Source organism: Telopea speciosissima, chromosome 3 (genome assembly GCF_018873765.1).
Source record: "Telopea speciosissima isolate NSW1024214 ecotype Mountain lineage chromosome 3, Tspe_v1, whole genome shotgun sequence".
Taxonomy (NCBI): Eukaryota; Viridiplantae; Streptophyta; class Magnoliopsida; order Proteales; family Proteaceae; genus Telopea; species Telopea speciosissima.
The window spans coordinates 65,662,998-65,728,666 of record NC_057918.1 but is presented as its reverse complement, the minus strand read 5'-3'; the positions used below and the strand labels follow the sequence as shown (position 1 = coordinate 65,728,666).

The 65,669-nt window shown below is 39.6% G+C and overlaps 1 protein-coding gene across 6 annotated transcripts; it reads right to left on the bottom strand.

The window, feature by feature from the left end:
• Window positions 1–6,335: 6,335 nt before the first annotated feature.
• Window positions 6,336–60,482, bottom strand: LOC122655543 (tuberculostearic acid methyltransferase UfaA1-like). Of its 6 annotated transcripts, none has more exons than XM_043849734.1 (25): window positions 60,335–60,482; window positions 59,903–60,127; window positions 52,590–52,807; window positions 32,992–33,097; window positions 32,769–32,870; window positions 32,559–32,618; window positions 32,319–32,397; window positions 31,293–31,440; window positions 26,031–26,154; window positions 25,610–25,790; window positions 25,072–25,100; window positions 24,604–24,752; window positions 17,280–17,382; window positions 16,976–17,071; window positions 16,820–16,875; window positions 16,605–16,758; window positions 15,073–15,135; window positions 14,876–14,935; window positions 14,621–14,782; window positions 13,694–13,767; window positions 13,459–13,552; window positions 13,111–13,247; window positions 12,933–13,013; window positions 7,490–7,595; window positions 6,336–6,635 (listed from the first exon to the last, which is right to left on the bottom strand). In XM_043849734.1, the coding sequence occupies exons 2-25, from the start codon at window positions 60,074–60,076 to the stop codon at window positions 6,564–6,566; spliced, it is 2,628 nt and encodes an 875-aa protein (XP_043705669.1). In that variant the 5' UTR covers window positions 60,077–60,127; window positions 60,335–60,482; the 3' UTR covers window positions 6,336–6,563. The 6 variants fall into 6 exon arrangements, with proteins under 6 accessions (XP_043705669.1, XP_043705670.1, XP_043705671.1 ...); XM_043849735.1 differs by having other exon boundaries at window positions 59,903–60,124; XM_043849736.1 differs by having other exon boundaries at window positions 16,605–16,728; window positions 60,335–60,480.
• Window positions 60,483–65,669: the final 5,187 nt, after the last annotated feature.

Below are 65,669 nucleotides of genomic sequence, written 5' to 3'. Positions count from 1 at the left end.
TTCATGTGTATGAAAGGAAAGAAGTTGTTCATATCCCATTAAATGCAGAATTGTCTCTTACTGTTTCTTTTCAAGATCAAAGGACTCCTGCTTGACAGAGATTGATTCGGTTAGTATGGGCCAAGAATAAGGGATGGTCACAAAATTGAGGGTCAAGGTATTGGGGGTCGTCGATTTCGGTGGTGCTGCCTAGTCTGGGAGATAGGGTGGGTTCCATAGGGGGATGGGGAGGAAGAAAAGGGGGGAGCAAGATTGCAAGGGAGGGCGGCGAAGTAGGAGGTGCGGTGGGGTGTTGTGGGGGACCAGAGAGGTGAGGTGGGAGGTTTAAAGCGGCGGTGCAGGGTGCAGGGAAGGGGCGAGTGAGGGTGGTAATGGGAGGGAGGGCTGACGGGAGAGGGCATGGAAATTGGCGATGGTGGGGACTCGACTAGAGGGGAGACTGGGAGAGGGATCGAACATGGGTGAGGGCGATGAGGGAAGGCATGGAAGTAGGTGGTGGGGCCAACTTTCTGTGCAGGGAAGGATGAGGTGGTGAGATTAATTGCCATAAAGTTCAAGGGAGCTTGAGTTCAGAGGTACCATGGGAGGGTGGGGTTAGGGGTTGAGGCGGTGGTGGTGATTGCGGGACACGATTGGAAATGGAATTGGAGGTGAAAGTAGGGTCAGGGACAAGAGTGGGGTTAGGAGGGTAAATTTGAAAATTTATTCATTGTGGAGTAATACTAACCCAACAAGGTATTCCAAACACCACTTTTCAAACCTAGGGTACCTTAAACGTCTATTTTGTAAACTTAGGGTAACTTAGGTGTAATTTACTTAAATAATTAAAGGGAGATGGTTCTCTAAGCAAGTGGCATAGAGGAACACATCAATGAAGTGGAGCAAAATTGAATCGAATATTGGAGGGCAGCAATCAAAGTCATCCATGTGAAGAGGAAAGAGACGGACATAGAGGTGTTAGTGTATTCTTCTTGTTGATAGAACCTTTCCCACAAATAAAAGAAGAAAGGGAAGCATCTTGCCAAGACATAGGATGGGGTGAAATGGTCACCTTGCCCTATGAAAGGTAGAAATCTTGCCCTTGTTGATTATTCTCCTATTCTCATTGGTGCCAGTGTTGGCGTAGGGGCTATGCTCTTGGATAAAAAAATCTTCCCGTAATGAAATTACCCATGACACTACCTTGGAAAAAGTATTTTTTTTTAGGGGTGGGGGGTGGGGGTGGGTGTTCACTTGCATCAACTGTTTGCAATGTAGTAGCTTTGTCCAAAATATGCAGATTCGTTGATCCTAAGGCCTCTTACTCATGTGTCAAGTTTTATCCGGATTTTTTTACTATTTGAGTTAAATTAAGGTGGACACCTTAAAGATGTTTTCGGCAACTCCAACCATTTAATAGACTTCTATGTGTCCAAGTGGAGATCTACCGCTGCTCGTGCGGCCAGCGTGCAGCCTCACCTAGGCAGGGGAAAAATGTTATACCCGCACCCAAAATTCTACTAATTTATTATTATTCTTGCATCGTATAGATGAAGCAACAGCTTACGTCGGTGAGTTGTTTGCGATGGTCGTCAAACCGACCCACAAGATCATCGATCAATACACGGGATTGGTAGTCGATGATAGATTCCTCAATCGGGAAATGAGAAAAGTTCGTTGACGATGACTTTATTGACTATCTTCCTAGTAAGAGTCCTGGGAACGTAGAGTTCCGAAAGGAGAACCCGGTGTCTTGCCACCTAGACACTCAGTGCCTTTGCAAGGTATACGTTGAGATGAAGAAGCTCTTCGAGGTCCAGGAAGACACACCTTGATGGACAAGGGGATCACACTAGGGGTAAGTTTCTAACCCTAATTGCAATGTGTACATACCCTCCTTGAAGTCCTTTAAGTGTGGGCCAAGGCCCGAATGTAATTGCTAAGTGTAAGGCCCTTTTCAACAAGAACAGTTGAATGGGCGGTTGCAGTTGCTGATGCAACTGGCCTTGCAATCGCCTGTGCTGAGAGGCTCCTAGTGAGGTGGACCTCGTGGGACCCACTTGGCCCACGAATTAGGCGATGAGTTGGTGTTCCCAGGCACGGTGATCCCCACCCCCAACTCTCCTTACCATGTGGGGTCAGGGATGTGGGCCCACAAGGCCCAACTTGGGCTTTAATTGAGTTTTTGGTTTTAAAGACCTAAACAAACAGATCTTAACTAACCCTTGAGTTATAAATAGAAGTAGCTGGCCATTCATTGGCCATTTACTATTCCCACCAACCAAAACCATGGAGAGGGAGAGAAAGAAGGAAGGAGAGAGAAGAGAGAGTTGGTGGAGCTTGGGCCTACTTGGAGGACATCTAATGGCTCTTCCTCTTGGCTTAGGTAAGTGCTTGAACCCCTCCTTCCCCCTCTTTATTTTTGGGTTTTGGGGCATCCTTGGATGGGGAATGACCTAGGGTTCCACTTGGGACCCAAGGTACTTGTGGACCTTAAAGGTAGGTCATTGTGGTGCCATGACAACCTCCCTTGAACCCCATCAACCTTCTCCTAACCCATTTGCTGAACCTAGGGTTTTCTACTTCAAAACCCTAGTTTTGAATCACTTTGAATCAACCCTATGAATCTCTTGATTCATTGGTTTAGATAGGTTACAAGGACCCTAAGAGACCCTAGGACACTTCCCCCAAGCCCTTGGGGCATTGAAATCCAAGTAGAATGGGTTGGGGAAGTCAAAGTCTCAAAAAAAGGGGTCTGATGTTGGGCGGTCGCATGCCTAGTTGCAAAATCTGGTGCAACCATCCGTGCAACCGCTAGACCGCTGAAGTAAATGTATTAGGTGATCGCACGCCTAGTAGCAAGAATGATGCAACAGCAAGAGCCTATGACCTCAAAAGGGTAAGGGTCAGGTACTCAGTGGTCACACGAACGATTGCAACTGCTCGTGCAACCATTGGCTTCTGTAGGCTGGAGGTCGTAGGGTTGGTTGCAAATATATATATGCAACTGCCTCTGCAACCGCTGCTCACCCGAGGCAATTGTACTGAGCGGTCTCAGTGCTGATGCAACCGCCCCTGTTCTAAATGCCATAGCTTTAGGCAGACTTAGGGGATCCCCTTGGGACCTCTTATATTCTTTATAACACTCTCTTTTACACCTCTTAGGCAAATTGTTGTACACGGTGAGGCGTGTGGATCTACGAATGAGCGACGAACCCTAACCCCAATTCTCGAATTATTAAGTGAGTGTGTTTGGGTTTGAATTCTTTTGGGAGTGTTTTGCACTATAATATGCTATGCATGTCATCTACCATGCACAAACTCGTTCTTGCATTATTATCACTATGATTGTGACCATGTGAATATTGTAAATGATTATGCGATGTGTTTTGTGCTGGTATTCTGTGGAATGGGATACGGTGGTTGGGGTATGACGACACCAGGATCTTGTGATTATTGAATATTGTTGTCATGTTACAGTTAGCCTGTCATGTGTTGTGTTGTGTTGGTACCCTGGTATTAGATGCTATGGGACGTTGATGTACCAGGAATACATCTCGACATGATAGGATCATATAGTATTAAACGGTTAGGATGTTGTTCCCTTTGCTACGACCCTTACCAACAGGGGTTTAGGTGTTGGGTAATCAAGACTCCTTGCTTGCCTATGAAGTGGAGAGAGGCCAAGTCGGGGATGATTATTGGTTATGCGGGGTTTGTCACTGGGTGGTCTGTGTGCGTGTGGCATTACCAGTGTGGGCTCTAAGGCAACAATTGAGGTTGCATCGCAGCGATGATCGTAAGTGACCCGAAATGATTCCCGAGTTGTTGTAGTAGCATTGACCTAATGACTTAGACTGTTTGCTAGGTGGCTAACATTGATAATTAATTTCATGCATCATGAACTATCTGTTATTGCTTGTATGTTCCCCAGAATAATTATCACCTCCAAGCGGGCACCTCCAATTCATCCAATTCCTCTAATAGGGGGGAGTAGACCCCACTTTGGGCAATGTTTTCAGGCAGGGGGTAGGGTGGTCATTTCTGCCTCCATATGAGGAATTGGAGAGGGCAACAAATTGGAGGGGATAACAATTCATGTTCCCCATCCCCTCACTAGGCTCAGTAGAGCTTACCCCCTTTGTGTACACCTTTTTAGATGTGTATTCAGATGATGGACATGTGGCAAGCTCTGAAACTCATGTTCCCAAGTATGATTACATTGGTGCTGAGGACCCGGAGTTGGTGACCGAGGATCACGACGACGATTGTCCATGTGATGATTGTGCCTACGGGGCACATTGACTAAGGATTTACTTCCTTTTTGTTCTTTTTTGTTTTATACCTCCATTGTATAAACAATTGTTGTTATACGTATTTTTGAGTAGTTATTAAATGGTCAGTCAAGATAAACTGTAATAACTTTATTAACTATCACTTAGACGATTGAACATTTTGTAACTACTATTAAATGTTTCCGCAACTATTCTTTTGTAATGTTCTACCAAAAAAAAAACCTATTCTTTTGTAATGAAATGTTATTTCCTCTTTCCGCACTCCGATATTGTATTATGATTTACAAGTGAGTTGACTGTGATTCGGGCCACTGCATCGAGATCTTGATGGTTTTGTAGGATGACAGGTGTCGTCCTAGTCATATCCCGAGTATTATACTTGTATAATATGCCTTGTTGGAATGGGGGTGTGACACGAAATGACCGCCCTACCCACTGCCCGAGCACCCTGCCCGGATGGGGTCTACGCCCTGCCTGTGTGAGGTTGCACACCGGCCGCATGGGCATGCGACAATAAAGGATCCAAATTGGAGTGAAATTTTATTAGGCAATAACAGTTGACAAGCTCAAGGTACTATTATTATTCGATCGAGTTTTCCTTATGGCATGGTCCATTTATTGGGCTTTGGGAGGCTTCAGATGCACATAGGAGGGTATTTTGGGGAATATATTAAAACCCTATACGGGTTTGTGAACCCTAAGATGGTGCAATGAACCTTCATCGTGTGGTGAAGGAAAACTCTCCATTATTTATTTAGAAAGAGGTTTTCCAAGCTGCTCATTGAGAAAGGAACCTTTTGATAGGTCTTAAATGTGCCACGTGGTGCAATTCAAGCGGGATTCAAATTTATGGAGATGTAGACCCTAAGATAGATCCCAAGGTCCCCCCCCCCCTTTTCACATCTAAGTTTCTACCGAAAGAACTTGTCAAGTGGCAAAATAATCTTGGACTTACATTATGGAAAGTGCATGGTACTGCTCTTACCCTGTCTGCATGCATTGATATTCATATGCCAATACACGACAAAATAATTGATTAAATTAGACTCCGAAATTTAACATGTGATCAATCTGCATTATTCCCTTGATGTCCAACAGCCAGAATTGCTATATCGCCCTTCCAATTGACAAAAATGAAATATCACCCAAGATTCCAGCCTTATCAATTTCTGGGTGAAAAGGGTAAAAAAAAAAAAGTGGGGGCGGGGGGGGGGGGGGATGCGGATTGGTTACATGTGAGCAGAAGATCCTAGGGTTCCCTTGCCCACAAGATCCTAGGGTTCACTTGCCCACAAAATTACAGCCCCCATTTGACTTAACATGTGGCAAAACCAAGGTCCACCTGGAGAACCCTCTTCAGACTTTTCTTTTTAAGCTTTCAACATATTCTTGTTAGATTTTAAAAGGAAAGTAATAAGCAAATAGGAGAAAAGCTGATAGAAAGCATTTCAACGATACATTAGAAGATATTACTGGTTGTACCTATCAGTCTATCACATGTATGACATTGTTAAGCAAGACATTGAGCTCAAGTGCTTAGTAGTGTGGATTGGAATCATAAGACCATGTCATGTGGTAGAAAGACAAGCAGTCAACTTGAGGACCATTGCTTCATATATCCAAATGAATTTTTATAAAATAAGCGGGTAAATTACACGTCACTCCCCTGGTTTTCAAATGAAACTCAAATCACCCCCTGTATTAAACCCCAATATGACAAATTAGTCCCTACTGTTAGTTTCATACTGTTAAATAATGATGTCAGCTAGTTAAATAAATTTAAATCCCTTGTAAAAGAGGGGAGAGATGAAAAGTGAAAATGAAAAAAAAATGAAAATGAAAAGTCAAATTTGAAAAGTTAAAATTTGAGACTAAATTTGTCATTTCACTTTTTGGTTTGATTAAGTTAACACCGATACTATAGAGGGGGACGGATGAGTTTTTTTTCAAAAACCAGGGGGTGATTTGAGTTCGTTTGAAAACCAGGGGGTGACGTGTACTTTACCCAAAATAAACTAATGCTTGTTGTGGAAGGAATTGTGCATATTGGAATTCGGTTTGTAGAAGTTAATCACAATTCAATCCTTCTATTCAAAATTCTGCCAATAAATGCTCAGTGTAACAAAGATTATGATGGTTCAACACTTGCTTTCCTTTCTGGGACAGCAGAAAATACCCAGTTTCCCTTGCAATGATAGAATAACCCAACCCTTGGAACTAGAGGGACAAAAAATATATGAAAAAAAGAAAAAGAAAAAGATGGAGATAATGGGGATCACCTAAAGATTTTCAGTATGCTGAGGGTACACTTCTGTATGGATCGCTGAATGCCGTATGGTTCCCTGGACGTGAAAATACCATCTGCAGTTTGAGAGGAAGATAAATTTTTAGTTCTGGCATTCTCCAGTGGTTGACAAATTTGGTGGCTAGGTAAAGATGTGTTTTCATCTCATGTCTATGTTTTAATGTCCCATGTCTGGCAAACCTAGCAAGCTGCAACTTCTTTAGCTGTTATTTCAACTTAGACTAGGGTGGACGAATGAATAAAAGCCACTAATGTTTCAGTAATTCTGATATACAACACACTCGTAGAGTATGATTATGTGAAAATACCTCAGCAGAGAACGCAAATTTTATCTGAACCAGTTAGTATATGAAATGGCAACCTGCTATGTTAGGTCAAGTCTAATAAGGTTCATACCCCAGACCTTGTCTGAAATCCATCTTCTGCTACTATTCCCCACTAATTCTCCAAAAAAATATATGTAAATTGTTGAATTCTTGAAAGACATGACCACTGACGAAGAAAACTGAAGAGATAATTTTGTAACCGGAACTATCCCAGTAGTCACATGGGCACCTCATCATCCTCCAGGAAATGAGGTTTTCTTTCCACACCATTTTGGTATGTCGATATATTCAAAAATTTCATAGGAGGCTTGACCACTTAGCATACAGATTACCTTAATGTGAGTTAGCTCACACAATGAGTAGAGTGAGAAATTAGTTTACAGCACTTCTCTCCATTTATTAATAGCTGAGGACCAGCTCAATAAATTCTTAAATTTAATTGGTTTATAGTTTTTATCCAGGGCAAAGAATAAGGTTACATTTAGCAAACTTACTCTCCATTTCTCTTTCAAAATATCCAGGCAAGGGGTAATTACTGAATTTGAAGTACCAAAAAGCAGTTGTGTGCAAGTTGAGTTTAATACCTGATAATTGCCCAGTGTACGCGATTTAAAACCAGCAGCACAATAGTCAAAATAATATTCCCATGTTCGGATGAATTTCTCATCAAATCCCAAAGAACGAATTTTACTGGAAATATCAAAGAGTTAAAAGAACCACAACATCAGAACCAAACATGATATTAACAAAAAAAGACCATAGCATTTGGTTAACGTAAAAACCTGAAATTACTGGAATTATATTTTGAAAATATTAATTGAATCCAAGAGTTGATGTTCCTCGATCTCATCGTTACTAGGGTTCTGTACGACTTTACATAAATTTATGAGAGACCACAAGATACGCACCACAGTCTTGATCAACAGAGGTCAGAGAAACAGAAGATAGTCTCACATTTTATTCTAGTGAGACTCTCTCTCTCTCTCTCTCTCTCTATGTAACAATGTTTCAAGTATGGAGACAAAGACATTCATAAAAACTAGAAAGAATATTTTGCCCCCAAAACATCCATGTGAATTATTCCCATCTCTAGTGACTCACTGTAATTGTGATCTTTGCAACGAAACAATTTTGGTAAAATATTTCATGGGTTTGTGAATGGAAAATAACATTGGAACGAAAGAAACAGAAGCGTAATTCACTTTCCAGAGAGTGTTAATGATTTCATTCAAAATGACTTGTCCATTAAATAAACCTAGAAATGATCCAAAATATATAATTTTCTCAATTTTTGATTGGAAATAATATAATTTTTTTTTTAATTAGAAGAAAGTTTCCCATCTGAACCAGAATTTTCAGAAATCATATTTTCCAAGAAGAGAATGATACAGCCATAATAGCACCAGGTAAGGAATATTTCGAAGGTATGCAGTTTCATTAGTGATCTGAGATGACATCGAAAAGCTTTATTTTGACCAAGAGTGCTACAGCAATTTTACTCTCTTGTAACCTCCTCATGTACTAAAATATGTACATAGTACTTGTAGAACATGATACATAAGAGTGTAACTGTCTGCACATATCATACATATTGGATTTATGAATCATGAGATAAAGTTTACAACAGAAATTGAGGTCAGCTGGTGCGTCAGGTCGGCAGCCGACACTTTAGTATATTTGGCCGATCACCCTTTGCATGGATCCGTTTGTTTTATGATCCTTTTTCTCTTGATCTCATGTCTTTCCGTCCTCTTTCTTGTAGAGCGTCCCCCGTATGCGACGCACCGCGTCGACGCCAAGATGCGGTGATAAGTAGGCAAGGGCAAATGAGAGGAATTTTGCCAACCCAGAATTGTAGGATTAGACTAGCTTCTTGGAACATTGGATCCTTAATGGATAAAAGCCTAGAGTTGATAGATGTTATGAGGAGACGAAGGATTAATAAAGTTTGTATCCAGGAGACAAGATGGAAGGGTAATAAAGCTAAAGTGTTGGACGACTTCAAACTTTGGTATGCGGGAGACCAGAGTACTAGAAATGGAGTGGGGATAATAGTGGATAATGATCTAAAGAAAGATGTAGTGGAGGTCAAAAGATTGGGTAGTAGGATTATTTCCATCAAACTAATGTTGGAGAAAGAGATTGTTAATATCGTTTGCGCTTACGCACCCCAGATAGGATTGGATGAAAGTACTAGGCGCCAATTTTGGGAACACATAAATGATTTAATGCAGGGTTTTGGACAAGATGAAAAGATAATTATTGGAGGTGACCTGAACGGCCATGTTGGAAAGGATTGCAGGAGCTATGAAGCTGTCCATGGAGGCTTCAAGGTTGGGGAGAGGAATGCGGAGACCTCAATCCTAGACTTTGCAGTAGCTTATGATCTATCCAATGTGAACACTTTCTTTGAAAAAAGAGAGGAACACCTAGTTACCTACAAAAGTGGGACCCATATCAGTCAAATAGATTTCTACCTAACTAGAAGAGATGATAGAATGTTGTGTAAGGATTGTAAGGTTATTCCTGAGGAGAGTCTAACCACCCAACATAGACTGTTGGTCCTCGATATGTGCCTCAGTACACTGAAGCGTAGGAAGATGGAACCTATGTACCATAAGATAAGATGGTGGAGACTAAAAGGGGAGTTCCGAGGCACATTTACTGAAAATATGGTCAAACAAGGGAAGTGGGACTTTGAAGGAGACACAAATGTGATGTGAAACGAGATGATGATTTGTATTAAGAGAGTTGCTAAAGAAGTTCTAGGGGAAGCAAAGGGTAGGCGTCAGGCCCCTAAGGAGACTTGGTGGTAGGATGAGGAGCTCCAAGCAGCTATCAAGACCAAGAAAGAGAGATTTAAGACTTGGCAACGGACTAAAGAAATAGAAGATAAAATGATGTATAACAAGGCCAGAAATGAAGCTAAGAAGATGGTGGAAATGGCTAGAGCGAGGAAATATGAAGAGCTCTATATTAATATAAATACAAAGGAAGGGGAAAAAGCTATTTATAAAATAGCTAAAATGAGAGAAAGGAAGAGTAGAGATTTCGACCAGGTGAGATGTATCAAAGGGGAGGATGGAAGAGTGTTGGTAAGGGATGAGGACATTGTGAGGAGATGGGATGAGTATATCTGTGAACTTCTGAATGGAGACAGTTCGAATATGACCAGACCGATTAATTGCATTAGTCATCAAGATACCACGCATTATAGATATGTACAAAAGGTTGGTGTAGCGGAAGTTAAAGAAGCACTACGAAAGATGAAAGTAGGCAAAACACTAGGCTCGAATGAGATTCCAATAGAAGTGTGGAAGGCCCTAGGAGTATCTGGGGTATATTGGTTAACCAAGTTATTTAATAAGATTATGATCACAAGGAAAATGTCTAATGATTGGAGGAGAAGCATTGTAGTCCCGGTCTACAAAAATAAGAGTGATGTAAAAAACTGCAATAACTATAGAAGCATAAAACTAATGAGTCATACTATGAAACTTTGGGAGAAGGTTATTGAAGCCCGTTTGAGAAGAGAGACTCAAATCTCGAAGAATCAATTTGGTTTTATGCTAGGTAGATCCAAGACAGAAGCTATCTACCTACTGAATATATATATATATGTGTGTGTGTGTGTGAGGATGTGGTAACTAGTGTGAGATCTGTGGGAGGCCAGGGCAAGGAATTCCCAATTATGGTTGGGTTACATCAAGGATCAGCCCTAAGCACTTATTTGTTTGCACTTATCATGGATGAGTTAACCAAGCACATCCCAGACGAGGTTCCGTGGTGTATGCTCTTCGTCGATGATATCGTTTTAGTGGATGAGACAAAAGCAGGAATCAATGCTAAACTAGAGATGTGGAGATCGACCTTGGAAACACGAGGCTTTAAGATTAGTATATCAAAGACGGAGTATATGATGTGCAACTTCAATCACACTATGATGGATGATGGCATGGTGAAAATTGAGGAGAGAAAGATACCGCCAAGTGACTATTTCAGATATCTGGGGTCTATCATCCACAAAGAAAGGGACATAGATGATGATGTTTCACAAAGAATTAAAGTGGGATGGATGAAGTGGAGAAGTGTGACCGGAGTACTGTGTGACTGACACATTCCTTTAAAGCTTAAAGGAAAGTTTTACAGGACTATTGTCCGACCTACTATGATGTATGGGGCGGAATGTTGGGCAGTTAAGAAGTGTCACATAGCGAAGCTATGTGTTGCGGAGATGAGGATGTTAAAATGGATGAGCGGCAAAACTAGGAAGGATAAAGTGAGGAACGAACGTATTAGAGCTGATGTAGGAGTTGCCTTGTTTAGTGACAAGCTTCGAGAATATCGTCTGAGGTGGTTTGGCCATGTGGAACGGAGGCCTGGGGACGCCTCAGTAAGCAGGAGTGATCAGATTCCGATTGAATGAGCTAAAGAGCTAGGGGTAGGCCTAAAATGACCATAAGTGAGGTTGTAAAGAATGAGATGCATAGTCTGGGTTTTGTGCCAAGCAAGGTTCAAGAACTCATCTCAACTCTCGAGCACAGGTTTCGACCTGGCCAAAAAGCGAGTTGGGGTAATTTTTGTTTTGAACTCGACGGTTGGTTTCGGTGGGATTTAGACCTAGTTTGGTCATGAAAGTTGGTATACAGCTTATTTTGGGACATTTAAACATAATGTCACTATCAGATTTTGAAAAATCAAATTCCAAATAGGAGTTTCAGTTAGTGGTAAACTAGGACAGACACTTCTGCCAGTTTCCAGGATAGGTACTTATTTATGCCTAATATCATTTAAGTAAATGTAAACATTTACTTAAATAATATTAGGTATAAATAAGAAAATACCATACCCCCTATTTGAATCCAATAAATATAGTTAAAATCATATTCCAAAAGGATGAAAAGTCAACCCCCCAGTTCAAGAACAAAAACTAGATTTTCGGCAGTAGGTGCAATTTTCAACTTTCTAATGCTGAGGTTTTTCTCAAATCTAAAAATAATCTAAATATGGTAAAACATTGCTAAAAACCAAAAGTGTGGTAAAATATTCATTTGTTTTGATGCCTAAAAATATTTTTTCGTTTAGAGCGATTTTGACAGCATTCACGCACACCAAATTAAGTTTGATCAGTACATAATTCATTTATATAATTCAGATTCAGCAATCTTGGATTTGTTGGAAAGCTTTGTTTTGAAATAAATAATACAAAAACATTTACTTAAATGGTATTAGGCATAAATAAGTGTCTGTACACCAAGGTTTGTATAAAAATTATTAGGCATAAATAAGTGTCTGTATACCAAGGTTTGCATAAATAGTATTAGGCATAAATAAGTGCCTCAGATACCAAGGTTTGCATAAATAGGTGTCTCAGTATACCAAGATTTCCCACCGAGATCTCGGTCGATATCCGCACTCATATAATGGTGTTTGGGTCGAAAGGCATAAATAAGTGTTTGTATACCAAGGTTTGCATAAATAGGTGTCTGTATACCAACATTTCCCACTAAGATGACCAAAACTACCGAGATCTCGCCTCTTGGTCGAGATCTGGCACTCATATAATGGTGTTTGGGTCAAAATCTCGATCGGGTCAAGATCTCAACCCTAGATTTCGACCTTGTTGGGGTAAAATGGGATTTCGACCATCATCTCATCTTGAGCTTTTGAGAGCGAGATATGCGAATTCTTGTACCATGGTGCCAAGTATGATCTCAGATAGAGCTTATTGGAGGGCAAAGATCCACGTTGTTGACACCATGTAGCTGGGTTTCTTCTTGATTTTATGGGCTATCCTATTTCCTCTTACTTTCACTTTTCATTTTCCATTTCTCACTTTTTTATATCATTTACTCTCTCTTTTTTCTTTTTCTTTTTTGGTGAGGACCTCAGCTTTTTCCTACGTTGTTTTGAAAGGATCCAAGTAGCCGACCCCATTTAGTTGGGATAAGGCTGAGTTGTTGTTGTTGTAGAAATTGAGGTCAGTTGTTGAAGTAAATATAAGCACTGCATGGTTATTGTTCGTACCTCTGCTTTTCCATGAAATTCTTCCTCCAACATTTCAGTGTTTGATAGTAATGTATTCCGATATTTTCCAGGTGCTCCACACTGCATTAAATACTTCAACATATTGATAAAATTGTCACAAAGAAAAGGATGAGAAGCTAAGCTAGTCTGATAATTTGATGGTAACATTAATTTTCACCATAGTCTAGATGATGACGCCATTGCCGATGTTACTCTACTCAAAGATGGAAGGCATCCACCAGGGAAAATGTATTCTTTTATAAAATCAGAGCTTTGTCTGTACTCATCATACCGTTCATCAGGTATTGATATAAACTGCATAAAGATCAACCATGGTCAGTGACAGCGCTCAGGCCAATGAGCGAACACCTTTGGTTCCATCTCAAAAAAATTGAAGAGAATATGAAAGAAATTGAATGGAGAAGTTCTACTGAAAAAGAGTTACATATATCTAGCTAAAACTACAAGCTAGTCAAGTGGTACATCACTAAGACCCAGGGTGTAATTAACAAACTGTGTGGTTAACCTGTAGAACAAGAAGACCATCTTCGGCCAACACCGAATCACAACAGCCAAAGAAGTCCTCCATGAATTCATGGCCAACCCCTTCTATCATCTCACTGTCAAAATTAAAGTCAGGAATTAACAAGTGCATGATAAACACTCATAGATATTGGAGTTGTTTGCCTACCTCCCCCCCCCCCCCCAAAAAAAAAAAAAAAATAGCAATTAATGGATATTGGAGTTGACCAGGAACTCACCATGATATAATTCTGTTATATTTGCAAGAGCCAGGCAATTGTCGGTAGTCACATAGAAGGAATTTTATGCGGTCCTGAAAGTAAAGTTGATTAGAGTTACATGAATCTTGACATTTAGGAGACATTTCTCTCTAACAAAATCATGTCCATAGGAGTTGCATATAGAAATTGCAAAGCGTAGGGAAAGCAGGTCAGGTTGAGAATCCCAAATGGGTTCCCATAAAGAATATGGAGGCCTGTTCTTGACCAATAATGAGAAGCACACTGATGTCAAATCATTTTAGCTCTCAAATTCAGATAATATTCATTTGACTGTATTTTTACTTCTCTGTACTGATTCAAAAGATGAAAAAGAGATTGTCATCTAAGGTAATACACAACAACTGAGATTTTTGTGAAGCATAACTAAGCATGTACAAACCATACTGGCATATGACAGTAGGAGAAACTAATGCAATTAGGAATGAACTAAAAATAAGTATAATTGACAATGCATAAATTATACCTCTAATGAAATAATGAATCCCTAAAATACATAAAATCTCTCAGCATTCCAAGTTGCAGCATAAATATGAACAACCTAGACAAGAACTCTATTCAGCTTCCTTAATACTATTTACTAAATATGTTCACAAATTTTTTTAATGGTATTATAAAGGATAAAAAAGATATCAATTGACATTATTTCCATATAAGTTTAAGATCTTAGACACCAATAATTTTATTCCTGGAGTATTTCTTGGAGTATGTTTCTTCAAACATTCATGAAAATCTGAAGTGATAAACTGATAATATTGGCATACCATGCAAAGGGGAAAAAAAATATAAAGGAGCTACAGGAAAATAGCTTTGAGAATATGTTAAAAAATCTATATTTCACATTTATTGTTCATAACACAATAAGAGAGACTTGAAGACATTTATGACCTGAAGCCCTGCTTCCTTTACTTTTCTTTCGGCAAATTTCAGTTGCTCTTTGGAAAGGGTAATGCCAGTATACTTGCATCCTGTTCGTTTGACGACTTCAATAGCTAAGCTTCCCCAGCCACATCCAATTTCAAGAATTTCATGCTTTCCATCAATTCTGGCCTGGATATGTTTATAAAGAGTCAACAAAATCAAAAAGTATGTGGCTGAAGTTTTCCAAAGACGAGTCAATAAGGTTGTTCTAGAGAAACTTACTTTTTCAATCAGAAGAGAGATTTTCCTCATCTGTGCAGTCTTCAAGTCTTCATTCTCCTCCTATCCGACGATTTTGCACATGAAAGTATCATAATTAGGAGGATCTTTGACATAAGATAAATTTAAAAAAAAAAAGGAATCAAATTGATTCCATATATTATCTAAAGATAAATTTGTTGCAAGGAAGTGAGGGGAACCTTAAATATTGCAGAAGAATACGTCATTGTTTCATCCAAGAACAGAGCAAAGAGGTCATTACTCTAGAACACCAAAAAAACGAGGAAAAAAGAACAAGTCTTAGGATTACATTCAAGGTAATAAAATTAAAGGCAATCATTTCATAATAAAGAAGACAGAAACCACATATTTATAGGAAACAAAGCCATATTATCAAGTTATACATAAGAGAGAACCAACAGCAGCAGCATGAACAAAAAGTTGATAACATCAAATACAGCACGATATAAGGATTTTGGGGCCTAATATCCGAAGTAGATCTTGTATAATACGTTACAAGGTGCATTTAACACATCCAAACCAAAATGCAACCAATGTTATTTCAAAATAGAAAAAGAAAAAGTAAACAGCCCCCTTTAATGATATGCAAATACAGCACCAACCCTCAAGGTCTTCCTATTACAGATTTCGTATGATATCTGAGCTACACAGGTCAAATGGGCATGAATCCTTATCACCATTTAGTTTAATGATTGAAAATTCAAAAGATAAAAAAACTAAATGATCCCCATTCGTTGATTATCATGAACACTGGTTTTGTAATATGTAAAGCAAGGTTATTTCATAAGAACCAAAACCGGTTAAGCAGGTCATCAAACATTTGTGAAACTAACTCAGATACCAGTGTCCTTTCTAAATGCAATGAACTTCCAAATTTAGATGACATTATCTATCTATAAAACCTTAAAATTGTAAAATAATGTTTCTCACCCTATGCTATGGGAATGGATATATGAATAATTTATGTACATAAATCGCCGCCTAGGATGTTCCTGTGGATTAGTCAAAGAAACCAAGCAAAAGTCCCTTTCATAGTTTTGAGTAATCAAATATCCTGCTCTTATGAATATTCATTGTTTCCATACAACAGTATATCAAAAGAATCAAAATCAAGACACACATAAAATAACTTGAGTTACTTGCCAAATGATGGCACTGGTGATTGTTCGCTTTCAATCAATTCTCTCAGAGTTGGTAATTTCATTGGATTGGAGGCTAAAGTAGCCTTCAATGTCCATAAATACTATGACACGCACACACACAACTCGATCTAAGGTAAAAGTATGCTCAAGAATAGCATTCACGCCAGGCTCTTACTTGTAAACTCATCTTCTCTCTTAGTTTGCTAATTATGTTTGGTCACAGATATAACTATATAAGCACATTCTTACCAGCTAATAGACATTGTAGAACTGCAATAAATTTGAGGCACACACATATGTGTATCACAAATCTTTAATAATACAAATTTTCTAAGGATTTTCCTAGATCAACCACAACTCTAATAATAGATCAATGGTTGACTACTTGACTCAACTGGAAATCTCACAAGTTACACACACTTTGCAGTGGGAAATAAGTGACCACTTTGTAATAAATTAGACAAAACTTCAAATGACAGTGCATTAAAAAGACACTGTCACGGAAAATTCCTAACTGGAAAAAAAAAATAGTTAGAGATATTTATAAAGTTGACACCAATGGAGCACACCAAATCATAATGACGGGAGATGTTCCTCCGAGCTTGTGTGAGAGTGTTTTGCCTTGAAACATGACGGTAGAAATACTTTGCAGATGCAATTGCAGCAGTGAAAAGTAATGGTGTCCACCAACCCCTGGGGCCAGAAATTTTTAAGAAGTAATGACTTTTAGTAGATAAATACTATAAACAAAACTTTGTAGCATATCTAGTGATTAGAAGAATACCTTTTATTATTGTGCTTTGTGATAGAATTATTCGAATCCCTGTTAGCAATGAAAATCTGCAAACAAGAATTTAGAAAAAGGAAATTTTGGAATAAAAATCTACAAAACCTGTAAGAATAATTGGACCACTGAAGTCAAACATAAACTATTTCTTACCGTGAACAAATTTAAAAGACCATCTTCCTTATCAATAAAAGAGAAATCGCCATTTATATATGCATCTGCAAGGCCTAAATCAGCTTGTGTAGCAACCTGTGAAAAAATCCTGACGCTGTTCAATAGTGGCATACTTTTTGTATAACTTTTTTTTTTTTTGATAAAATCAATTTCTTCGCCATTTGTATAATGGGAAAATTACATTTCAATCAGTAATTCGCTTTTATCCTTCTACGTTCCTTCTCCCTAACAAAAAGCGTCTACTGTCCAGTCAAAGAAAACGTCAACTAACAAGGGTACATACCTTCCAGTAAAACTGGGGATCATGAACTTTTAGGACAGCTTTAAGAGGACAGATTTTGCTAGTTCCTTCAAAAGAAAGAACAGTGCCTCCTTCTTCTAATAAACTGCACAAATCCAAAACACATTTTTTTTTAAGTAACATAATTTTATTAGACACTTGCTGAAGAAAACTGTACAGTATACAGGCTATATTTATGTACTCCGTAGATTAGTCTATATATCCAAAAGTACATTAGGTCTGTAGAAATAAGTGAATGGCTTACTATGATAGCCCTCCACGATATGTATTTATAATAGTAAAGCTGGAACCTATTACAAATAGGACTCCTATTACAAATGACTCTAACTCTATAACTCTAACTCCAACTAATTAAATAGAGTTAGAATGGAACTAGGAATGGGAAATAACTAAAATAGAAGTAACACCCCATGGGTCGATCTTATATTATGGATCGACCCATGTCACACGATATACCCATATTCCAACACTCCCCCTCAAGTTGGTGCGTAGATATCAGTCATGCCCAACTTGCACACTAGAGGTTGAAAAACTTTTCCACTTAAACCTTTGGTGAACACATCAGCCAGCTGTTCTCCAGATTGAAAATAAGGAACACAAACCGTCCCATTATCCAGATTCTCCTTGATAAAATGACAATCAATTTCAATATGTTTCGTCCTATCATGCTGCACTGGATTATGGGCAATGCTTATTTCTGATTTACTGTCGCAGTAGAGTCGCATAGGCAGAGTAATAGGAATGCTCAAATCTTGTAACAAGGTTTTGAGCCACAATAGTTCACAAATACCAAGAGCCATAGCTCTAAATTCAGCCTCTGCACTGGAATGGGCCACCACTGTTTGCTTCTTGCTGCGCCATGTAACACAATTTCCACCCACAAATGTACAGTAACCTGAGGTGGATTTTCGATCATGGGAACCAGCCCAATCTGAGTCAATGTAGGCCTCAATCTGTAAATGCTCATGATGAGAGAATAACACTCCTTTTCCAGGAGTTGACTTCAAGTATCTCAAAATCCTGAATACCACTTCCAGATGATTAGACCGAGGATCATGCATGAATTGACTGATAAGACTCACAGCATAGGTAATGTCAGGCCTAGTGTGAGATAAATAAATTAGTCGCCCAACCAGCCTCTGATATCTCCCTTTGTCCACTGGTTCACCATCAGTGTCTCGGAAACGAACATTTGCCTCAATGGGAGTATCCACAGGAGAACAGCCTAACATGCCAGTTTCAGAAAGAAGATCTAGAGTATACTTGCGTTGAGATAAGAACAGCCCTTGAGAAGAATGGGCCACTTCAATCCCCAGAAAATAGCGAAGTATGCCTAGATCCTTAGTCTCAAATTCCTTGGCCAAATAATTCTTCAACTTGGAAATTTCAGCAGAGTTATTTCCAGTTACAATGATATCATCAACATATACTATGAGGAGAGTAATAATCATAGTTGTCACGTCGTCATGGCGATCCAAGTCGGTGGAGGGGTGTCATGTCGCCCGCCATGGCGATCATATCGACCATGTTTTATTTTTTATTTTCTCTATTTTTAATGTCATTTAGTATGCTATAATATATACCCTATAACATAAAAAATTAACATGAAAGTGTACTACTAATCTACTATTGTTTAATTCATGAAAGTGTAATATCCATTAGTGTATATGAAATCATGGATTATCAAATAATTGATAGCAATAGTCTTGCTGATAATAAAGTTGAAAAATCATGAGAGTTGAGATATGATTCATATGAAAGTGACTACAAAAATAACAAAACAAAAAAACAATTACAAGAACGTAATTTATATTGAGTGAATAAAGCTAATAAACAACTCATCTAAATAAAAAAAAAAAATTTGCTGATGTAAATATGTGATTGTGTATTAGTGTTTTCTGTTTGATGTTTTTTTAATTTGTTTTTATGTTAAGGAAAAAGCATTAAAATAAAAATGGTTAAAAAAAATTATTGTTAAAAAATTAAGTTTTATAATTTGAAACAACCATGTCGCCCGATATGGCCATATGTCGTGGTATGGCATCCATGGCGGTGCCATGGCGACGACATGGAGGCCATATCGGTCGATATTCTTACATCATCCATATCGGTGGTCGGGGGCCATGGCGTCGCCATGACAACTATGGTAATAATGCTGCCCGATGTCTTGATAAATAAGGTATGATCTGCGTTGCTCTGTTTATAACCAAATGTCGACATTGCGGTCTGAAAGCGACCAAACCATGCACGTGGTGATTGTTTCAGACCATACAAAGCACGCTTAAGTTTACAAACCTTACCTTGAGTTGCAGCAAATGAAAAACCAGGAGGAATATCCATATGTACCTCTTCCTCTAATTCACCATGGAGGAAAGCATTTTTAACATCAAGTTGTTGTAGACTCCATCCTAAGTTCACAGCACAAGAGAGTATTACCCTGATAGTATTCATTTTGGCAACAGGTGCAAAAGTCTCCAAATAGTCTATCCCATATGTCTGAGTAAATCCGCGAGCAACCAGCCTTGCTTTAAAACGATCAACAGTTCCATCAGGTTTTTGTTTAATTACAAAGACCCATTTGCAGCCAACAGTCTTCTTTTGTGGTGGAAGTGTGACAAGGTCCCATGTACCACTCTTCTTTAGAGCTTGCATTTCTTCGAACATGGCCTCCTTCCACTTAGTATCTGCAAATGCCTCCTGCCAAGTCTGTGGTATGGAAACAGAAGATAAAGAGGAAACAATAGCATGAAATGATGGGGATAAAGACTCATACGAAACAGCCTGTGAAATTGGATGTTGCGTACAAGACCTTTTTCCCTTTCTAAGAGCAATGGGTAGATCAAGTGATGGATCAGAAGGAATAGGAGAAAGAGTAGCATCTAAGGGATTAGAATTATTACCAGAGGAGGTGTCATTCGGTCCTGGTTCAGAGGATAACTCTTGGTATGGTAATGCTGCAGTGGTGGGCTGTTGTTGCCCTTCTTTGTTCTTTCGATAATACTGTTGTCTAAAGTCTTTTGCTGGCTATACCTGTTGCTCCCACTGAACATCATCATCTAAAGGTACATGATAGTCATCAATAGGTTCATGTAGAGGAGGAATAGGAATCGGCACTTCTTCTAAAGTAGGAATGGACTCCCCCTGAAGAGGTGCCGAAGATGGAAAGAAAGCCACCGCCTCATGAAAAACCACATCCATGGAAACAAAAACACGACGAGATGTAGGATGGTAACATTTATACCCTTTCTGGGTAGGAGAATAGCCAATGAAAATACAGCGGAGCCCGCGGGGATCAAGTTTACCATGGGCATAGTGGTTGCGAACAAAACAAACACATCCGAAAATTTTTGGAGGAATAATATAGGTGGAAGACCCCTTTAAAAGATCAAGAGGGGAGTTATAGTCAAGTACCCGAGAGGGCATCCTATTGATAAGATAGGCAGATGTCAAAACAGCCTCTCCCCAAAAATGAGAAGGAACATGCATTTCAAACATAATAGAGCGAGCTACATCAAGAAGATGTCTATTTTTGCGTTCAGCCACTCCATTTTGGGGTGGAGTATCAACGCAACTGGTTTGATGAATAATACCCTGAGTAGCTAGAAATAATTAAAAGGCTCCATCTAAATATTCACGACCATTGTCACTCCTGAGAGTTTGAATGGTAGCTTGAAACTGAGTTTGAACCATGGTATAAAAGACTTTAAAACATGAAAAAACTTCACTCTTGTGTCGCATCAAATACACCCAAGTGGTGCGTGTGTGACAATCAATAAAGGTGACAAACCACTTAAAACCAGAAATAGAAGAGGTACGTGAGGGACCCCAGACATCAGAATGAATCATAGAAAAAGGCTTAGAACATCTTTTATTTGAACTAGAATAAATAGAACAAGTTTGTTTTGCAAAAACACAAGCCTCATATAATAAAGAGTGAGGGTTACAATGCTGAAATAAAGCAGGAAAAATTTTAGGTAAGGTCCCTAAAGATGGATGTCCCAGTCGACGATGCCATCGGTGCAATTCAGATAAATGATGTTCAGTGGAAGTAGCAGTAAGAGCCTGTCCAGATTTATTGACAGTATTATAGATAAGATCATCGTCAAGCAAGTAAAGACCACCACGCATTTTACCAGTTCCAATCGTTCTCCCTGTCCCCAAGTCCTGAAAGACACAATGTGAAGGATAAAAAATAGCTTTGCAATTAAGATCAGATGTCAAACTACTGATAGAAAGCAAATTAGAAGTTAACTTAGGAACATGTAAAACAGAGGACAAAGATAAAGAAGGAGAACAATGGATGGCTCCCTTCCCGGAGACAGAGGAAAGAGAACCATCGGCTATTTTAATTTTATCTTTGCCGGAACAAGGAGAATAACGGAAAAATAAATTGGACTGACCAGTCATGTGGTCAGTGGCTCCGGAATCGATTATCCAAGGATGAGATAATGCCAAAGCACAATGACCAGCAAAAGAAATACCTGGTTTGGAGAGAACAAGGTTCGATTCAGAAGAAGAAACCGCAGTCGAGGTAGAGGCAGGTGCAGATAAAGTGGTGAAGTTAGTCATCATACAACGAAAGACCGCAAGTTCCTTTGCAGAAAGTGTGGTAGTAAGGGCTGTTTCAGTAGCTTCAGAAAGATGGGCCTGTGTGCCACCACAACCACGACCACGGCCTCTACCGCGACCCACGACCACCACCATCGAAGAGTCGATGGCCGACCATGCAACTTCCAAAGAAAAATCCACGAGATGTCGTTCCTTTCCACAATGAGTACATTTAAGAGGTTCCTTCTCGACGAGGAACGTGTACTAGAAGAGTTACCCTTAGAAGACAAGAAGCGAGATCTCTCTGGCTGTGTAGGTGGTAACATGGTGGAACGACGAGTATCTTCCAATTGTATCATAGAGTAGGCTTGCTCCAAAGTGGGAAAAGGTGAACGACTCAGAACTTGAGACCGAAGCTGATCATATTCCACATTAAGGCCAGTAAAAAAAGTGTATACTCTGAATTTATCCTCCCTAAGTTGAAATTTGGCAATATCAGAAGGACAATCAAGCTGAAAGTTATCATAATAGTCAAGCTCTTGCCACAGGCTACGGAGTTCACAGTAGTATTCAGATAAAGTAAGTTCACCCTGTTTGGTTGCATGGATCTTTCGTTGAATATCATAAACTTGTGCAGCATTCCCTACCTGGGAATAGGTACCTTTAGCAGCTTTCCAAATTTTTGCGGCTGAATCAAGTAGTGTATACCCACGGGCAATGGATGGAGTCATTGCAATAAGAAGAAAAGCCATAACAAGAGAGTTGCTGGAACTCCACTTGTCTTGTAATGGACCAGCTTCACTGGGTTTGACAGTGGTACCATATATATATCCCTTATAGCCCCTTGAATCAATGGAAAGAAACATTTGTGTAGACCAAAGTAAGTAATTAGTGCCATCGAGCTTTATCGGGCTGACAGGAAAAGAGGGATAGTCATGATGGTTTCCCTGTGTAGAGAATTGGCCAGTGGTGGTGGTAGATGCATTTGAGTCAGGCATACTGTGAGATCTTCAATAACCGAGAGATTCAGAAAGTTGCAGAAAATTCTGCAGTAGGTAAAAAATAGTAGGCCTTCAAAAATAAAAATCTGCAGGTTGTGTAAATAAACAACTGCAGATTTGTTTCGAACAAGGATAAACTGCAGAGTTACAGAAATAAATCTGCAGGTCTTCAAGTATAAAACAACTGCACTTCTGCGAAAAAAAAATTCTGCAGGTCTTCACAAAAAAACTGCTGCAGGTCTTCAATAAGAAATCTCTTCAACAAAAAAAACTGCAGGTCTTCAAACAAAAAAGGAGTCTGCAGATCTTCGAACAAGAAGAAGTTGCAGTTCTCGAGAGGAATTCTGCAGTGCTTCGAAAAACAGATCTGCAGGTCTTCTAAATTTCAAACAGGGATCTCGCTGTGCATGGAGATCATAAAAAAAAGGATAAAAGAAAGGAGGTAGGCTCTAGGGCAGGCACTAGATCATAGTTTGATCACCTCCAAGTCCCGCCCCTGTGAAACAAAGGACACTAGAGAAGAGAAGAGAGAAGAAGGGTCTCGGTTGGTTTAGGGTTTTAGGACTATGGATTAGTTGATCTAGGAGAGATCAATTGTGGAGGGAGACGATGGAGGAGGTCAGAATTATTTCTCAGATATCGAATTTAGGCACTGATAACATGTAGAAATAAGTGAATGGCTTACTATGATAACCCTCCACGATATGTATTTATAATAGTAAAGCTGGAACCTATTACAAATATGACTCTAACTCCAACTAATTAAATAGAGTTAGAATGGAACTAGGAATGGGAAATAACTAAAATAGAAGTAACACCCCATGGGTCGATCTTATATTATGGATCGACCCATGTCACACGATATACCCATATTCCAACAAGGTCTTATTTCATGCAAATGATCCAAGATCATAATATTACGCCAATGAAAAAATTAAATTGTTGAGATAGTTGAAGCAGAAATAATAGGAATGAGAAAATAAGCATGCAAAGGATCCTAGACATAGTGTCAATAAGAAAATAGAAGATTTGATTGGGATGGATAATGTGCCAAACAAACAATAATGACACAAGAAGAAAGGATTGACCTGTAAGTTTAATGCTCCAAATGGATGAGGAAGGGCAAAAGGACATTGATATATGTAACACAGAAATGATGAGTAAGTTTATGAATGGAGTGCCAGTTTTACTTCCTTTATATGAACATTTCTTTTAATAACTTTTACCAACCAATGTACCTAATTATCTGGAGACAATCTACACTAAGACCTCAAGATGGGATTCATGGTTTCAAGTATTCTAATGAGACTCTTGCACAGAAGAGAAGTACACAATCAAGTTATTGCCAGCTGAATCCAAGTTATTACCTTTTTTTTTTCGAATAAATTTTTTTATTAATAACTTGCACCAACCCATTTTTTTTGCAAATATAATATCCTCAACTGCATCTTTCATTATTTCATGCTATTACCACAAATGATGAGGTATTGGTGCTTTATTATTTATTTTGCCATATGAGACCTCTAAACTCCAAAAAGTAGAAAGTTTTCTCCTAGTCTCAATAGTTCATGGAGTTCAATTGTAAGAGAGTTGAACAGTTTCATAAAGAATTCCAGTAAAAGATAAGGCTCAACTAAAGTGTATTTACTATGCAAAAGAAAGAGGGGGGGGGGGGGGGGGAAGGAAGCTATCCAATTATTGAAAGCAAGAATCTATGAAATGAGTGGATTTATTCCATTTTTAGGATGTGAACTCACGTTAAACGTCCCGCAGATATAAAACGCACAAGGAACCTAGTTACAAAATGGCGAGCTCCTGTTTCTGCCAGAGAAGGTACCATATGTTTTGGGTTTTTCAGAAGAGTAAATTTTTTTCCAAGCATATTATTTGCAACAACCAAGCCAGCCTGCAAGAGATCCACCATGCTCATGAGTTGTGCATGACTGAACTGACAAGTTTTAATCAAATGAAAGACCTCCTATAACAATTGAACAAATCAAGAAAATGAAACCCATTGTCTATTGCTCAAAAAATGAGTTAAACCAAAGAAACAAAATCAAGAAAAAGAATTTCCACATTTTTTTCCAACTGCAAATCGTGAGTAATAATTTGTAAATATTAAGTCATAAAACAGTTCATTAACTAAAATATATAGGTCAAATTGAGGTTATGTCCAACAATTAAACCATCGCAGTGAAACAATACAACAAGTTACTGATCATTACCTTCAGTCCATCCTCATGGAATCCATAGCCTGCATAAGAAGTAACCATAGTAAAATAGCCATCTCTAAGTTTCTAGGACAGAAGAAAATTTGCATAGCCAGAACAAATGCTATATTCTTTATACTAAGGCTTGAGTTTTCTTGTTTTGACACACTCAAAAAGAATGGATTTGAAGCAACAGATGGAATATTTTACATGAAAATAAATTATTACTTTGTTCAGGGGAATTGCCTATCCTTTGTTACTTTCAGGCTTCACTTTTTAACTCAGATTACTAATCATGCTAGCATTTAAAACCATGAGGTTCTTGATCTAAAATGCTGGAAATATTTTCAGTAACCTTACATGTTCTTGCTATGTTGATTCAACTTTGGCCAGTAAAACTTCCTGTCTCAGGTTACATGATACTTCTGTTAAAGTTCCAATTTTACTGCTAGCAGCCTTAAAAAAGGCAAAGTGCAGAATGTTCATTCCTTCTACCAATATCATAACCTTAATCATAGTAGTATATAATGACATAAAAGAAACCAATGCCCACCCTGGTATGCGCCACAGAACCATATTCCTCTCTTCCCTTGGATTCCATCAAGCTCGAACAAAGCTTTTGATGCAGCAACTGATGGGACAGGATGGCTTGTTGTCCATTTGAGCATGGTATGTTCTGGTGTATGGGGTGGATTGAGAGTCACAAGGAACGGTAAATCGGTTTCGCCAATGTTCTGTCAGTTCATGGATTTAATGAAATAATTAGAAAAATTTAACCGCAGGGAAGAGTTTCAAGATATCTTGATGTAATTAAAACTGAAACCTGTAATCCTTACTCTATACTACACCTGTGTCTACCAGTTAGCGAGAAAATTATATAAAGACTATGTTATTGATATAATTACCCAAATACCAAATTCTATATACTTTAGGAAACAACTTCGGAGCATCCATTAGAAGAGTATGTTGCACACCTGGAGCACATTGAGCCAATATGTCAAACATACTTTGTTGTGTATGGTTCCTAGAAAATTCCATGCACTCCATGCTGCTGGGTTTTGCGGCATTAAAGTTTTGTCACGGTGAAGGAAAATATCACTGCCAATATAGAATATTCAACAATTTTAAATTTAGACTTAAAGAATTAAAGAAAAAATGCATTTATAAATTGAAACACCAAAACAACACAACAAATAAGCACATTCATTAAATAAATCCTATGTGTTCTGTCCACTTCAAATAAATTTTTTTTGAGAAGGCACAGTTTGCGATCATCCTAAAAGAAGTGAGGGTCTAAACAATTGCAATAACAAACTTTGACAAGAAATGAAAAGATAAAGCTCGCGGTTATGAATTGCAGGACATTTCCCCCTTACAGATTTCTCACTTATCCAGATGTCATGTCAGATACTCTAGCAGACATGGCTGTGTTCATATCTTTGCATAAAAAGCTGCTCGATACATTTTCTTTTGCCTGGCACAATATTACACTAGATTTTTGGTACAAAATTACATTTGTTTTTAATATTGCAAATTCATAAATGTATACTTTGTTTAATAAGTGGTTTGCATTAATAAAAAGATCTTTCTATCAAAGGAAGGCTCAAACTAAGGGGAATTAGGATTGTTATAATATGAAGAACTAATTAATCAGACCAGAGAAAGGAGAGGAAGAATGAGGAGACAACACACAAATCCCAAGAGAGATGGGGACCTGTGGTAGAACTGAATGATCTATCGCAGGTCAGCCACTGTTATATTTATAATCAAAATAAAAAAGGACTTTGGACAGAACTGCCCCTACAACAAACCGACATAACAAAGGACTGAAATAAAACAAAGTAAAAAGACCTATCTGCCCCTATAAACATATATTTCAACACTCCCCCCTCAAGCTGGAGCATATATATCACCCATGCTCAGCTTGTTACATCAAGACCGAAAACCAGGAGCAAACATGGACTTTATGAACACATCAACAATCTGATCAGACGAAGTGACAAACGGTGTCTCAACAAGTTTCTTCAAGACGGACGCTACGAACAAAGTGATAATCCACCTCTATATGCTTAGTCCTCTCATGAAAGACCGGATTACTAGCAATATAGATGGCTGCCTGGTTGTCACAAAACATCTTCATAGGGCTTGGAACTGGAAACCCCATCAACTCTGCAGTGGTATGGGCCATAGCTCTATACTCTGCTTCAGCACTAGATCTGGAAACTGTGGTTTGTTTCTTGCTTCGCCACGTAACCAGATTTCCTCCAACAAACGTACAATACCCTGTAGTAGATCGACGGTCACTAGCCAAACCTGCCCAATCTGCATCTGAGTTGGCAACAAGCTCCATATGTTTATTTGGGCGATAAATCAGCCCCTTCCAGGGGTTCCCTTCAAATACCGAAGAACCCGAATGGTTGCATCCCAATGAGACTTACAAGGGGATTGCATGAACTGGCTGAGAACCCAACAGCATAAGATATATTTGGTCTGGTGCCTGTCAAGTATAACAACTTTCCAATTAAGCTTCTATAGGAGTGAACATCCTTAAGACTCTCACCATCATCATAGCCAAACTTATGATTAGGATCCATAGGAATATCTACTGGTTTTGCAGCAAGCATACCAGTTTCAGTCAAGAGGTCTAACACATACTTTCTTTGGGACAGACTGATTCCCTTTTTTACTTCTGGTAACCTCAATCCCAAGGAAGTAGTAAAGCTGGCCCAAATCTTTAGTCTGAAAATGCTGCTACAAGTAATTTTCACCTCTTTGATCCCGCTCTCATCATTTCTTGACACAATGATGTCATCATAAACAACAAGAACGACCAATTTCTCTCCTTGGCGGCGAACAAATACAAAATGGTCTGAGAAACACTGAGAAAAACCAAACTAGTCACAATGGAACTAATTTTTCGAACCATGCTCGGGGAGATTGTTTCAGCCCATAAATGGCCTTGTGCAGCCTACACACACGTCCACTATTCTCCCCCTGAGCAACATACCCGGGAGGTTGCTCCATATAGACCTCTTCGAGTAAGTCACCATAAAGAAAAACATTTTTAATGTTGAACTGGTACAAGGGTCATTCAAAATTCACAGACATAGAATATGAGGCGAACAGAATTCAGCCTAGCCACAGGAGAGAAGGTCTCAAAAAATAGTCAACACCATAGGTTTGGGTGTATCCCTTAACAACTAGGCGGGCTTTTAGCCGCTCAACAGATCCATCAGAATGATACTTAATAGTATACACCCACCGACACTTGACTAGGTCTTTACCAGGAGGTAAATCCACCAACTCCCACGTATGTCGAGTCAGTAAGGCGTCTATTTCCACATCCATGGCTTTCTTCTAAGCAGGGATAGTAAGAGCCTCAGTGTGAGTGCGAGAAATGTTATAAGTAGACAAGGAAGTAGCAAGACTATGAGGGCATGATGGAAAATGCGACAAGGAGACAACTTTCTCAATAGGATAGGCAACTAGAGACTTTTGACTACATGAATGTTTACTTTTTCGAGTGGCAATAGGTAAGTCATCATGATCCGGATCAGCTGGTAAGTCGGGAAGAGCAGGTAAGCTTGGATCTCCACCAGAGGTTGAGGAAGATACAGGAAGCAATGTAGAGGGGCCAGTATGATCTGTATTGAGCTGCCCAATGTGCCTCTTGCGCCGGTACACCTGTAGTGGAGAAGTAGACATAGGGACAATGACGGGAATGGGAGGAGGGTCAGACATAGCTAACGGATCACTGGATACGGTGGGCTGATCAGAAAAATAAGACGTACTTTCGAAGAAGGTGACATCCGCACTCACAAACTGCCTTCTAGTCAGAGGGTCATAATACCTATATCCCTTCTGGGCCCTAGAGTAAACCAAGAAGATACATTTGGTTGACCGAGGGTCTAATTTATCACCATGAAGATGGAGATTATGAACCAAACAGACACACCCAAAAACTTGAGGAGGCAAGCTGAAACTCGAGACACTGGGAAATAAAATAGAAAAAGGGGATTTGTCTCCAAGGACAGACGAGGGCATTCGGTTAATAAAGAAACAAGCAGTAAGAACTGCATCGCACCAAAAATGTTTGGGCACTTGCATATGCAACATGAGAGCCCAGGCAACCTCAAGTAAGTGCCTATTTTTCTGTTCCGCTACCCCATTTTGTTGAGGAGTATAGGTACAACTAGTTTGATGAATCATTCCGCTAGTGACACAAAAAGAAGAGATCTCAGTTTAAACAAATTCCAAAGCATTATCAATCCGGAAAATCTTAATAGAGCATTAAATTGCGTCTTTATTTTATTGCAAAAATTTTGAAATACATGTAAAAATTCTGATCGATCCTTTGAAAGGTACAACCACGTAGTTCTGGAATAATCATCCACAAAAGTGACAAAATACCGAAAACCATGTCTATTACTTGCACGACAAGGACCCCACACATCTGAATGTACTAAAGAAAATAAGGAAGTGCTACGGGGGCATAGGACGAGAGGGATAAGTAGCACGATGATGCTTACCCAACTCGCAGCCCTCGCACTCTAATTTATCTAAAGACTTAAACTGAGGAAATATAATTTTTAATCTAGACAAAGATAAATGTCCTAGCCTACAATGCCATTTAAAAGGAGACTGTCCACCAACAGTAGCAGTTGTAGTCGAAGCAGACGAGGCAGCACCATTCAGATAATACAACCCATCTTTCTCACACCCTCCACCAATCGCCTTCCTCGTGTGAAGATCCTGAAAAAATACAGTAAGAAGGGAAGAAAGTCACAGAACAATTCAAATTTTAAGTAAGTTAGCTAACGGAAAGAAGACTTTAGGGAAATTGAGGAACATGTAAGACAGAAGAAAGAGAAAGGTTAGAATTAAGACAAACAGTGTCATGTCCAGTAACAGGTGTAGAGGAGCCATTGGCCACAATAACAGGAGGGGAAGCCCCTGAATCAATGATCCAGGGTATGGAAGTGGTGGAAAAGAGAGTAGCAGGTGTACCTGCATGAGCCAATGTGGCAACGGAGGTGGATGTCCCAATAGTGGAAATGGATGACTCTAGACTCTTTATACGTCGCATTAGTTGGTGCATCTCATCATGGAGGTTGGTAGATGAATCTCCCACGGCTAGGTTTAGTATCACTAGGTGCAACAAAATCAGAACCATCTTCAGGAGCTGCATGATTGGCCAAGTTTTGAGCCCATTCAGGCTTCCCATACTTGGACCAACATGTGTCAACAGTGTGATTCGTCTTCCCACAATAAGAACACAACCGGGCTGCTTTATCAATATGCTGTCCACCAGAATTACGACCACCAATCCACGTCCTCCCCCTGAACCACGGCCTCTAGTAGTAGTAAAAGCTGAATTCTCCTTGGGGTTGGTTTCAGGCTTGGAACTAGGAGAGATTACACTGCAGTCTAGAATAGGTATCATTCAAGATAGGGACAGATTCACCAGCAAGTAGATGCACTTTTACAGCCTTGAGACTAGGATTCAAACCAGCCAGAAATTTGGACACAAAAAACTCGTTTCTTTGAGCCTTCAACTTCTCAATATCTGTAGTAAGAGGCTGGAATACATTTAATTCTTCAACCATGCCCTTAAAAGCACTGTAATACTCTTGGAGAGATTTTTCTCACTGTTGAAACTAGAACAACTTCTCATAGAGGTCAAAAATACGTGTCATACTCTTCTCTTGAAATCTATTAAACCATCCAAGCTTCTATTTATAATAGAAGCCTCAAAGAGGAAAATTACACTGGTACCCCTACTATGACTAACTCTAAATAATAAAAGGAAAAATTACATAGTAAAGTACCCAGTATACCCCCACGGTATACACCATACAATCCAACATTTCCTTATTCGATGTCCTTATTATTATTTTAATGTTCTGAAATTTTCAGCAAATCTGAGAACCGATTGAAGTATTTACTGTTGCTAGACCTGAAGTTTGTGATCCTCTTGGGACTGGTTATCACTTTTGACTGGTCTACATTACCCTCTGGAAAAAAAGTATACCATAAGAACTACCTCCATGTGCAAACCAAAATACATAGCTAATGTTGAAAGAACAAGTTGTATGATACCCAATCCATAAATTAATTTGACTTAGTGTGTCTTATAATATTTATTTCAATTATAACTCAATGAAAAGAGAAAGATCTCGACAACTTCAAGACATTAATCACAAAGCTACAAAATACATAGGCGACAAAGAAGGCACCTGTAAACATATTGAAAAGCACCAAGCACTCTAACTTCCTCATGTGTTGCTTGTTCACCCAATATACTTAAAGCATCTGGTGCATGTGTGGCTAGTATACACCCATCATATGTCTCTTGTAAGCCATCTACACCTAATACAGTGCAACCTGCCAATTTAGCAGCAAAGTTTTCATGGTTAGATTGATCGAATAATGCATAACATAAAATTCAAATGTATTTAAGAACATCACTCCTAATGCTGTAGTAGTAGTAGTAATACCAACATCTAAATTTAGAATTTTTGAAAATTAAGCTTACCCTCAGAAGCTCATTTCTTAAAAATCTTCAGGTACAAAATTCTATTGTCACCCTGAACTAACATCTAATGCCTTCAGTTTCAGATATGATACACCTATCATATTAGGTTTAAAATCATTCATGATGAAGGATAACTTTTAGAAGGAAGCACAATTTCCATTTTTATGCTACATGGATTCCAAAAAAAAAGAGAAGATGATCATGAAAGAAAGTAGAAAGAGTTTGTCCCTTGGGTCTCTTCATGCTATCCTGTTTAAAGAACCCATCTTATTCCCCACCCCCCCCATCCCCCAAAAAAAAACAAATTGAAGCCTCAAGCATAGCCTGTATTCAGATGTACACATAAATTAGCATGACATGTGCTTTCAAATAGTCTTTATAGCATTATCTTGTGGAGAAACATGGTTCAAAATGGAGCCTGAGCAATTAAAGAGCCTGCAATATTGAAGATGGCACAGCTATCTTTGCATACCAAATGTCTCCATGCTTCAAGATTCACAAATGCAATAACCACATCAATAATTACTAAATCAAAGGAAAGATTAACATCAACAAGGGTGAGGTTTCTCCGTGTTGATCTTGAACCTTGTGAAAGAGACATTATAGAGCAAGAAACAGATTTCCATGCACATATCTGAGATAAGTTCCTCTAAGATAAACCCTAAATGAATAAAATGTGATTTCATGAAAGTACATCAAATATTCAGCCATAGAAGAACCAACTTACCTCCATCATAAGTTGAAACAGACTGCACTGCACATCCTGTTCTAATTTGACAACCTTTACTTTCCAGCTCTTCTTGAACCTGTTAATTTTGTTTTCCCCATATTAATTACAAGTTTACAACAAATGTTTTAGTTGACTAAAAGAAACAGACAGTGGTTAAAAAAAAAAAACAAAAAAGTAAAACAGGCAGTATGCTAATGATTTAGGGTCCTTTTATGCAAAAAGATATAAAAATACAACCTTATTGACATAAGTATGTGAACGCCATCTGACAGTTAGCCATTGTGGACGGCCAAAGAGCTGCAGCATAAACCAAAGCAAATTTACAATAGATTTCCAAACACTTATAAGGGAAACCTCTGGTGACAGTTGAAAAGAAGTTTTGAGCATTATGGAAAAACCAAAAGACAAAAGAACACCAGAAACCTGTGGTAAACTTAAGGAATTTACCTGAAGAAGATGATGATTCCGGCAGAATGAAAGAACAGAGAAAGCTGAAAAGTTCATCACTCCTTCTGAAGGGCAGGACCAGATTGAAGCACATATTGGCACCTGCAGAATTAAACAACTGCGGCATAATTATGATTGACAAAATAAAATACGCTTTTGGAAGTACAAATTTAAAAAATAAAGCCACAAGATGTGAGAGATCAAAATGCATCAGAGATCTCACGAGATAAGCCTTCTGAAACAAATCAGAGAAACCATGTGATTTGATGAAATGCCCCAAGGTTTCATTGCGATCAATGTCAGGGTTGTTCTCAAGCTCTTCAAGATACCTACACATCAGTATATTCTCTCTAACTTCAGTCAAAGAGGTGGTAACATAGGAAAGATCTGCAATTCATCTTCAATACCACTAAAAAATTGGGACTATCTTACAGCATTAAGTCATCAAACAGAAGGTACACTAGCCTATTAAAGCCAATTAGTTGGAAATTATTGCAGAATTTCTGTTAAACTTCAGATGTTGTTGTTGATGGAAGATCATGTTTTACTTTAATTGTCATGTAACTAAATCTTCAATTGTAGCACTGTCAATTTACAATGTAAAAGTGGCTTGAAATTTGTTATTCTCATCTTGCAGTCTCCTCAACTTAGATATTAGTATTAAAAGACAATATACTGAACACTGAATAAGTTTAAAAATAGTCATCAGTTCTGTAAAAAATTGACCCCATCCCCCCCCCCCCCCAAAAAAAAATAAAAAATCTGATATCCTTCCCCTAATTCACCATGGCTTGACATTTTCTCAGGTGGGAGGGACATTCACTTGGACCATATATGAATTATAGGGGTTAAGAATACCCCTATAACTGAGAAAATGTATGCTTGAGAAAACAATTGGTTTAACCTCCTATGATTTTTTCTCAAGCTTACATTTCCTCAAGTGTTGTCAATCTTTCAGTTTTTTACGAATCAAGAGGGTTATTCTTGAAAGCTAATATTTATTGTAAAGTTACCTTGTGAACTGTAATCCTCCAGGGCTGAACCATAAAAATGACAATAAGATGAAGCTACAGTCATACAAATACATTAAAAGATCAAGTTATTTCTCCACCTGCCTACTTGGAAAATAAACATGGATTCACACTTGCCATATAAATGTTATAAACTACGAAACATAATTTCCTCTTCTTATCTTTTATCAAATTTACCTCTAGAACTAGGTACCAGCAGAAATATGAGAGGATCACTTAGCTTGTAAATAATGACAGAAGCCACCATATTATTTATAGATGGAGAAGGAATTACAAATATAGAATGTTAGATAAGGATGACTCACAATCCTTATCTAACATATGGAACATGCGCACAATGTATCTAGACACATACGATGAACCTTGACACTTTGACACAATTTAACACTCCCCCCTCAAGTTGGTGCATATATATCACACATGCCCAACTTGCATTAGGATGAAAAACTTTACGATGTAAACCCTTCGTAAACACGTTAGCTAGCTGATTTTCTATGGTGACAAAAGCAATTTACATAGAGCCTTGCTCAAGTTTTTTCTTGATGAAATGTCTGTCAATCTCAATATGCTTTGTCCGATCATGCTGAACTGGGTTATGAGTAATACTGATGGCAACCTTATTATCGTTGTAAAGGCGCACAAGTTCTTCAGTGGTTATCTGAAGATCATTGAGTAAAAGCTTGAGCCACACAAGTTCACAGACACCATGTGCCATTGCTTGTTATTCTGCCTCGACATTGGATCTAGAGACCACTGATTATTTCTTACTTCTCCAGGTAACTAGATTTCCTTTGAGGAATATGCAATAACCTGAAGTAGAACGCCTATCATTTACTGAACCAGCCTAATCAACATCTGTGAAGGCTTCGAGTTTGAGGTTGCCATTTTTTGGAGAATAAGATTCCTTTGCCAGGGGCAGACTTCAAGTATCTCAGGATTTGATACACTACCTCGAGATGAAACCGATTAACAATCCCCACAGAATATGCAATGTCGGGTTGGGTATGAGAAAGATATTTCAGCCTGCCAACAAGTCTTTGATAACTTTCTCGGTCAACTGGCTCACCACCATTACTACCAAGATGATGATTTACCTTAATTGGGGGAATCGGCTGGCTTGTACCCAAGCATACCAGTTTTGTTGAGAAGTTCTTGTGAAATCCACTATAAATTTGAACCTTGGAACTTGTGTGATTTCAGGTTCTAGTTCAGTGTCGATGGTTGCCTCGATGCTGTGGGCTGCATCGGTGGAGGATACAGATCAATTCTCTGACTCACCTATGGAGGATTCCGAGGAGTCATCACAACAAGCCATTCTTGACTCTAAGGATTCTGCAGGCTGCCTGCATCTGAGCTACATGTGTCAGACATACTTGGATGCACACATGCAGAAACTCTCCATTTCATAGACTGAGTTGTAAGCATTATACTATTCCTATATGTTTATATATAATTTATTTGTTTAATTTATGTATTAGGGGCAGAATGGTAATTTATCCTTGTGGGACCCATGTCCCCAATGCGGAATCCAATTTCCCATAACCTACCCTACCTAACCTTCCTATTTATGTCACATGACATATGTTATTTGACTTAGACATAGTCAATTAGCTATTTATTTTTATAAAAATCAGTTAAGAAAAACACATTTTAAAAACTGATTCACTATGGGTTGAACCAAACAAACCTTAGTGCAGCCCTTCTATATATAGAAGACTTAGTCATTCATTCATTTCTTTCTCTCCTAAACCAAGAACCGAATCTACCAGGAGAGAAAGAAATTGAGAGAGTGAAGGAAGAGAGGAGAAGAAGAGAAGGAAGCTTGGACTTGGTTGGATCTTCATGCCTTGATAGAAGTTTACCAATATTGGAGTTGGGTACTACTATCTCCTTCATCTTCAAGTACAGGTAAGCCTATAACCTAAACTGAAATTCCCTAATTCCTCTTCTTCTTCTTTGAACACTTCATGGACTACAACCCATTTCAGCCCTAAGCTTAGGGATTGATAAGTATTTGGGCAAATCCCCAAATTGAACTTGTTGTTGGGTCCAATTTGACCCAATTAACAAGATACCCCATAATTAAACCTCTTCCCATCAAAACCAGACCATGCATGTCAAGATCCATGCTTGACGGCAAAAATCCCCAATTCTGGCTTTTGAACTGGATGGAGTTGCAGGCTTGCAACCGGTCACCGTAGGGTCCCAGGTGTGAATCCGGTTCACTGTTTTGGCCCAGTTTTGAACATAGATGTTAGGGCTTGGACCTAGGGCTCCTTCCATAACTAATTTATGATGTTTTGTTATCTGTCTAGGACTATTAGACTCTATTTTGGTGAGGCTTACTTGATTTTTGGGATTCTATCTGACTAGGCATATCTTCCATCTCAAGTAAGGGAATTTGACCTTAATTTGGTGTGTTTATGAAATTATTTTTGCTATGTTAAGTATGACATATCATGCACCATTCTTACAACTCTATATCATATAGTTTATTAGCTTTTATTTCTTTGCATTAGATATGCATGATTTAAGATGCATCTTCATATTGCATTGCACATATTATTGTTCTTGGAATTACTTAGTTTATGATGATGTTACTGGACAGCTTACTGTATTACTCTTATTGAGACATATGCCATCATATTAGACTGCATATGGTTAGGACTGACATAAACCTAGTACTACAGCCCTTACCAACAGAGGAGAGGTGTTGAATAACCCGTGATAGGTCCGAAGGGATGATTCCAGAATGTCATTCACTGTCCCATATCCGAAGAACATTACAGGAATGAGAACCAACAGTAGGGTTAGTCACTGGGGGTTCGTTAGCGTCAGATGTGTAATACCTGAGCTGCCAGGTCTCCACCGTAGTAGAATGGTTTCGCTCGGGTGACCGATGTCTGGTTATGTGTTTCCGGGACCAAGGCTATCATTCTATTACAGTAGTACTTATACCCCATGAGACCTAGTTTCCATGTTAGGAGCATGTTTAACTTAGGTCATTCATCATGGACTATTTGCATATGATTGTGTGTTTCCCTTGCTGGGCTCAGTGGAGCTCACCCCTGTGGATCCTTATATTTTTCAGATGATACTTCTTCTGCAGCGGCTGTTTCTGTGGGAGCTTCCTCCGCTCAGGACCCTCCTACAGCTCATGGAGTTGATACTCCGCTCTTTGTGGAGCACGATGTCTCGTGCTCGTGTGAGGATTGTGCCTTCTCCTGAAGTACCTGATAGACCAGGCTATCTCCCCTCTCTTTTGTTTATAAAACACTTTTGTATACTTTGCTTTATATAGATGTTGTATCTTTTGTTTTGGGTTACTGTGTGAATTTGTCAGTGTAACTCAAACTTCACTTCTGTATATAAAAGCATTATCACTAGTCTTCTTTATTATTGCCTTTATCTCTAGTATTTACATTGCTTCCGCTGCGTTTAAATTTTGTATTGTGATAATTGTTGTAAATAGGGTACTGCACTTGCGATCTTGGAGGATTGGTTGGATGTGGTTGGATGTCAGAGACATCCTGTCACACTTGACCCTTATAAACCGGGCCGGGGTGTGACAGTTCTCTAACATACTTCCTCTGGGAAATAAAGATGCCTTTATCAGAGCAGGCAACTTCTATTCCTAGGAAGTATTTGAGAGTTCCTAAATCCTTTATTTCAAATTCCTCAGCAAGTTGTGCTTTTACCTTGGAAATATTATCATCATCATTGCCTGTGACCACTATGTCATCCACATAAACTATGAGAGTTGTAACCTTGCTGCCTTCATGTCTGACAAATAAGGTATGGTCAACCTGACTTTGTTTGTAGCCAAATTTCTGCATGGTCTTGAGGAAACGTCCAAACCAAGAGTGTGGAGATTGTTTCGGACCTTATAGAGACTTCTACAATCGGAAAACTTTGCCGATAGTAGGTGATGACTCAAAACCAAGGGGAATGTCCATGTAGAATTCTTCCAAATCACCATTTAGGAAGGCATTCTTCACATCTAACTGTTAGAGATTCCATCCAAAGTTAGCAGCGCATGATAATAATGCTTGGATTGAGTTCATCTTGGCCATAGGAGCAAAGGTGTCCTAGTAGTCAATGTCATAGGTTTGAGTAAAACCCTTGGTGACTAATCTGTCTTTGTACCTTTTAATGGAACCATATGCCCTGTTTTGATAGTGAACACCCGCTTGGACTCTACTGGCTTTTTCCCTTCCAAACAGGTAACAAGTTCCCAAGTGCCATTCTTTTGCAAGGCTTGCATTTCTTCCATTATGGTACCCTTCCATTTAGGGTCAGTTGTAGCCTTTTCCCAATCCTATGGAATAAAAACAGAAGACAGAGAGGAAACAAAAGCTCTATAGGACAGGGATAAAGATTCGTAGGAGACAAAGTTAAAAATGGGATGTTTGGTACAATAACTAACTCCTTTCCTAACAGAAATAGGAAGATTAGTGTCATCAACTTAAGTAAGAGGACAATCCTTCTTACCTGTTTGTGATGAAGGAGGAGGATTAGGAAGCTCTGATGGACATGGCGGGTCAGTTATAGGTTGTTTTGTCTGGCGAGACTATGTAAGCAAATCCTGAAAAAGAATACCCTGGGCATCCAGAATTTGACAAAAGCCACCATCAACATATTCAGTTTTCTTACCACTGTGAAGGGCCCGAACTTTAGCATCAAATTGGGTCCGGATCATGGTCAGTTATGACTGAAAACAAGCAAATGCCTCTAATTTATGGCAAAGCAGGTAAACCCAGGTGAGGCGGGTGTTATCTATAAATGAGATAAACCTACGAAAACCATCTCTAGAGACAATGTGAGAAGGTCCCCACACATCAAAGTGAATATCAGAAAGAGGAAGTTTACTTTTATTAAAAGATGGTGAATAAGATGTCCGGGTATATTTTGTTAGAGTTGTTAGAAGTTATGTATTGAGGGTAGTTTAGGAACTAGCCTTTTGTCTAGTTGCCTTATTATGTATTTTCTCTTTTTTATCATTTTTACCTTTTACCTCCCTAGGGAGGTGGATGTAATATTCTCTTCTTATCATTGAAGTAATATAGTTGTGTGGAGAAGTCTCTCCAACACAAGTCATTGACAACCGAAATATTCTTTTCTCTTCCTTCTTGTCTTCTTCTTCCTCTCCTCTCTTCCTCTTCCTTCTTCAACCTCTCTCCCTTCTCTTACTTGTATTCCTAACCGAAAATCCAACTTCGTATCAGAGCTTTAGGTTTGAGAGTTGTATTCAGTCCTTTCTCCTATTCTTTCTCTTCTCTTCGAAATCCCTAGGACACAAAGGGTTTCAAGGAGAACACTCCTATGTCAAAAAAACTTGTTGAAGGAGCATGTAATAGGTTCTATATAACCTATTTTACTGTTTGAAGATGCCATTTGAGCTTTGTTGAAGCTCCCTAGAAGGATTGAAGCCTCCATAGCTGCTGCTAGGGTTACCGCCAGTTGTAACTTGCAGGTTCTGTTTCTCTCGAATTGCCTATGGGTGCTCATTATGCCCCCATATGATCCTCCTTGCTGGTTGAAGGACCTGTTGGCACACAATCCTTTTTCGTGGGGTCTCATTTCCTGCTCAGGTAAAACCGAGAATGTTGTTTTCTCTCTTTACTTGCATTTGGAATGCAACAAGTTCCTTCCTTGGCTGAGAAATGAGTATGAACAGTTTTGTGTGAAGTATTTGAGCTTGTTTCAGTTGATGTTACTCCTTGGAGAGTGTTAGAGTGAAGCTTTTTTGTCAAGGTTTTACTTATTTCTTCCTTGCTGAAATCTGATTATTGTGTTGGGTTCCATATTTGGGTTGAGTGTGTACTCCCTACTTGTCTTTGGTATTCTTGTTTATAGTCAAGTGTTGTCTCCCTTACAATATGGTTGATTCGGATACATTTGGGCTTGGTTCGGCTGATTCACAGCCCACTCTAACACCAACAGCTCCTCAGTTTGTTTATGAGAACCCACACCCACAGATCTCTATTGTGAAGCTGGATAGCACTAATTACTTGGACTGGTCACACTCAGTGTAGCTTTCCCTTAGGAGTAAAGGGTACAGGTACTATTACAGCCCCAGAGCAAGGTTCTCCTACCTATGAGAAATGGGAGACCGAAAATTCCACCGTCATGACACGGCTAATCTTCTCCATGAAGCCCGAGATTGGGAGAAGGTTTATGTGAAAAGAAACTGCCAAGGAAATTTGGGACAGTGTCTCCCAGACTTTTGACAGGGTAGGTGACTCTGCCAAGTTCTATCAGCTCCACCAGAAGATTATTGCAATGAGGTAGGATGACTGGACCATTTCTGAGTACTATAATGCTTAGTCTTTTGGAGGAGTATGACCAACCCAGAGGATGAAGCAAAGGTGTATCGCACCCTTGAGAACAAGAGTGTCTTCATTTTACTTGGTAGCCTAAACATTGATTATGAATCAATCAGGCTCCAGATTTTAGGCTGGTCCCCCCTTCCATCTTTTAATGAGGTTTGTAGCTACTTACAAAGTGAGGAGACTCGGCGTGTTACTATGGAACCAAGACCAGCATCATCTCTTGAGAGGTCAACTCTCAATTCTAGTTCTTTCCGAGACACCTGTGGATGTGGTAGAGGCCAAGGGCCTAACCGTGGGGAAGACAGAGCAGTGGAGATAGGTGGTGCTAGTAGAGTTGGTAGAGACAAGTTTAGATGTGATCATTATGGGAGATCTGGACATACCAAGGATCGATGTTGAACTCTTCATGGCCATCCCCCTGGTACACGAGGTGGTGCTAGTGGTACTCGTGGTGGCCGTAGAGGGGGAGCTTGAGCATACTTTGTGATAACTGAGGCAGATGCTAAGGAGTTCCCACCTAGCACACAGGATGACTCCACTTTGGTAGATGCAGTGGTTCGCAGGGTCATGTCACAGTTGAGCACATCTCCTACACCTACAACGGCCAGCTCCTCTTCATCCTCCACTTTGCAGGTCTCCACCTCAGCTTCTATTGCAGACCATTTTTGGGTCATTGACTTTGGTGCTACTGACCACATAATTGGTACGTCTGATTATTATGATTCCTATACCATTTGTTCTGGTAAGGATAAGGTTAGGGTAGCTGATGGCTCCCTTTCCTCCATCTATGGTAAGGGCAGCATCCATGTTACATCATCAATTTCTCTTACTTCTATCCTTCATGTTCCTAACCTTACTCTTAACCTTTTATCTATGAGTCATTTGACTAAATCCCTGAACTGTTGTGTCACCTTTTTTTCCTTCTCATTGTCATTTTCAGGATTTGGTGACGAAGAGGATTATTGGTAGTGGTCGTGAGGAGCAAGGCCTTTATCTTTTTTAACCTTTTTTGCCCACGGCTCAGTCCTATGTGTGTGGACGTAATGATAGTAGTTCTGTAGATTCTGTTATGTTATGACATCATCGCCTAGGCCATCCATCTTTTGTTGTAATGAAGAAACAATTACCTCATTTATTTTCTTCTATTGCTTCTTCTCATGTTTTTCAATGTGAACCATGTATGTTTGCTAAACACTGCCGTTCATCTTATCCATATCATGGTAATAAATCTGCTTCCTTTCCATATTGTGCATACTGATGTCTAGGGACCTTCCCCTACTACCTCTATATTTGGCTATCACTATTTTGTTTCATTTGTTGATGATTTTTCTCATACTACTTGGATTGTTCTAATGAAACATAAAAGTGATGTCTGTGCTGCATTTCAGAATTTTTATCAAATGATTCTAACTCAGTTTGATACTAGAGTCAAAATTGTTTGGTGGCCTCCAGACATTCTTTGCTACTAATGGCATTATCCATCAGCTAGCGTGTGCTGACACACCCCAACAAAATGGGGTTACTGAGAGGAAAAATCGTCATTTATTAGAGGTCACCCATAGTCTCTTGTTTGGCATGCATGTTCCCAAGACCTTCTGGTGTAAAGCTCTTCTTACTGCTTCCTTTCTCATAAATCGCATGCCTACCAAACTCCTTGGTTCCAACTTCCAAAACTCCTTAAGAAACCTTATCTCCACAGGTTTCTAGTTTCTCTCTTCCTGCCAAAGTCTTTGGTTGTGTTTGTTATGTGCATATTAACAAACCCAATCATACTAAACTTGATCCGAAAACTCTCAAGTGTCTCTTTCTTGGGTATTCTGCTAATACGCTACAAGTGCTATCACCCTTCTTCTCGTCGGTGCCTTCTCACCAAAGATGTCACCTTCCTTGAATTTGTCCCATTCTTTACCCCTTCTTAGCATCCTCTTCAAGGGGAGAATTGTGGAAGTGAACAGGCTTCTAATATTCCATTTCATTCTCTACCTATCTCTCCTTTTATGCTTGACATTGAAAACACAGAACTGTGGATGTGGTTGATACTGATGATCAATCAGGTGTGGTTGATAATAATGAAAAAGAGGTGGTTGTGTACAAAAGAGGTGAATGCTTGCAAGGAAGAAGACCTGCTAAGAGTCCTCTTTGGATCCACATCCTGAGACCCATTCTCCTCAGTCAGGTGACATCCCTTCTCTTACCTCTGATTTAGACCTTTCTATTGTTGTTAGGAAAGGCAAAAGAGCTTGTACTAATCCTATAGCCCAGTTTGTTTCCTATGATGCTCTCTCTCCTACAGGTCTTGCCTTTAATGCTTTTCTCTCCTCTGATTCTATTCCCAAGAATGTTACTGAGACTATGTCTGACCCAAAGAGGAAACAAGCTATGGCTAAGGAGATGATGGCACTTGGCAACTAACGGATCTTCCTAGGGGACGAGTCCCAGTTGGATGCAGATAGGTCTACACAGTCAAGTATCAGTCTGATGGCACCGTTGAAAGGTACAAGGCAAGATTGGTGGCCAAGGGGTACAATCAAGTCTATAAAATTGATTATCAGGAAACATTTGCTCCTGTGGCTAAGCATAACTCTATCCGAGTTCTATTATCATTGGCAGCCAATAAAGATTGGTCATTATATCAATTAGATGTGAAGAATATCTTCCTTCATAGTGACTTGGAAGAAGAAGTGTACATGCAAACTCCACTAGGTTTCAAAATAACTTCAGCTGAAGGGAAAGTGTGTCTTCTCAAGAAGGCACTGTATGGTCTCAAACAGTCACCAAAGGCATGGTTTGAATACTTCCGTCAGGCTATTTTGAAGAATGGATATTCCCAGAGCCAAGCTGACCACACTCTCTTTACCAAGCGGGGCAATGGTACCATCACAACCCTTATTGTCTATGTTGATGATATTGTGGTCACTGGAGATGATACAACAGAGATAGATAAACTAAAAGACCTACTTGGCTCAATAGTTTGAAATCAAAGATCTGGGTCACTTGAAGTATTTCTTAGGAATTGAAGTATCAAGGTCCAAGAGATGAATCAACATATGTCAACGAAAGTTTGTTCTTGATTTGTTGATAGAGACAAGGATGTTAGGCTGCAAACCAGCAAATTCTCCTATTGAGCAGAACCACAAACTAATAGAAGATTGTTGTCCCTCCCTTGTTGATGTGGGAAAGTACCAGAGGCTAGTGGGGAAGCTTATCTATCTTTCTATGACACGCCCAAATATTTCCTATGCAGTGGGAGTGGTGAGCCAATTTATGCATGCCCCCAAGAGTAGCCACTTGGATGCCGTGTATCGTATTCTCAGATATTTGAAGTCCTCTCCAGGAAAATGATTGTTGTATGCCAAGCACAATCACTTGAGAGTGGAAGGTTTCACTGATGCCGATTGGGCTGGATCCATCACAGACAAGAGCCTTACCTCCAGATATTGTACCTTTGTGGGAGGTAATTTAGCCACATGGAGAAGTAAGAAACAGCCTGTTGTAGCCAGATCCAGTGAAGAGGCAGAATTTAAAGCTATGGCTCATAGAGTGTGTGAACTCATATGGTTGAAAAGACTAGTTCAAGAATTGGGGTTTGACACTAAAGGCCCTATGAGACTCTACTGTGATAACAAGGCAGCCATCAGCATTGCTCACAATCCAGTGCAGCATGACAGAACAAAGCACATTGAAGTGGATCAACACTTCATCAAGGAGAAGATAGACTCTGGCTGCATTTGTACCCCTTTCGTGAAGACTGGTGATCAACTGGCGGACATCTTCACCAAGGGGCTTACTTCTCTTCAGTTTAGTAACCTCTTATGCTAGCTGGGAATGCACAACATTTATTCTCCAACTTGAGGGGGAGTGTTAGAGTTGTTAGAAGTTATGTATTGAGGTAGTTTAGGAACTAGCCTTTTGTCTAGTTGCCTTATTATGTATTTTCTCTTTTTATCCTTTTTTACCTTTTACCTCCCTAGGGAGGTGGATGTAATATTCTCTTCTTATCATTGAAATAATATAGTTGTGTGGAGAAGTCTCTCCAACACAAGTCATTGACAACCGAAATATTCTCTTCTCTTCCCTCTTGTCTTCTTCTTCCTCTTCCTTCTTCAACCTCTCTCCCTTCTCTTACTTGTATTCCTAACCTAAAATCCAACTTATTTAGCTAACTCACAAGTTTCAAAATGAAAAATATATGGGCTACAATTTTTAAGCAAAGTAGGAAACATTAAATATAAAGAACAAAAAGAGAGGTGACCAAGACGTCGGTGCGCAAAGTATGAGCCGAAAAAAGAAGGTGATGCAATAGTAGGAGCTGGATCCAAATAATACAGCCCGTCCCACATCTGACCATATTCAATCATTGTTCCCATCACCAGATTCTGAAAGACACAGTGCGTGGAATAAAATGAAACGCAACAATTTAATTCCACAGTAAGACGATAGATAGAAGAAGGTTAGCACAAAGATTAAGAACATGAAGTACTGAAGATAAGGATATAGAAGGGGAACACTTGATAGAACCTTTACCAGAAATGGAGGATAAGAATCCATCAACCACACGTACTTTGTCCTTATCAGAACAAGGAAGGTATAAACAAAATAAATCTGAGGAACTAGTCATATGGTCTAAAGCGCCTGATTCAGGCAACCATTAAGAACTAAAACCAGAAGAGAGATGGAAAATACCTGATTGAGCAAGCTGGGAAGTAGAAGCAGGGCTAAGGGGCGACGAAGGAGTCCCAAGCTAAGACATCAGGCGCTGAAGAGGTTGTTACAGATCCGTGGAGACAGGCACTATAGAAGTTGGTGCAGGGGGAGCAGGGCCAAGTAAAGAGCTGTCAACTATCTCAGAGAGGCCTGAGAGCGAGTAGAACCTTGTTTTCCACCCCGACCACCCCCTTTAGGGCGACCATGCAACTTCTAATATGTCTCACGAGTATAGCGTGCCGACCACAATAATCACACTTAACAGACTCGCGGCAACATGTGTTGGTTTAGAGGAGTCCGTACTGGTAGTTATGGAAACTAAAGCAAAGTGAGGAGGAACAATAGCAGGCATAATAACAGAACGATAGCATTCCTAGTGCTGAAGAAGATTATATGCTTGAAGTAATGCAGGGAATGTGTCATGACTAAGGATCTGAATACGGATCAGGTTATATTCCGGATCAGACCCGTAAAGAAGTCATATACACGCTCCATTTCCCATTCTTTCTTAAATGTGAGAGCATCAGCAGTGCAGGCCATCGGTACGGGATGATAAAAGTCCAGTTGCTGCCAAAGAGCAGTCAATGTAGCATAATAGGCAGTCAACGAGAGTTCCTTTTGAGAGGTGTTGCGAATTTGGCTGCGATGCTTGTATATCTGAGCATAATTGTTAGTCTGGGCATAAGTCTGCTTAACAGCATCCCAGAGTTCCTTGGCATCATCAACATTAAGCTGGAACTAATGGCAGGTTCCATAGAATTGAGAAGAAAAGACATGACAAGGGCATCGTGTGCCAACTGCCAACCAGGTGTTCTGGGCAGTAGTGTGAGAAGGCATTGGTGTATCACCAGTCAATAGCTAGAAAAATGATTACCCCGGATTGTCAAGAGGCATGCACGCGACCATGCCAGATAATTAGTGCAATTCAGTTTTGTGGGTCCCAGCTGGAGAGTGGGGTGATGGCCATGAGTCCTAAGATGACTCACCTCACTACCCCAATATCTCCCAAGGAGTCAACAGTAACAGTGATCTCCGTCATAGTGCCAAAATCTCAACCAAACCGAAGGAAAGATAGAAGGAAATAAACAATAAGATGTGTGATTGGGCTACCATAACATGATGACGGAGGAGGCCATAAAGAGGGGCTGGCGATGACCAAACAACAGTAAAGAAGGGCCACAACGGCCTGTCGAATGCCAGGGTGCAGAGGTAGAGGTGTTGGCAGGTCGGCAGAGGTACTGGCAGGGGCTGGGAATACCCTGGGAGAACAGCAAAGGTGGCGACAGGGGTTGGGAATGCCTTGGGAGGCCAGCAGTAATGGTGGCTGGGCTTGGAAAGGCCAGGGAGACCGGTGGTGATGGCAACAGGGGCTGGGAAGCCTTGTATGGGGCTTAGAAGCCAGGCAACAGGGGCAGCGCTGCCATAGGGGCGGTAAGTGACAACGGTGAAGCAGGGAAAATAGAAATGTAATGAACACCACCGATCAGCGAGGGTCAGTGATACATGGTTCAGTCAACCATGTTGACAAGGGAGTGAGAGGGTCACTTGGCTTATTAATAATGGCAGAGGCCACCACTTTATTTATAGATGGAGAAGGGATTACAAATATGGAATGTTAGTTAAGGATGACTCACAATCCTTGTATCTAGACACATACAACCTAGACACTTTAACATACTTTAACAATACCCACTACAGGATTTCTTTGGAATAGAAAAAAGAAGGAAATGAAAATATTTTCAAGCTAAAACATATAAGAAATACATAACAGCCAGCCAAGGGATTTTCTGAAAGAAAATGTTGTCAAATTACCAAATTCATGGACAATGCCATCAATGAAATATCAGATTCTACATCTGCTCCGATCCTCAGAATCTATATTACGATTGACGATGGAGCAGGATCATATAGTCTTGTTCGCTTAACAGGAACCATCTTATTCCCCAAATGATCCCCAGACTAAATTGCATTAAGAAACTCCACTGAGTTGAATTCTAACAATGTGATAATTACCTCAATGGTCTTGAGATCTAAACCACCAGTTGAAGTAAAAATGAATTACAGATCTCAGCCCAACTACTTCATGATGTTTTTAATACTCATTTTTTCATCATAATTCTACTCACCCTATTTGCTGCATCCCACACTTTCCTCTCTACATATATGCTTGCAAGAATAGCTTAAGTTCCTGGGTTTCCAGGTTCAATCTCAAATAATCTCTGCAACAATTTCTCCCAATCCAAGGTTTCCATGAACCCTCCATGCACCAAGCAGAGTGCCTGACGAGCTAGGCTCAGGTCTGATGGGCATGCTAACAACCAGGTTGTGGGGCTCGTCAAGGTGGTCAGCATGACCAAGGAGGTCCACCGAGCATGCATAGTGCTCCACCATAGGTTCAATGTAATGTAGCTCAAGCATCAAATGAAAGTACCAAAGACCCTCATCCACCAACCCTCTATTGGAACACGCAGTTAAGATCCCTGTGAAGGTGATGCAGTTTGCTTGAACCTTGGCTCCAATCATCATAGAAAAGAAGGAGAGGGCATATACTTGTAGGATACTATGTCCTCCCTAGGTATCTTGTTATCATAGAGTTGTAGGATACCACGTCCTTCCTAGGTATTGTATGGAATATAGATTATAACAATAGATTTCTTCAATGCTTCAACATTGCACTTACATATTGATAGCAGCATTATGAACATGGATATGAGACTCGAACTCACTGTCACTTACATAGTCCTCCATCCAAACACACAGATCAACATTTCCTAATTGAGCGGCATCAGCAGAGATCACAACCAAAATAGTGATCACATACACCTTAACATCAGCAGCCAGCATTTCATGGAAATGTTCAATAGCCTTGCTTGGTTGCCCATTCTGAACATGGGTATCCATGCTACAGCCTATCAATCTCAACCATCTCATCAAATAGCAATCTTGCACTTGCACTTGCCACGCCTCCATCCTTTGAATAACCACCAATCACTATGGTCCATGACACTGTATTCCTCCAAGGCTGTTAAAACACTGATGATGTCTCCATATCCCAAATTGCGCCAGCTCATCAATTATTCCAGGAGAGGTCATTCCTCACAGGCATGTGACGGAAGAGTTTCTGGGCCTGCTCCAAAAGGCCATGCTTGCAGTAGCCTGCACAATGGCAGTCCAAGAAACCACATTTCACAATCATTCGTCAAACACCTTGATTGCAGCTTCTATGCTACCGCATTTCACATACATGTTCATACAAAACCCAGTTTGACAACAGCGGAATGTATCTGTTCACCATGGGAGAGAAGCTTTCAAGGCCGCACAGGATTTGAACACAGATGGAAGTTTAAACAATTAGACTGAACGCGCTGACATCTTCTTCGCGCATGGAATGCGATGACTTATCGATAGCCATAGCATGAAAAGCCTCTGATGGCTTAGATAAAGAAAAATCCATCTGGGCATTCCACCTGGTTGAAAATGACGGAAGCTGTCTGGGTTTCCCAGTTCCAATTAGACAGGTTATAAGCAACAGTTTAAGCAAATTATTCAGCTGTAATCGACACAACATCTTTGGAACAAGTTTAGAAAAATCTAAATTCGAGGATCTCTTCAATAAACGGCAAAAGCAGATCAATTTGACTTGTTCCTTGGAAAAGGGAACCAATTCCATCCGATGATGCCTATCTTACCCATTGAGTGATACGATCATAGGCATTAGGTATTCTAATAGTTGTTAAGGGTAGATGGGTAAAAGTGGAGTTCATCGGTCATGGTTGCCGAATCTCTCAATGAAAGCACTATTAATATGAATACGTATCGGCCTGCAATGAAATTGGCTGTAATAGAAGGGGTAATGCCACTTCAAGGGGGCAACCTCCTAGAAACAGGGGAAGGAGAAGAAGAAGATAGACAGGGGAAGAGATTTGATATATTTCTTAATGCCTTTACAATGATCCCCTTATACAATATAAAATCCTATCTAATAAAATTACCTATCTACCCTTAACTGCTAATTTACCCATCTACCCTTAACAACTATTAGAATACCCTAAAGCCTATGATCGAATCATTGAGGTAGATGTATTTGTTCTCAAACTTCACACCCTCCAGTTCCCTATTGTACAGAAGTCAAGGTTGATACTACTAAAGTGAGAAAATGACGTTGGGTCAAGGAGAAGGAACCATGCCCGTTAAAGAGCTACAGGGAATCCCAGATAAAGTGTAACGAAAAAAAGGAAGGCGAGAAGAGAGTCTCAGCCTCTCAGGGCGTCCACAAGATTCTAGGTCGCTTGCTAACTCCAATGCCTCATTAGTGAGGATGATCGAGAACTATTTAGAACTGCGAACACCCAAAGAGTATAAATATAGAACAGCTCCCAACTATTCAGATGGAATGCACTCACCATCCACCATGTTCTCTCAAGAATTTCTTGAGAGCATGCTCTAATTGGACATAGAACTCAGCCTCTCAACTTATCTTTTGGGTACGTCCTCTGTCGGATGCGGATGCGGTAAAAAACATCAACGTGGATGGTGCTAGTAAAAGGAACCCAGGAGCCGTTGGTATAGGTGGAGTTTATAGAGACTCTCAAAGCCGTGTACTGTTGCAGAAGTTGTGGCAAGCTAAAAGGCTCTCCTATTAGCTTTCCAAAATGGTTTTCAGAATGCATTTGTGGAAAGCGATAATCTCATGATTATTAACATTCTGAAGAGACACACTCATTCTATTCCTAAAGCCCATGAATTTTTATCTCCTCCAATTCTGACACCCCTCCAATTCCTTCCAATCCCTCACATAGGAGCTGAAATGACCACCTTACCCCACCTTGGGCAGTGTGTTCAGGCAGTGGGTAGGTGGTCATTTCAACTCCTATGTGAGGGATTGTAGGGAATTGGAGGGTGTCAGAATTGGAGGTGATAATGATCCCGACACACTCATTCTATTCCATGCGTGGTTCTAAGTATCGGTATAATATTGCCTGTATCGGGTAATATGTACATGTTTTATTAGTCACTGATATCGATATCGTGCCAATATCGTATTTGTAGCACTGTATGGACAAGGGGTGAAATGGATAGAAAACTCATTTTTTAAGGAGATTCAAGGGTAATTTTATCCGATATAGTCGATCCAGGCCGATACCATATCGGTATTATATCAATTTTGCAAGTTACTGATATCTATTCCAATACCATGCACTAAAACCATGATTCCATGAAGACTCCTCTTTGGTTGAGGACTAACCGCTTAGCTTCATTTTTCAACTAATTATCCTTTCATCACCCCTTAAGGGAAGGCAACTTTGTGGCCAACGCTCAAGCAGATTTTGAAACCTTTCATCAAGTGAACTATTTATGGATTAGTTGTTATCCTTCTTTAATTTCTTCATGGTGGTTTTGTAGATGCGTGAAATGTGTTTTTCCCTCGTGATTTTAATTAATAAAACTTCTTTTACAATTTAAGAAAAAAAAAAAAAAAAAAAGTCTACACGACTAATACGCAGAACTAAATCAAGAGTCCATCAAACAAAAAGAACCTATACCACATTTTTTTTGGTAAAGGAACCTTTACCACTGATTCACTGAACCAAGGAATCCCTCGCTGTAGTGTCTGGTTATAAGCGAAATGAATGGAAGGAAAATGACATTAACAAAAGATTACCTTGTAATTTTTTGAAATATTAGTTTGGGGAGTGTTCTCTGCATGGGACGTAGGAGCCACACCGTGTGTGGCAGCTAATGAGAGCTCAGGTGTTGACACATTGGTGGCGGAATTTCCAACATTCATGGGGCGCACTGGTCATTTCCGCCCCTATGTGTCTAGGCGTGGCCCCTGCCTCCCACACAAAGAACATTTCTCCTATTAGTTTTTTTATATGGGAGTAGCGCTAATTGAGCGTGTCTGGTGTGCTGCCGCTATACCAAAAACAGGGGTGTGCGAAACAACCACAACACACCATGGAAAGGAGGAATTTTCTAGAGATGCGGCAATCATTTTGCATGCCACTATGTCTGGGCACAGGGGCAACACACCGTATGTGCCCAATTAGCATTTTCTTTCCCTAATTACCCTTATATAATTAACTATAAAATACTTAAAAATTATTACAAAATTTTAGGGGAACCGCATGGGAGCTCAAGGGCCACTCGCACGGGGCAGCCAATGAGAGTGTGTGCTGGCACATTGTGTCTAGGCATGGCCCTTGCATCCCATGCAAGGAACTTCGCTCCTAAATTTTATTTTACCTTACAATCAAATTTCTTGAGTTTGAAAAATAAAAACAAGGATTACATTCAAAAATAAATTTTTAGCAAATATGGTAAGAATTTAAGTTAATATCAACACTACATAGAATGGGATTTAATCAAAATTAACCATGTCGATTTTGAATCAACTCTGCTGATTTAGCAGGGTACAATCTAAGTTTTAAAACCATGCTCTCTCTCTCTCTCTCTCTCTCTCTCTCTCTCTCTCTCTCTCGTGGGGTTGTACACATGGAAGAAAAACTTGATTGAAACCTGTTGAAACCACCGAGTTAACTCGGTTTCACGGGTTTTCGAAACGAGTTGAAGGGGGATTTTATAAAATCCCTGGATTCGATCGAGTTTCGATGGTTTCAACCATATTTCTGTGGTTTTCATACATATGTCCATCGAAACTAGGGGAAACTTGACTCGAAACTAGGACAGATAGGTATTTATGCCAGAAACTAGGCCAACCACTTAGTTATGTAAAAAGTAAATGTTTTTGTATTTGTATTTCATTTACTTAAGATATTATTCCTAAATAAGCAAATACTTCCTATTTGAATTCAATAAAAATAGTTAAAAAATCAAATTCCAAAAGGAAAAAAAGTCAACCCCTAGTTCAAGAACAAAAACTGGATTTTCGACGATAAGTGTAATTTTCAACTTTCTAAGCTGAGGTTTTTCTCAAATCTAAAAATTTCATAAATCTTAATATGATAAAACATTACTAAAAATCAAAAGTGCAGTAAAATATTTATTTGTTTTGATATTCAAAAAATATTTTCATTCAAAGCGATTTTGATAGCATTTGCACACACCAAATTAAGTTTGACCGGTACATAACTCCTTCAATATAAATCAGATTTAAGCAATCTTGGACTTGTTGGAAAGCTATCAAAACAAAGCTCTCTAACAAATCAAAGATTGCTTAAATCTCATTTATATTGAAAGAGTTATGTTCCAGTCAAACCTTATTCGATATCATGTCCAAGAACAATATATAGTATCAAACTTGGATCAAAGCCACAAGTAATATTTTAAGTGTTCTCAATGTAAAACTAATGCATGGATTGAGTTTAAAATATCAAAAATAGGCAGCACAACAAAAATCAGAGCGAAAAAACAACTACTGGGCCTCGAAACCAAGGTTCGAGTTAGCCTGGAGAAAGTCTCAGGTTTCAACCGAGATATGATCGAAATCGAGACGAACTCGAATTCTGGCTAGTCGAAACCTAGTCGAAACCCAAGTTTTAGAACCTTGGTTGTACATAAGACTCCGTTTGAGTAAATAATTTCAAGGGGCGCTGTTCTCTGTGCCACAGTGCAGCCTACACCCAGACACATTGGGAGTGAGCGCAATGACCACCCTGCCCCCCTGTACAGACTGCCCATGTGCCTAGAGCGCAGGCTGCGCTGCGGCATGGAAAACATTCTCCCTAATTTCAATGATAACAGAAAATATGATCAAAAAAATCAGATGGAAATGAAAATAGAAGCAGACTTACTTGAGAACATCGGCCTTAAACTTGAATATTTCCCGAAGCATTTGCCAAAAGTACGGGTTGAAGGCATTAACTTTCTGCGCAAACAAACCGGATAACCCATTTCGGCTTCCCCATTCGCATCCTCGGCCCTTGTCCAGGCTCACTGCGAATGACATATCCGAAACCTCTATGTCCACTCCAAGACTCTCGAAGAACTCCATCATATTTGGATACGTTACCTATTCATCAAAATCATGCAATTTTCCATTTCATTAATCATCAATTAAAAAGCACTACCCTCCATTCCTAATCATTCCCCTCAATGGGTAAATATCCTTAGACGTGCAATGCGTCCATTTTGTAACCTTTTCTTGTTTAAGGGTGTCAATCGGTCGGGTCTAATCAGTCCCAACAATTTAAGATCTGGATCATTCCGTCAGGTCTCAGAGGCTATGACATGGACATGTACCAGGTCACTACCTTGCATCTGGAGTACACTACTATTATTCGGTCGGTGCTAAAGTCAAAGTTCAGGGATCAATTGACCGGTCTCAGATTTCAACCGATCAATTTTGATCGAGTCTACCAGTGCGGGCCAACTTTTGACACCCTTGTCCTTAATGGAATGGCCTAGCATTATTAAAGTTCATCAAATAGAAGTGAGTTAAATAAAACACAATCCCCTATCATCAATAGAAGTGAGTTAAAATAAACATGACCCCCTACCTTATCATGTCACATAAATCAAAAGTTCCATGAAGGCCCACCCTCGTAGGAGACTCAGGAATCCATCACTCTCAATGAATCCGATGAGGGGACCAGTTGTTGTTACAAACATCGACCCACTATCCTTGCATGGACCCATTGAAATGAAGACCCTGATCCTCTACTGCCGAGCTTGCCTGGCAGGACCCTACTGCCAAGACAGGCGGAGAATGACTGCCTTACCCCTGCCTGAGCGACTTGCCCGAGTGGGGGTTAGGTGATCACTTACCGCCTTGCTGTGACTTGGCAGTAGGGTCCTCCCGAGCAGCTCGGCAGTAGAAGATCCAGATTGTTGAAATGACGAGTTTCAATTCTCAACTGTTCCATGTGTTGACCCCTAAATAAAGATGTGCAGTACCTTCGTAGACCCAGTTTTGCCTGGCCCATTCCACATTTTGGTGGCCTGGGCCAGGGTTTGAACACAACTTAGCTATCAGTTTTTCTTTGGATTTGATAGACTGATTATCAGTCTGGTTTCAGCTCAATGTGCACTAAAAACCAATGAAATTGAACCAAATTGACTGTTTGCCATTATAATGAATTGAAAATTGTTTAGAGAAATGGATTAGTTGAACAACGATTGTCGGAAAAAAAAAAAACAAAATGAAAATTCTACACACTTGATGACATCCACTATCTATGAAATGGTTGAAATGTCCAATCATATTTTTCATAATTATAGTTTAAAATAAGTTTGGGGAGGTTCAATTTAAAAATAAATAAATAAATAAAATTGTAGAATAAGTTCCTATAACTAACTTGTAGGAATATTTTATTTTTCCTATTTTTTAAAGAAACTGAAAAGACAATTTTATTAAGATAGGAAGAGGGATCCAACCAAAAAGGTCCTTTACAATTATATAAAAAGGCCACACGAACTAAGAAGAGCCCCGGAAAAAAGCTACAACAAAATAAAAATGTCCACAATTAATAATATAAATGAAAGTCACATTATTAAAATCTTAACTAATGTCCACAATTAATAATAATTAATTGGAAGCTTTGTGAGCTAAGGAGAAATGTTTAGTTCTACCAAACTCTTCGAACCCCACCTCCCCATTCTCCTCTTCCTGTTACACGTGGGCTTCAAAAAGTAAGAAATATAAAAAAAAAATCCTATATGGTAATGGTGCTTGCATACATTTTCTTTTTTTTTGGTCTATACGATGTTACTCGAATTCCTCCTCAAACATAAGATTAATAATTAAATAGGATTTTCTTTTATAAAAGAAGTATAATGTTTTACTATTTGTCACATTAGTATATGAAAGTAGCTTAAATTACAAAAGATGTCATTTTGTATTTTATATTTATCTCCATATAATGATATTTTGAATGCCCATTTTGACATTTGCCAAGATATAAATGGATATGGGAAAGTGATTTAGGAGATTTACAGTATAGCACTGGACAGGTTTTATCGACCATTAGCAAAGTGAGAAAGTCAAATTGATGGGAAGTGTCATAACGTATGCAGTCTTACCCTTGTTTTTGCAGAAAGATTGTTTTCAGATTATTACAGACTGCGGCAAAGGGCTTCTACAACGGACAGGTAGGAACCCTCCTGCCCCTTGGAAGTGGGAAAGAAAAAAATTAGAACCGACAATTAGGATTTATTCTTTTAAAGAACCAATCTTTGTTGAATATGGACAACTAACATCTTAAAACTTTTTTCTCTCACTAATATTAGTGACTTTTCATACCCAATTTTTTTATATCCTCCTCCCACTGTAATCTTTAATCTTTGAATTATCTAATTTTATCAATCCCTACGTTTTCGACGGAGCCTATCATAATTTGGGCAAGCTATTAGTAAGTTACTAAGAATTAAATTGGAATTTAATAGATGTCCAACGTCCATGCATCCAATCAAGCAATAATGCTTTAATGGATCACCCAATTGCACTACATCATACGGTAAATCTTATTTCATTATGTAAATTTACTTTTTAATTCCATAAGGTAGATCTATGAACTCAAATATCATAATAGATGTCATCCCAGAGTCAACAATTATGTTTCTCCTAGATCCATAGTTTTTTTCAAGAGGTGATAAGTTTAATGGGAGAGATATCGACATGCTTTTATGTTGGTATCATATAAACTTAAGAGGGAGAGATGTCTTTTGATTGATAAAAAAGAGTAGGAAAAAAAAACATGAGAAAATTTCTTAAACTAGAGCTGCAATCAGGTCAGGTTGGGCCTGGCTTTTTAAAATCCCAACCCAACCTTAAGTCCTTTTAGCTGGGCCCAGGCTTTGCCCGGCCCTAACTTAGGACAAGACAACCCCTGACCCACCCTCAAGGTTAGGCTGGGCCGATCCTAATTGGCCATGACCATGGGGAGGGGGAAGGGAGAGGTAGGGGTTGAGCCAAGCTAGGGCGAAGGGTGATGTAGGAGTTGGGCCAGGCTGGGGTGAAGAAGAAAGAAGAGGAAGTAAGAGAAAAAGAAAAAAAGAAAGAATAAAGAAGAAGAAAAACACTAAGTAGAAGAAGACAAGGTCGGACTGGGCTGAGCAGGTTTCAGGAGACCTCAACCCCAGCTTGGCCCGGCCTTGATTTATAATCATAAATTTCCAATCCTAATCCACCCTCAGACCAGGGTATCTCAATCCAGACACTATTTGGACTCAGGGCAGGCTCAGACCGTATGGGCCAACCGTGCACCCCTTAGACCTAAACACATTCCCTCCTTTTCCCTAATTTAATTATAGGAGAATGTTCTCTGTGCCGTAACGCAGGCTTCGCCCATGCACATGGGCAGCTTGTACAATAGGGTAGAGTGGTTATTGCGCCCACCCCTATGTGCCTGGGCGCGCTGCTGCGGCACAGAGAACATCGCCCCTTTAAGTATATCTTACATCCTCACTTGAGTCACTTCTGTGAAGGAGTTCATGAGTAAGTCAAGATCCATTAGTTTTGATAAGGTCATGTGCACGTACCATGTATATGATTATGATAGGGAGTGCCCGGGTTTAACTGGACTTGGATCTTGTGCAGCTGTGGTGGGAGCTGCACTGTGCAGCACCAAAACCCACCCTGAATCTAGGGGGAGGTGATCATTTCACATGTGGGGCTCAGATGAGACCCACCTGTCAAATGACTATCTTACCTCTATTTTTCTTGTCGTTTAGTGGTGCTGCACAGGTGCAGCTCCCGCCACGGCGGGATAAGATCCTTTTCCGGTTTAACTAGGCTCTGCATCATGAATCAGTCCCATGTCAGGCTAAAGTAGGATGATGTAAAAGAATGTGGACCAGACACCATCAAACCTTCCAACTGTCCGATAGGAATCAAACTCACATCTCAATCTGATGTATTTACAAAATTGACCCTGAACCTGATATTCTTTTCCTGCTGTGTATTGAGATTTGAGACCTGTTACAATCAGCCCAACTGTAAGGCAGGGCTAGGACAGGGACAGGGACAACTGCCATGTCGGTGAATCCTATTGACACACTTTCACCTATCCCGTTCGGATTTTTATCTGCTCCACACGCTCCATTTTGTTCAATTACATATTTAGATTGCCGACACATGGCATATTAAAATCCTACGGTCAGATTTAGAGGATGACGTTTATTCACCCAATACTAACCTAACCCGAGTTACCCCTTCTCTCTCCTCTCTCACTCCTCCCTCCCCCCTCTCTCTCTCTCTGTTGCGACTCTCCAAAGCAGCTCCGGCGGAAACTCTCCCGAGGGCTCTCATTTTTTTTATCTTTATTGTCTTGTTGAAATTTCTCTGTGTGCGCTTGCTTCTGTACCTATGAATGCTCTGTTTCCTCTCTTCTGGGCTATACCTTCCTACTTTGAAGTTGGTTTTCCTCCGTGATTGTGCTATATACAGCTAACAGGTTGGAAGAAAATCCATGATTCAAGTGTGTTCGTGTGATTCTCTAAAAGACCCAATTAAAGAAAATAAACCATTAGAGCCCAATATATAACATAAATACAGGAAAGAAGGCAGAGAAAGAAAGCAGGGACGGGTGATTGTTCTAACATGTAAATCGCCTGTGTTGCAGACAGTCCGCATGGGCACGTTGCAGTTAGTGTTCTCAGGTGGAACAACAACTTGATTTGGGAAATTTGGGGACTCCATTAAAGTACTGATGCGAGGATGGTACGAAAAAACTGGGTCTTTGGTCGAGAGATTGGCTGCTGAAGCTCCTTTGAAACATTCCAGTTGGGTCCTTCAGGAAGAAGAGAAGATTCAAGATTCACATAACAACCTTCTGACATCAACCCAAGTGTGTCCATATCCAAAGCAAACAAACATGTAAGCCCATCAGCAGAATTGAGTTTGGTAGGTTGAGATTGAACCTCGTCGCTGGCTCAAGCAACAAGTAACTCAATTTTTGGCTGGCTGGAGAACAAGAGAAGAGATTAACCGAGAGCATAGTTCAGTTTTGAGAATTGATGAAAGCCGTTTGGTTGGCCGTCAGAGAAACCATGGAGGATTTCAGTGGGCAGTGAGCAGTGAGAAAGGCAAAAGAGGGAAGTCGACATCGGAGGAGACGATATCTAAGGGCGGGCGTCGAAAGAAAGAGCCATCTAAGAGAAAAAGATCGTATGACATTGAAAAACAAAGACGAAGAGTTGACTGAAATAAAAAGCAGAAAAGCAGAGTGTAAGAGAAAGATAGAAAGGAGAGGTTTGATTTTATTTGCTTTGTGTTCTTTGATGGAAATACCTGAACAGATAGAGAGAGAAAGAGAGAGAATAATGGGCAACTGACTTATTTTATTGAGGCCTCTGCAAAGGTGAGACTTGGGAGGACGAAGAAGACAAAGCAAAATGGCAACTTCAGGGCTGCTGAGTGACGCCTCTCCGAGTTTCTCTAATAAGTCTCTCAAAACTCTTAAAAAGCTGTCTGGGATTTTTATCAAAAGGGCTCTTGTTTTATTCCGTTCGCGTTTCTTCCTCCCAAATCTCTGCGCCCACGATTTGCAGGTCTTTGATATGACCTCGAGAGAGTTTCCGCCGGAGCTGCTCGTCGTTTTTGGAGAGTCGCAGCAGAGAGAGAGAGAGGGGGGAGGGAGGAGTGAGAGAGGAGAGAGAAGGGGTAACTCGGGTTAGGTTAGTGTTGGGTGAATAAATGTCATCCTCTAAATCTGACCGTAGGATTTTAATATGTCAGGTGTCGGCAATCTAAGTATATGTAATTGAGCAAAATGGAACATGTCAGTAATGGAGTAGATAAAAATCCTACCACGTACCTCTAAGCTGAGCAATTTGGAAAGAAATCTTCAAAGAGGAGCATGTTCGTAATCTCGAACCGGATTGGATCGGACGATGTCGGTCTGATTGGATTGATAGAGTGATCCTGACTAGGTTTCTTGAATCGGTAACCGGATCGGATAACCTGTTCGAATCGGGCAATTTGATCAGATAAGCATGCCATGCAGAGAAGAATTAGGGAATATTTCATTCCATGTAAACATAGATCTACTTAAGGTGGTTAGGATTTTAAAACCCAAATTTTCCAAGTCTTCTTTGTCGTAGTTTTTCACGCCCTGATTTGGGGATTTTGGAGCTTCAAATGCACAAGAGAAAAGGGAGAGCTTTTACCCTGGATGGATCTTACAGTTTACCTAGAGTTTCTTTAGATAATGTGATAATGGCAGTAGTCGGTGAGGTTGATGAGGTGGAAAAGATATGCTCAACCCAAAAATAGAGATTAGATAAACCAAACAGAAAATTTAGAGAATAAAAAACCTCAGAAAATTAAGGATTCCGTTCTTTAAAATTATTTTTTTTAAATACATTTTTAACTGATACAATAACAGCATAACTAATCCAAGCCTGAATTTTGATCATTTTAGGAAGATCTAGGACGATTTTAACCGATCCAGATCAATATCGGCAACTTAGAAAGAAATCTTCAGAGGCGGCTCCTTAAATATCTACCATCTAAAACTTCTTCGGTCTCCACTTAAGAAACGAAAATTCTTATTTAGTTTTTGGATTTTCGATTTCATATCGGGTTACTATTGGTCTGGTCTCAGTTTTTTATCGGGTTTAATCTATTTATCAATATCGATTTCGAATGATGCGTTGATTGCATTCAATCTGTCTGATTTGATTTCGATTTTAACGATTTAATAAAAACCTAAAAGGAAACCAAACCAATGAGATTTGATTCGATTTGATCAAGACTAAACTAATTGATTTTGGTTGATCTAACCGGGCTGAATTTTTAACACCTTGTTCATCGGATCAGGATCATCTCCAGGAGCCCAGCGCCCAAGGTGCGCCCAAGGGAATCCAGTGGTTGAACTGTGTCGCACATATCTCGGGGCACACCTAAGGATGTGTGCGATATGATCCAACGGCTGGATGTACCTGGGCGTGCTGGGCTCCGAGACGAGCTAAATTCTTGTTCAGCACCTTGGTGACATTTTTTTATTTTTTCTTCTTTCACGTACAGTTATGGGGGGAAAACAGAACAGACACAGTTGCAGTGCTATTAGTGGGACATTATCCACTTAAGATTTACGATGCACTGTGTGCCGTTCGAGGCTCCAACAAACAAAATCCACAAGTGCGAGAGAGAAGAAGAAGAACTTACGCGGTTGAAGACCATGAAACCGAGATCCAAATCGACGCCGTCGACGGTGACGGTTCGGGCATGACCTCCCAAGTAATCATCCTTCTCGTACAACACCACTTCAACCCCTCCTTTTCCAAGTACGTACGCAGAGATCAATCCGCTTATCCCTCCTCCAATTACTGCCACTCGCATCTTCGCTAGCTATCTAGTTAGTTATCTTCAGTTCTAAAATCTTCCCTCCTGCTTCATTGAATCCAAATGCTCAAAAATTAGACCTGGAGATTCAGATTTCAGAAAGAATGAACTTAACAGAAGAAAACGGAGAAATGTTCAAATCAAGAACTTCGCATTCAGACTTAAAAATTGACAAATTTTGATGAAAATCTTTCGTAAATGGCTAAAAATCGATGGTAAGAAATGTCACATTTGTCAAAAAAGAAAAGGAGATACCTGAAACTTGAGCCGCAGTTTGCAACAGATCTGAAATTTTTAACACCGCTGGACCTTCAAATTTCTCTCATTTTTGCAGAAATCTTAGATCGAATCAACCAACCGAGAGAGCGAATGGTGCCACTCCAACTCAGATTCCACGTTTTGCACAAATTAACCAATCGATTGGTTGAAACTTATAATGCAGATTCTCTACCAACAGGAAAGGGAAAGAAATAAAGAAAGATCAGAACAGAACAGAACAGAGAAGACAGGAAAACCTCTTTCCCGAGGTTTCCATCCTCCCGTTGGAAAAAGATTTGGAAAAAGATTTTATTTCGTTTAATTTATACTGTTATTTATACTGCTCTCTAACTTCATTAGGGTTTTATAATTCTTTTTCTGTTTTAAAATAAATAAATAAATTTTGGAAGGGGTGAAAAATATGTGATTGGGGATGGTCCCTAGTCTTAGTTGTGTATCAATCTTGTCTTTGTCTACAGGGAAAGACGTAGATGTGTTAATGGCCACAGACTAAGGTTAGGTTTTATTAAGGGCGGCTTTTTATCTGCACCTTGCTATTGTACGCCTACGTGGTTCTTCAATTAGCCAATTTTAGGTTTCCTTCTTTCATTTGTTTCTCCTCGGCTGAAAAGGTAGACTTTGTCCTGTGGATTATGGAATCGTTATCCCCTCTAATTCGCTGTCTGTTTTAATTACCTAATTCCTCACATAGGAGCGGAAATGATCATCCTACCCCTTGCCTGAACACACTGCCCAAGGTGGAGTAGGATGGTCATTTTCATTCCCTTCCCATGTGAGGAATTGGAGGAAATTATAGTGGGTATCGAATTGGAGGGATAATTATTCATGGACTATGGGCAACTGGGCAAGAGTTCTCTGGGAAGCGTGGCACTTGCGTGCACACGGGGTGAATGGAAGCACGCGACGACATCAATCCCCCTATTTATTTGGGGTACACTCCTCCACAAAGAACTTTTTGTCAAAAACGGTTCTCTGAATTGCTCCTCTCCTCTTCACATGAAATGTTCTTACTGGCCTTTGTTGTAAGATACCATTTCACCACACCTGATTGGTGGATTTCTCTATTACACTTGCTTAGAGAACCTTCTCCCAAACAATATTTTCATAGGGGTGTAATTGGTCGGAAATTCATTAGAATCATCTGAACCCTAGAACTCTCATTGAGAATCAATGGAGTGATTCAGGCTGAATTGATATTAGACGATTCTGATTCCTCAAACCATGTTAATCAATTTTGGTATCGTTCCAATTTTGTTGTTAACCCTAGAATTCTCACCAGGAATCAGTGGTGCGAATAAGGTTTTCCAACTTTTAGTGTGAATAAGAGACCTTTTTGCCATTTGACCAGAAAAACTCTCTACTAGGCCCATCCAATTTCTTGTGAACCTCAACAAGCAGTTGAAAGCATGACAAAAAATATTGAGGCATCATAGATAAAGTAGATTGGATGAGAATTTGTTTACATGCCATACTAAAGAACTTTGTTTTCTAGTGTTGAAGTTTCATATTAACTTTCTGGATTAGTTTTGTACTAGGGCTGCAAAAGGGTCCGGTTGGACTCTGAGCTTTATAAAACGCTAGTCCAATCCTAAGTCCGCTTATCTGGGCCCAGGTCCAACTCAGCCCTGACTCAAGGCCTGAAAAATCCAACCTTGGCCCATCCCTCAGGGTTGGGCCGGGCCGGGCTGACCCTAATTGGCCCTGATCATGGGGAGGGGTAAGGGAGATGCATGGGTTGGACTGGGCGGTGGAGTAAATGATTAATTTCAGGTAAAATAACACTATAATAAAATGTTTTTATTACTTATTATCTTCATATATAATATTATAACAAAATGTGGGTGACATTTAAAGTTTATAATATATATATTATATCAATATATATTTTATAGTATAACTTAAAACAAGGTCGGGCTGGACCGGGCCAGTCTCAGCCCGAAGCCTCAATCTTGATCCGTCCCGACCCGCCTTCAGGGCTAAGATATCTCAACCCAGGCCCTATTCGGGCTCAGGACAGGCCAGGATAGATTTGGGCCGACAGGGCCAAACTTGCACCCTATTTTGTCCAATGCAACGAACGAACCTTACTGTGAATTGTGGAATCCCTAATAGATATCCAGCTGAGATGTTGGGGTGATATGAAATCTACCTATTAGCTCTGCTTTCAAGGAAGTTGGGACATTTGGGCTGTTGTGAGCCACTGTTTTAGAACCATTTATGCATTGCCCCAAATACCGACAATAAGAGCTAAGATCCTCCATAAAGGCCTTCACTTCACCCCTAGATAGGGCTGTAAACGGATCGGATTCGGCTCGGATAGTGCTATATCCGCATCCGCATCCGATTAGCTATAGGACGGATTCGGATAGTGCTAAACGGATACGGACAAGGATACGTATCGGATATTTTATCCGTTTACATGTAAATATAGCTTTTCGGATAGCTATAACCTATCCGTATCAGTATCCGTTTAGCTTTCGGACGGATTCGGATAGTGCTAAATGGATACAGACACAGATACATAAACGGATTTCGGCTATTCATTTACACCCCTACCCCTAGATGCCTGGTCAAACAAAATGAGGTCATTTGCAAATGCCAAATGCAATATTCTTTCACCATACCGAGAAATTTTAGACCTTGAATTCTCCCTTGAAGCATTGCATTCCGCAGGAGTGAAGTAAGAATCTCTACACAGAATACAAACAAGTAGGGAGACAATGGATGTCTAAGTCCTCTCTTGGGAAAGATGTAATCCAAGGGGGATCTGTTCAATAAAACAGAGTTAATAACGCTTACTAAAGAATCTTTGTCAGATAAATATAATCCTCCATGTTGTAGACCCCTGATGTGATTATGGGTTCTATGTTTCATTGTTGAGAGGTGGAAATATCTAGAGTTCCTATCACCATAGGTAATCTAGTTCGACTACGAATTTTGTTGCCACATTATGATTTATCAACCTTGGTTACAACAAGATTTTTCTATGACTAAATGATCTTATTAATTGATTAGATCATATGGCTAAATAGCAAGTACACAGTGGATAATTGGGCATTTCTAACTGATATCCTTGTTTCAACCCTAATCCAACCACTCTCTCTCTCTCTCTCTCAATCATAATCCATAATTTCAGTGCTGTACTAGGTTAGCCGGAGACCAACTTGTGAGATAGTCCGCTAGTTTCAAAATGTGACAAGTGTTAAATGTGACATTTAAAATAATTATGGGAAAAAAATTCTCTAGGCCTAAGGTGTCACATATATAAATTTTATATTATTTTTTTTTCTTAAAAATTAAATAAAAATCACTTTATTAGAAAGTGTAGGAAATATTGTATGTCCAAAGGACCCTTTCCCAATAATTATCTATAATTGAACAATACAGGTTCGTTGTTCTTTTCCAAGAACAAAAAATTCACCTCGAAACGAATTTACTATTGACTATTGAGATCCTTACATATAAATATGGGTTTATGTTCTCTGTGCCACAGTGCAAGCTGCGTCCTGACACATGGGCCTCCCACTCAGGATAGGGTGGTCATTGCGCCCAATCCCATGTGTCTAGGCGCAGCCTACGCCCCCGGCACAGAGAACATTCTCCCTTAGGGGACAGTTTTCATACACGGCAGTGTAAGCCGTGCATGTGAGAGGGTGGGAGCTTTGAGACATTAAATATGGATGGGGGTTTATGACTTTTCCAACTCTTTGTGAGAGGGGACACGGTTGTGCATGCTTGCACGATCGTGTATGAAATCTTTGGCCAAATATTTATTAATTTTTTTTTTTGGGAAACATAAATTTTTATTGTTCAAGGCTAGCTAGACTATAAAAATAAAACATCAATTTTCAAATCTTCATTTTTCAACTTTACTAGTATTCTATAACCAACAAAGAAAACACACACACACACACACACACAAGTGTTTATTGTGATTTATGGTGAAAGATAAAGACCTCCCGACTGGCGACTGCTTTCTGTTAAAAAAAAATGAAGCTAATAGATCAATCAAAATAGGGAGAGAGGACGTTAATTGGGTGCGTGCGGTGTGCCGTCCCTTCACCAAATACAGGGATATATGAAATGACCGTCGTACCCCCATAGCAAGACAAACTCTCGGAACATCCGCCCAGTCAGAGTTCTCTTTCCCATAAAAATATTAGGTCATCTATTAGATCATTGACCTAGGTAGATGTTAGGTCCACAGTGTGGAGCTCCTATTAGGGAGATGTGTCCTACTTAAAGATTTAAAGAAAAAAGAAAGAGAGAATTCTCCACCATATCTTCTGTATAATCTTCCTTATCCTGAGCCAATTTCAGCCAATCTTCCCTTATTTATATATACAATGAGGTGACCTTATAAAACCTTTTCTTTTAATCACTTCTAAAATGTGTTTTCACACATGGTAAATTTGGATTTTTTTTTTTAATTTTTTAATAAGTAAAATTTGGATTTTATTGAAACTTAACATATAGGTGACGGGTTTGATTATTCAAGAAAAAAGTGTTTTTTTTTGGGTAAAGATCATTCAAGAAACTTACTATACATGCAAAGTATTAAAAATCGGGAATCAGATGGGTGAATCGGCTTATTCGGATCGGAATCGACTGACACCGATTCTAATCGTTGTTTCTTGAATCGGAATCAGATCAACCAATTATTAGTTATTATCTTTATAAACCATCTTGAATCGGATTGATTCATAAGCCGATTCCTAATTTCTAAACCTATTCAATTTTCATCATAAAATTATTTAGATTCATAATTCCTGAACCGATTCAAGCCAATTCGGATCGAAAACCTCTCTGATCGATTCCGTTCCCGAATCCAAGTTTTAAAACCTTGCATACTGGGCAAGGACCAAAACATTGGGACAAACCCCGCTTCCATTGAAAAGTAAATGAAAAAGTCGATAGAGAAGACAAAGATTCACATGCACAAATAAAGAATTGCAACAGTTAACAACAGATGAAAACAAGAAAATGGATAAACAAGGTAGATCAAGTAAACAGTTATGCGTAACTACTGCAACAAATAGTAAAACAGATGAGAAGTATAATAAGAATTGGATTTCAAGATGGAGTTATACCTTGTTTGGGAGTGGAAGACTGACACTGTCTTCAACTTATATTTTAGACACTATATCACCATCGCTCAAATCCCCAGGGATGAGGGATCTATCTAATCCAGTGGTGATAGTGTTGTCCTAAGGCCATAAATGGAATGCCAAACGGCATTGGTGGTGTTTCCTTTCTTAATCCTTACACACACAAAAACTTATATAATAAGGTAAGACACAAAGAGGCGCAA

Bases quoted from the DNA above. Each gene is read 5' to 3' on its own strand.
- LOC122655543 (XM_043849734.1), bottom strand. From the start codon at position 60,076: ATGCGAGTGGCAGTAATTGGAGGAGGGATAAGCGGATTGATCTCTGCG. The intron at 32,619-32,768 runs GTAAATTCCTTA...TTTATGCTGCAG, and splicing joins GGAATCATCATCTTCTTCAG to CTCTTTGGCCGTCCACAATG. The intron at 14,783-14,875 runs GTAAGTTTCTCT...AAACATATCCAG, and splicing joins TCTCTCTTCTGATTGAAAAA to GCCAGAATTGATGGAAAGCA.